Here is a 60948-nt window from a genome sequence, read left to right as displayed (position 1 = left end):
ATTTAGCTTTGAAAATGAAATGAAATAATTTCATAAAACTTTTCATCCCCTGCTTCTCCTACTTAGGCGTCGAATTTCCTACAGTCCCTCTTTAAACGACGCCTAGTATAAGATCAGCAACGTCTCCAAATTTCAAGTTTCTGCCCTTAGCAGTTTCGGCTGGGTGACGATGACTGTATTTTGCCCTCTTAGGAGCTGAATTTCCAAAAACAATGAAAAACGTATTTTTTTAAATTTCTAACTGAGAATCCAAATACCAATTTTCAATTACTTAGCATTAATAATACTTCGGCATTCCTTTAATGATGATTTATTTTCAAAAACAATTTTCACACACTATTTCACCACCGTAGTGGTAATATTTCCAAAAATGCTGAAACACGTATTTCTTTATTTGTGATCAAGAAACCAAATGCCAATCTCAGTAGGACTAGCCTCAAAATTGCCTTATTAACCACATATTTTCAAAAAACTATTCATCCCGTAATTCGCCTCTTAGGGATGGAATTTAAAAAAATCCGTTCTTAAACTACGCCTATAGTATAAGATCAACACTCTCTGCAAATTTCAACTTTCTGTCCTTAGGGTTTGGGCGATGATGAGTCAGTGCGTGATTGAGCCAGTCAGTGAGTCAGGACATTGCCTTTTCTGTATAGACTGAAATATGTCTAGCTGCACAGAACAGAGTCATAAAGTTATGATTATAACCTAGGAAAAATCAAGGTACGGCCATAAACTTTGGTGGTACTGTTAGTCCTTCTTTTAGTCACGCTACAGTGCCAATTTTGACAACTATAGAAGACTTGGTGAAGGTTCTGGATGTAGAATTTTCCGTTTTGGCGTTCAGGAAAATTTCCATCTCAAAAATCGTCTAGTCATCATTCTGAAAATGCCTTCTATACAATGTTTTCTTCTTCCGATGGAAGGCATAATTTGAAAGCCCAAAGAAGCACTGAGTGAGACTGTGCAGCTCAGACTGAGCTGCGGCGTTGTAGTGGACGGAAAACAACTCGGGCAGTTTTTCGTGACACTTGGTTTTGACCTCTTCCCACAAGCTCGTCATGAGATTTTAATAGTGTGGTCCAGAGCTGTTTTACTAACATAATCTGTGGGGTCTTCGCCTTTTTCGGCGGCGACGAAACGAAATGTTTCGAGTGATTTCTTTGCTCCTTTGTCTCGGGAGTCCATTGATACACCCCCAACACTCTTCTACGGTGACTAGACGGCGTAAGCCATCATGTGAATTAACCTGCACACCTACAACGTTTCCGTTTCTTTAGTTCGCGAGCTTTTTGAATAGATATGAGCAATTGCGTGACTCAAGAGGCAGCGACATTGATCATGTCCAAAATGTCGTGTAAGTTGTTGAAAACTGACCCATGACTGTTTTCACTTTTTCCTCTATCGTCTCGATTGTGATCCGCAAGTTCTGTTCATCAAGGGTTCCATCTCTCCGGCAGTTCCCGATTCTGCTCATATGTTGCCAAGGCTGTTCCGGGTAAGCTGCAGAAATGTTTCTGGGAAACGTGTCACATCGTCCACACAGTCCCTCCATAGATGGTTGCCTTACTTAGTGCTTCTGAATTCCGTCTGTAGGCGAGCTGCTGGTACCTCTTAGAGCCATGGGGTACAGATACGGCAAGTTGGGGAGTGACCACGTCCAGGGCATGGTGATTGAGCTTCGTGCCAAAGTTCGACAATGATCGTCTGCAGTTGATCGGCGTGAATAGGACTGCTCTGATGACTTATGCCTTGCGGCGTAATAATCGTCGAACACTCATATTCATTCTCTGCAGTGGCGTAAGACGTGTCCAGGGCGTCCACAGTGAAATCAGACTGGTGTGTTGACTTCCGTCCACCATACATCTGTGCTTCTAATGGGCGTTGTACTTGGCAGAGTAGTTGGTGTATCTGCATTGATTGGAAGCTTGGTTGTTGTTTGGCAGTGGTGGTGTAAGTCCAAGTTGGCCGAGGCCATTCTTCATGGAGCATTGGACTAGTGGTGAAGACTGGTACCAAAGATCGATACATCTCTTTTTCAACATTCTTTATTACTTCCTGACTTATGGGGTCTACGTGGACGGCCGCTGTGTCTTGTGGACTCCAACCGACAATTCTGGGTACCATGAAATGCTGTGTATCTTCTTTTGTATGAGACAGGTGAGGTCATGGTGGTCTTACACAACTGCTGTGGGAACCACATTCTGGAGTTCATCATATCTCTTTCGTCTGTCTGTCTGTCTCTTTCTCTCCCCCTCCCTCCCTCTCTCTCTCTCTCTCTCTCTCTCTCTCTCTCTCTCTTCCTCCCTCTCTCTCTCTCTCCTTTACCTCAATGCACTGGCACCACTTGATGAAGATGAATTCTTCTGTTGATGAGACATAGAATGGCCTGATATGTGTCTCCTTTGACTGGCTGACAGCATTTGATGAATTCTTCTGTTTTTATGACATACTTTACCAGAACATCCCGATATACAACATGTCTTCTTCGACTGGTTGGCACCGCTTAATGAATTCTGTTATTGTGACATTCTTTACCAGAACAGCCTGTTATATGTCTTCTTCGACTCCTTTCAACAAGTGTGATATTTTGTCGGCTTCTGTTACATTCGGATTCGCAATTTTGGAAAAATCCAAAACATTCTGTATATGTAGACTGTATTGTTTCGCTTTGGCATTGGGCTTTGTTCTCTGTTCTTCAATTACAAAGGGTGAACAGCCCCTGACTGAATTTCACATCCAGATCTTTCCCTTGGATTGATTAGCTGAGGAATTCCTAAGGGCTTTTTACCTCTGATGTGTGGTTAACTGACATTTAACTGTAACAAATCCTGCCACGAGTGACATTCGTGTTAAGTCTTCGATGTACCATTGCCTTGAAACGGCATACTCTCATAACATTCAAGATACAATACAGAAACAACAGCAGAAAGCGAGCGACGTCACGTAATCTGACCCAAATGCAGTTAAATGCTATTGGTTGTTCTTGTTTTGATAAGTGAAACTAACGAGTTAAAATTTAAAATTGTTGGGTGAAAATCGAAACGAAACCCCACAATGGTGGCAATACTAACTGGTCATTACTAGTAGCTTCTGGCAACGCAACCTAGGTTTGTTGACATGCCACTTGAGTGTTGCCTCATTCTCTGTTTCTGTATCGTAACACGGTCCTTCCTCTTCTTATAATTTAGAATTGTGTGAGTCTCAAGGTAACTAAGCACCAGTGTTGCCAACTTAGGGGTTTTCGCCCTAAATTTAGGGCGAATCAGCTGAGGAAATAATTTAGAGGCGTAAGTGCTACAGGAGGAAATGTAGGGGTATGGGTTCACATCTCAGTATGTCAGACAGAAACTACTGCCTTTTTTTTTATGAAACACTAAACTGTGGCTTATTAGAAATTAGCTTTTTCTTCAATGTACTTTCAGAATGAATTCATGAATACATTGCGCTATATCCAAAGTTTTAAAGGAAGGTTTATTGCTGAAAATAAATACTAATTACTGCTCTCTGTGTGTTTAACGCATGATATAAAGGGATTGTTATTCATAATTAGCAATGCCCTCCCTAACTGCTTTTTAGATTGGTTGACATGGTTCACCTGGTCAAGAAAGTAGAGCCTTTTGCAGATGTTTGTATTCTACACCTAAAGCTAGTAAAAAGGATCTGTTATGTCATAGCCGTGCGGTTAAAGGCGCTTCAGTTTGGAACCGCGTGACCGCTACGGTCGCAGGTTCGAATCCTGCCTCGGGCATGGTTGTGTGTGATGTACTTAGGTTAGTTAGGTTTAATTAGTTCTAAGTTCTAGGCGACTGATGACCTCAGAAGTTAAGTCGCATAGTGCTCAGAGCCATTTGAACCATTTGTTATGTCATACAAAAAGTAATAGAACAAAGAGAAATGTAAAATGGAAAAATGGCAATATCATGCCAAAATATAAAGCTTCTAAAAATCAATGACAATATTAAAGGGCCAAAATTAAAAGCTGCTTTTAATGTTGCCCAACATTCCTCCAGTAATATTGTAAATCATCAAAGCAAACAAGTGCCAATGTTAGGACTCTCCCCTTCTTTCCAGGGTCTAAAACTGCATCGCACTAAATGTACTATGATAATTAAAAATGTAATCAAGCCTCATGTTCAATCCTAGTAATAGTAAATTGTCTGTATTCTTTCATTATTGGTGAAAGCACAGATGTAACGACTTAAAAGCATCTTTGTGTTTGCTTAGGCATCTTTCTGTTGTGAAGAAATGCATTATAACTATCTCACTTTGTTTCCATGTCACGAGTGGCCTACCAGGACCATCCGACCGCCGTGTAATCCTCAAGTGAGAATGTGGATAGGAGAGGCATGTGGTCAGCACACTGCTCTCCAGTCGTTATGGTGGTTTTCTTTGACCGGAGCCGCTACTATTCGGTCGAGTAGTTTCTCAATTGGCATCATGAGGCTGAGTGCACCCAGAAAAATGACAACAGTGCATGACAGCCCAGATGGTCACCCATCCAAGTGCCAGCCACGACCGACAGTGCTTAACTCCGTTGATCGGACAGGAACCGGTGTATCCACTGTGGCAAGGTCATTGCACCATTATAACTACAGTTTATTGCATTCTGCAATTAGCTGCTTGTGACATACCATTTACAATATTCTTAGTTCAAAACTGGACACTCACACCATCCACTCCAATTCCCATCAAATTTTCCAATTTAAAATAAGTGAAAAATTTGACAGTAATTGGAGTAGTGGTGTAAGTGAAATGATGGGAGTCTACAGTTATGCAACTGCTCTTCTGAAAGAAACAGTTCATGATGTAATTGATGTGAAGTGCGTTAGTTACTCTCGTCATCTTTGTGCAGAGAAGGATGCAGCAGACTTCCCATGACAATTGGGATATTTTGTCAGAGAAACATACAGTTGGTTTTCCTACAGTCCTAAGACACTGGACCAGTACAAACAGTTGTATAAAACTGTGAATGATAATTGCAATCCAACAAAAAATTCAGGAACTCCCAGTGGGGCGAATTGAAGTTTTTATTTTATCTTGTTAAAAGCGACGATAAACGCTACATTTCTGAACAATTTTACAAGATAATGGATTGCTTAGCATACAAAACCCTATTAATGTGTCTCAGAAGTGAATTAAAATGCATAAGCAGAATTAATTTGCTTGTTCAAAGTGAGAGTGTATAGGTTGAGGAAGTCTTGAAAGACATCTCTGTTTGTTGTTACCACTGTTAGAAAAACTAATGGATGACAAACTCACAAATTTTCATGTTGCAACAAGTTCTTAAGACAGAAAAACATTCCAATATCCATAAGAGGCAAGTTGTTTCTACTAGAATGTCATAGGGAGTTTCAAAAGCGATTGCCAAAAAATATGGCAGTTTTGTAAAATGTAATTAGACTTCACCCTTCCACTGCACCTTCCCAGCTGAGACCAGATACTCATCCACTTGTCTCCAGCTTTAGAAGAACAAATATAACTCATAAAACAGATGACATTTCATAATGGAACGCCCTGACAAATAAACAGTGGGAAAACATTTTAGATGCTGTAGATTCTGGACAGAGGTTTTGTAAGATCAACTGGCAATGCCCGATTTTGGAACATTACCAGCTTTGTAGCTGGGTTACTAACACTGCCCATATCAAATGTTTCATTTGAATGTACATTTTCAATATTTTTCGCATAAAAAATAAACTCGGAAATAGGTTCTGCATATTGTTAGTAAATACTTTGCTAACTACCTGGGATAATTTAAAATGGAAAAGCATCTGCTGTCCTGAACCATCCTAAAAAATTCAGAATAAGTTCAACATATCCATGAATGACCACAAACAGAATTACGGTATACAAAGAAGTAGTTCTGGAAGACCTCGGAGACTTCTAGAGACTACCAACTTCCTTTGTGAGTCAAGTAAAGAGAAACTGCTAAGTAAGAAGTTCAAAATATTAAATCGCTGTTGAGTGAATAATGCATGACCGGAATTTGCTACGTACTCTTGGAATAGTGCAAGCAGTACTCTAAAACACCTCAGATTTCTCGGGCAGAATGCAGCCACGCAGTTCTCTTGATATGTTCAGCACAGTCTAATATATTATAATTCTTTACTGAAATTTACGAATAACTAATGTCGTTATCAGAGTATCGCTTGTTACGGCTCCAACATGTTCATACTATTAGAGAGCTAATGAGTTAGAAATTGCACTTTGGATGTATGTCCTACTCAACTGCGTTAAATTCCATACTTCCCGCAGAAAAACCACCACCATTTAATACTGGGAACTTCAAAATTTGCGAGTGGAATTTTGCTTCTTCTATTTGATGTTTATCTAAAACACAACACAAACATTGTGGAAGATGCTAATAAACATTGTAAATTGCTTTAGAGAGAACGTAGTGCGCCTGAAAGTTCTTTGAAATGATTTAAACACTAAGTCAGAAAGTGTCATTTTCTGAAAGAACTGCGGTTCACAGGTCCGCCATATAAAATGTAACAGGTTATTTAAATGGTTCAGAACATATCTCCCCCCCCCCCCACACGCACACACAAACAAATAGAAATTTAGTGTTATAGGCATTTAGTTTGAAAAACTATTTATGGGATATTATTTCCTATATAGGGGAAATTGTGTTTCAGACTTGGCAGCACTGCTACACACTGTTGTGAATCTAGACAGTGGACTCTCTAGAGTCAACATAAACAAGTACGCGGGAAGGCATGTAGTATTGAGAACAGGCAAATATGAAGAAAAAACGACATTGTGAGCCTGGTAACCACGAAAAGTCACATTTTTCAGAGGTAGATAGAAAGTTGAACTGTCAGTTTATTATAGATGCTATTTCCGCATATATCTCCGTTTTATCCTTTTCAGTCAACTGGAGACTTACGACTACTACGTACTTAATACGTGGCAACGAATGCCCCACTGTCATAAACTAAAACTAAGTGATAAAGTTCCATCTCTGAATATGCAGTTTTTGGTTAATACAACTGCTGTTATTAAGTTACTTCGTGTAATTCTCGTAGTATTTTTTTCATATGTACACAATATTCATCTCAGTACTCGGGAGTGTTCTCAGTTACTACACACAGTTTTTCATAATCTGCACATCCATAAAGAAAATTAAATGAAATATACAGTGAATATTGGCAATGGCGGTTTCCTGAAATTAGAATAGATAGCAAATGCAAGAGTTCCCACGTCGTTATAGTGACCTGTTTTATTATAGGCCTATGGAATCAAGTATGCAAACAGCGAAGCAAGACGGATTAGTCTAGCCCAAAAGCCATTTTCATTGCTTCGCAAATTCACTGCCAAGTACTCCCCTTCCAACCTATATATATATATATCAATACAATGCTGTGGACTGCAAATATCTATATTAATACAATGTTACACGTACAACTAGTACACTTTAATAAACAAATAATTGCCATAAATTGTTTATTAATTCTGTTTCTGTTTCATTCTGATAGGTATTCATTTACAGAGTAGAAACTATGGTCCATCAGAAATGACTTCAGCTTTTTTTTGAACAATCTGTCTTACTTTACCAACTTGATGTTAGGAAGGTGGTAATACAATTGTGTGCCTCTATGAAGAACACTCTTCTGGCAGGCTGATGTTCTGGCATATGGGACATGAATATTATTGCCATTTATTGTTTTGTAATTGTGCACAGAGCTGTTCAGCTGATAGGCATTGGATTTTCTTAAATATTCTCTTACAAAGACTATTGTTTCAAATATATATATAGGAATGGTAGGTTCAGTATCTTTAAAGTAGGAAAAAGAGAGCGACATGAACCTTGCCTCTTTATGTTGCAGATGATTCTGATAGCTTGTTTCTAGGTTTTGAAAACAGATTAACTAAAAGGCGCATTTCCCCAAAATATTATTCCATATCAGATTGCTGACTGGAAATGTGCATGATATGCCTGTATTACTATTTCTCTCTTACAGCTTGTGCTTAGTATCCATAGCAGGTAACAGATTGATGATAGCTTGATTGTAAGAGCTTTAATGTGTGTATTCCACTTGAGATCACTAGGCAGATATATTCGTAGGAACTTAACATCTTCAACTACGGTAATTTTACAATTTTGTTGTTTATTTTCAGTTCATGTTAATTTTGTTGTTTATTGTGGGATAGGCCCTATATGAAAGTTCATGGCCACTGTTTTACCAGTGTTAATTATAAGTTTATTTTTTTTTCAAACCAGTGTGTTAGCTCGAGCAATGATGCATCTGTAGTTAATTGATGCTCTTTTTGGCCCGACCCTGTTATCAAAATACTGGTAGCATCTGCAAATAAGGTTTTCTGTTTTGCATTGACAGTGTCATTCAGGTGGGTCGACAGAAGCGTCCGATCCCACGCGCCGGCTTTGACCCGTGACGTAAGGGTGTTGTCGTGTGTGATGTCATGACGGCGCGGAGTTTGGTTTGAGTGTGGCTGTCTCCAGTTCTGTTTTATCTTATTTTATTTACTTTTCTGATCTGTTCGTTCTATCTCGTGAGATTTTTTTTTTTTTTTAATTTAAAACACTTGTTACTTATTTTAATTATCTGTTTCCTCCAATTTATGTTTTAGTTTATTATATTTATCTTTCTGATCTGTTCGTTCTATCCCGTGAGATTTTTTTTTTTAAAAGACAAAAAACACTAATCAGCTACTGAAGCATCTTTATATTCTATGGGTTGCAGGGGTTACGACCCCTGGGGAGGTGGGTGGATATTCATGCATGGCTGTCTTCACTTACACATTGTAGCTACGCAAGGCGTCTAAATTTATTTACATGTAGTTTGCCCCCCACCCAAAACACCCCATTTCCCGCACTTGTCCCGTTAGTGTCATTAGGCTTCTTGTGGAAAGTGTGTGTGTGTTTGTTTTTGTTTCCGCCATATTTGTGACGTCATGGGTCAAAGCAGACGGGCGGGATCGGACGCTTCCGTATTTCCATTCAGGTCATCGATATACAAAAGAAAGAGGATAGGACCTAATGTTGATCCTTGTGGCACACCATATTTGATGGTAGTTTTATCTAATGTGTATGTTGTTGCTCTTGAAATGTTTTCAGTTATTGTGTCTTGTTTGAGAACAACTTTTTGTTGCTGGCTAGTAAGATATGATCTAATCCATTCATATGGGTTAACTCTAATTCCCTTTCTTTCCAACTTACATAGTAGGATGTCATGATCTAAAATGTCAAATGCTTTGGATAGGTCCAAGAATATTCCAGTAGCTATTTCCTTTTCATCTACAGCTTTTAGAATGGAGTGCATAGTTTCACAAGACTGCTGTGGTTGTGGATCTAGATTACCTGAAGCCATGCTGATGATTTGACAGCAATGAGTTTTTGTTAACAAACAGTAGCAACATATTATAAAAGAGCTCCTCAAAGATCTTTGAGAAGCCACTAAACTGTGCTACAGGTCTGTAAATGTTAACATTGTCTGTAGCACCCTTTTTGTGCAAAGGGCTTACTTTTGTAATCTTTAGAATATTTGGAAAGGTACGTGTGGAAAAGGAGTGATTAACAATATGCTTCAGAGGTTCTACAATATGATATCTTGTTTGGTTTATAATGCAATCTGGAATCTCATCAAAACCACATGAAAGTTTCTGTAGTGAGCTCATTTACAGTATGAGCTCACTCTGTATGACCTGCTTGAGAAACATCGACCCCATGGGAGGTTTACAGTTCTCAATGTAGTGCATATTAGTATTCTGAAAGTTGCTTTGGATAAGATCATTTGCAGCTTTGCCAAAGTACTCATTGAAGATATTATCTACAGGGGTAGTATCAGATACTTGTTTGTTTTCCAGCTTTAAGTTAATATTTTTTGCCAAGCTGGTTTTGTGTGTGTTTCAGATCTGATGATGTTTCATGCTGCCTGTGTTTTGTTTTTTTATTTGCGTATATATTCATCATTTCCCCTTTTCTTTGCCTGTTTAATAACTTTGTGGTAGATCTTACTATATTCTTTGATATAATTTTGCATTTCTAATGATATATTATTTTGTTTTTTATACGAATGTAGAAATCTTTTCCTTGCACTAGAGATTTTTATGCCCTTAGTAATCCAACTTCTGTTTCTGGTTGGTTTTAATTCGCATTGTTTTAGTGGGAAGACTATGTCAAAATAGTAATTATATGGTCCATGAAATTTATCAAACATTCTATTTACATGTGTTTCATTGAAAACTTCATCCCATGGTTCTCAGCTTAATATGTTGCAAAAGTTTGCTATATTGCCGTCACTGAAATCCCTGCACTCAGTTATTTTGATGGGAGATATTTTCTCTGAACATAATTCCAGTGATAACAACACAGCATCATGATCACTGTATCCCATCTTAACTGCTTCACTAATGTATGGAGAAAAGGTTTCTTGAATAAAAATTTGGTCTGGTGCAGTTTTAATATGCTTAGTGATTCTTGTTGGTGTATTTACTGTGGGGATTAAGTTTAAACTCTTTGTGATATATAGTAATTCATCTTTGTAGTTTGAGGGTTTCAAAAAGTCTATGTTGAAGTCTCCACAAATTATTTTCTTTTTCTTTGGTTCTGCAGTATTTAACATCATTTCAAATTTACACAGGAATTCTTCTATGTCAGTATCAGGGTATCTGTATATAGTTGTAATAACTAGTTGAATGTGAGTAAGTTCAATAGCTGCTGTTTCAAAGACTGTTTCTTTATTCAGTTCAGGATATGTCTGGATAGCTTTATACCTTAAATTCTGCTTTGCAAAGATAGCTATCCCTCCATGTTTATAATAAGACCTGCAAAATGAAATGACTAGGGAAAAACCAGGGATCTTTAGTGTTTCTATTTGGGGTTCTTCTAGCCAGTGTTCTGTTATGCAGATAAAATCAACATTTAGGTCGGAACACAGTATTATTTCTAGTTCTTGCAATTTGTTAGTCAGAGACTGAACATTATGATACATTATATGAAATGGCAGAAGGTTGGATTTAATTTGCTTTCTGTAGCTACTGCTTTTAGTCATTTCTGATTAACCACTCACGTCACATAAAGTCCTGACCCTGCTTATCTTGTGTTATTCTTCTTTGCTCTGTTTTCTATAGTGAGGGGGGTAAGGAAATGTAACATAAACCAAAAAAGGGTGACTAGACTGAATTATTGGTTGCAGTTTACTATAGTTTTGAAGATGGTTGCAAGTGTCTTCTGCGTGGCTGGCTTTCTACACTGTATTTTTTTAATCTTTCGTAGTGGAGTTATTCTAATTTAACCCTTTCATGGATAAAATTCACTTTTTACAGATTTTTAAAATATTAAGGCGATAAGTTTCTTTTCAGCCCCATTATTATATTTTCACCACCAAAATGTTTTTTAAGTTCTCAATTTTTTCACAACAGGAAGTGGGACACACATGTCCCATGAACCAACGCAAGATACCTTTTCTGCTGACTGACTGATTTTGTAATTTTATTTTTTTAGCCATAAACAGGATTTTGCAGAGAAAAAAATAACTACAAATTATACATGCATGTAATCTTTTTATTTGTGTAGAGCCACTGTAAAAATATTCATTATATTTCAGTTTTCATGATACATGATCAATACTTACAAAACTTTACATGCCATGAAACTTGGAAAAACATGGTGTGGCACAGAGTGGTACACCACAAGCAGTGCAAACAACTTTTGTTCTCTTCTGTACATGTTTGCCTATGTTCACGAGCCGGACATCATCTGGCACACTAGAGACTCCTCTCTTTGCTGCGAAGAAAGTGGGCATTGATCCCCTCTTTTTCCTAGATGAATACCCATTAATCAATTGTCTTGCTAATCTTTACAAATAATGTCTGCTGGGACACATGTGTCCCACTAATTTTATTTTGATTATAAGATAGTACACCTCCCCCCATGAACCATGGACCTTGCCGTTGGTGGGGAGGCTTGCGTGCCTCAGCGATACAGATAGCCGTACCGTACGTACAACCACAACGGAGGGGTATCTGTTGAGAGGCCAGACAAACGTGTGGTTCCTGAAGAGGGGCAGCAGCCTTTTCAGTAGTTGCAAGGGCAACAGTCTGGATGATTGACTGATCTGGCCTTGTAACAATAACCAAATCGGCCTTGCTGTGCTGGTACTGCGAACGGCTGAAAGCAAGGGGAAACTACGGCCGTAATTTTTCCCGAGGGCATGCAGCTTTACTGTATGATTAAATGATGATGGCGTCCTCTTGGGTAAAATATTCCGGAGGTAAAATAGTCCCCCATTCAGATCTCCGGGCGGGGACTACTCAAGAGGATGTCGTTATCAGGAGAAAGAAAACTGGCGTTCTACAGATCGGAGGGTGGAATGTCAGGTCCCTTAATCGGGCAGGTAGGTTAGAAAATTTGAAAAGGGAAATGGATAGGTTAAAGTTAGATATAGTGGGAATTAGTGAAGTTCGGTGGCAGGAGGAACAAGACTTCTGGTCAGGTGACTACAGGGTTATAAACACAAAGTCAAATAGGGGAATGCAGGAGTAGGTTTAATAATGAATAGGAAAATAGGTACGCGGGTAAGCTACTACAAACAGCTTAGTGAACGCATTATTGTGGCCAAGATAGATACGAAGCCCACACCTACTACAGTAGTACAAGTTTATATGCCAACTAGCTCTGCAGATGACCAAGAAATTGAAGAAATGTATGATGAAATAAAAGAAATTATTCAGATAGTGAAGGGAGACGAAAATTTAATAGTCATGGGTGACTGGAATTCGATTGTAGGAAAAGGGAGGGAAGAAAACGTAGTAGGTGAATATGGATTGGGGCTAAGAAATGAAAGAGGAAGCCGCCTGGTAGAATTTTGCACAGAGCATAACTTAATCATAGCTAACACTTGGTTTAAGAATCATGATAGAAGGTTGTATACATGGAAGAACCCTGGAGATACTAAAAGGTATCAGATAGATTATATAATGGTAAGACAGAGATTTAGGAACCAGGTTTTAAATTGTAAGACATTTCCAGGGGCAGATGTGGACTCTGACCACAATCTATTGGTTACGACCTGTAGATCAAAACTGAAGAAACTGCAAAAAGGTGGGAATTTAAGGAGATGGGACCTGGATAAACTGAAAGAACCGGAGGTTGTACAGAGTTTCAGGGAGAGCATAAGGGAACAATTGACAGGAATAGGGGAAAGAAATACAGTAGAAGAAGAATGGGTAGCTTGGAGGGATGAAGTAGTGAAGGCAGCAGAGGATATAGTAGGTAAAAAGACGAGGGCTAGTAGAAATCCTTGGGTAACAGAAGAAATATTGAATTTAATTGATGAAAGGAGAAAATATAAAAATGCAGTAATTGAAGCAGGCAAAAAGGAATACAAACGTCTCAAAAATGAGATCGACAGGAAGTGCAAAATGGCTAAGCAGGGATGGCTAGAGGACAAATGTAAGGATGTAGAGGCTTATCTCACTAGGGGTAAGATAGATACTGCCTACAGGAAAATTAAAGAGACCTTTGGAGATACGAGAACCACTTGTATGAACATAAAGAGCTCAGATGGAAACCCAGTTCTAAGCAAAGGAGGGAAAGCAGAAAGGTGGAAGGAGTATATAGAGGGTCTATACAAGGGCGATGTCTTGAGGACAATATTATGGAAATGGAAGAGGATGTAGATGAAGATGAAATGGGAGATATGATACTGCGTGAAGAGTTTGACAGAGCACTGAAAGACCTGAGTCGAAACACGGCCCCGGGAGTAGAGAACATTCCATTGGAACTACTGACGGCCTTGGGAGAGCCAGTCCTGACAAAACTCTACCATCTGGTGAGCAAGATGTATGAAACAGGCGAAATACTCTCAGACTTCAAGAAGAATATAATAATTCCAATCCCAAAGAAAGCAGGTGTTGACAGATGTGAGAATTACCGAACAATCAGTTTAATAAGCCACAGCTGCAAAATACTAACACGAATTCTTTACAGACGAATGGAAAAACTAGTAGAAGCCGACCTCGGGGAAGATCAGTTTGGATTCCGTAGAAATACTGGAACACGTGAGGCAATACTGACCTTACGACTTATCTTAGAAGAAAGACTAAGGAAAGGGAAACCTATGTTTCTAGCATTTGTTGACTTAGAGAAAGCTTTTGACAATGTTGACTGGAATACTCTCTTTCAAATTCTAAAGGTGGCTGGGATAAAATACAGGGAGCAAAAGGCTATTTACAATTTGTACAGAAACCAGATGGCAGTTATACGAGTCGAGGGGCATGAAAAGGAAGCAGTGGTTGGGAAGGGAGTGAGACAGGGTTGTAGCCTCTCCCCGATGTTATTCAATCTGTATATTGAGCAAGCAGTAAAGGAAACAAAAGAAAAATTCGGAGTAGGTATTAAAATCCATGGAGAAGAAATAAAAACTTTGAGGTTCGCCGATGACATTGTAATTCTGTCAGAGACAGCAAAGGACTTGGAAGAGCAGTTGAACGGAATGGATGGTGTCTTGAAGGAAGGATATAAGATGAACATCAACAAAAGCAAAACAAGGATAATGGAATGTAGTCAAATTAAGTCGGGTGATGTTGAGGGTATTAGATTAGGAAATGAGACACTTAAAGTAGTAAAGGAGTTTTGCTATTTGTGGAGCAAAATAACTGATGATGGTCGAAGTAGAGAGGATATAAAATGTAGACTGGCAATGGCAAGGAAAGCGTTTCTGAAGAAGAGAAATTTGTTAACATCGAGTATAGATTTAAGTGTCAGGAAGTCATTTCTGAAAGTATTTGTATGGAGTGTAGCCATGTATGGAAGTGAAACATGGACAATAACCAGCTTGGACAAGAAGAGAATAGAAGCTTTCGAAATGTGGTGCTACAGAAGAATGCTGAAGATTAGATGGGTAGATCACATAACTAATGAGGAGGTACTGAATAGGATTGGGGAGAAGAGGAGTTTGTGGCACAACTTGACCAGAAGAAGGGATTGGTTGGTAGGACATGTTCTGAGGCATCATGGGATCACCAATTTAGTATTGGAGGGCAGCGTGGAGGGTAAAAATCTTAGGAGGAGACCAAGAGATGAATACACTAAGCAGATTCAGAAGGATGTAGGTTGCAGTAGGTACTGGGAGATGAAGAAGCTTGCACAGGATAGAGTAGCATGGAGAGCTGCATCAAACCAGTCTCAGGACTGAAGACCACAACAACAACAAGATAGTACAGTCGCTGAGAAGTACATTCCGCACTGTATTTGTACTAAAAAATGATTATTAAGTTAATAATAAGATGAATTACTTACTTCAGACATCTCTGGAAAGTGAGAAATGATGAACACTGAAGAATGACACAAATAAGTGGCATTACAGCGGCCATATATACACGCCAGTCAACAAAAGTAGTCACCGCTTCTCTATTGCCTTTGCAGTGCAGTCCCAATTTTTTTTCTTAGGTTCAGTACAGTCATCCCTAGATAGCAGCACCGTGCAGAGTTGGGTAACATATATCCCGACACTTGAACTGGTGCTCAAAGCTAGTGGGACATATATGACCCATCAACCACAAAAGGGTTAAGATTGTATGACATAAAATGCAGACACACAAATCACAGGTGGAACTATGAGTGCAGGAACTTGGCGACAGGTGGAGGATAGTTGCTCAGCCCATAGTAACAATAAAATATACAATTAAGGCATCATGCTTTTAGGAAACTGTAGTGATGTCAACATAAATATGTTTTGTTCTGCATTTTGCAATTAATTAATCTGTGTAACTGAAAACTAAATTTACCTTATTTTCTTAAGCCACTCAATACCACTATCTGATTACAAACTCAAACATTTGATAAAGAATAGTGAAATTTGAAATGAACTGGGCATCAAAAGTATACTTAAGAAAATCAAGTACAGAAAGAAATGACATAAACACATTCCGATGAACGAATAGCCTACCAAAATTAATATGCAGATATTCTCCTCAAGGGAAGAAAAATGCTGGGCATCCCAAGACAAGGTAGAAAAATTAGGATAGGCAATGATGCCTGAACCAGAACTGACTATGATAATGGTCTTATCTTGCCCCAGTCTCCAATAGCAACAGCTTTTCCTTCTTTTTGTTGGAGGTCAGGCCTAGACAGATGGATTTAATTGTAACAGTATACACTATAGACCTGCTGTCAGATATTTATCACTTAGAAATGTATTATATGGTATGTTTTACTGAGACTGTTGCAATATATAGTCTCTAGCAAGATTAGACACAATCCATATTTGCATCTTTCCATGAGAAAAGTGAAGGTTTTGTTACATCCGTAATGCTTTATATTCCATTGTTTAGTGGCAGATTAACATAGCTCATGTCAACCCTTTTCTGCATTTAGTGTCATATTCCATTCTGTTTTTTATTTTCATGTTAATACTTTGGTGTAAATTGTACAAATGTTATGTCTGTAACCATGCATGGTTCAATTGTGTGTTGCCCTCCCTGGTTGAAATTCAGATTTTACAGCATGCTGGAATTTCATTTTGTATCAGAGAATCCCTCATTATATATTTTGATACTAAAAATTTTGGAGAAATCTTACTGAGGTGTTGACCTAATTCATCTCCTCTCTCTCTGCACACAACTTTCACCATTCTGCACACTTTTAGGATACTTGTGTTTGTGTATTTTTTGTGTCCATGTAATAACTATATTTGTAGTTATATTTCCATGATTTATTGGTTGTGGTATTGTTATTAAAAATGTCCCATATTGATACCTCGTTCTCTCCTTCTCAGAAGCTTGCAAGGAAAAGGAAGAGGACTTCAAATGATATCACATTGCGGAGGTAAAGTATAAGTATCTGATTTTCTCTCTCTCTGACACACACACACACACACACACACACACACACACACATTGTCTTAACAAAGCCTTGTCAAGGTCACATCACATAATAATTCTTAATTTGATTGTGTTTATTATGCTGTAATAATTTCTGAAATAACTGAACAGTATGAAAATAATGTTCTTGTGGAGTCAGTATTTCCTTGATTATTAAAATAAAATTGAACATAGTCAGCAAGGTGTGCCACAAGATGGCTAAAGGGAGAAGCACCTTTGTGTGAATGAGCCTCGCTGCTGCTTACTTGACTACTCTTACTGCAAGTAGGGCTGTTCGTTTATACATTGATAGTCCATTTTTCAGCACTTATGTAGTTTAGGGGGTACATGCGCTAATCACGAGAAAAGTACCTATTTTTGAATGAAACACGTATTTCTGAAGATATAAGCATATATAAGCATATATATGCATGGAATGCTAAAAAAATTTTTATTTCAAAAATTGTGTCTTAGTCACCCTCAAAAAATTAATTGTGTGTTAGTCACCCTCAAAAAATTTTTTTTATCAAAAATAATGTAGGCCCTATTGCATATGTATGCACGAAATTTCAAAAACAATTTTTTTTTTTTGCAAAAAAGATGGAATTAATAACAAAATTTTCTCAAAAAATCATATTTGTTTATTTTGCACAGATATTCAATAAAGCTCGCATCACAGATTAGACAAAAACAGCTACCTCTAGTTAATTTGCAGCATTAGGATAGATTTTTCGAACATGCTCAATGAAATTGTGGACTGGATTTTCCCCAAAATGGTGACGCCAGAGAAATTCCGCCAGGTAGTTATTCAGCATAGCACGGTGAGTTCCGAAATGCCTTTTATTTTTTTCTTTAGCTTTTTGCCAGACTGACTCCACGTGATTTGTGGTTGTGTTTGTAAAGGGATTGACAAAATAAAGCAAATGATTAACAGTCAGATGATTGTAGCCCAAGTTACCCACGGTGTTGTAAGCTTGCCACAAATCAGAAACTACTGTGGTTCCAGGCAAAACATATTGTTGCAAAATTGGCAGCAAATGGGTAGCATCACGTCATGGCACAGCAACCATAAAGCTTTGCTTTTTCTCAACATAATAACCACCAAAGACCCATTGCTCCTGCACCGTATGATCTTGAAAATAAGTACTTTTTTGTATTCTGTGCATATATATGCTTATATCTTCAGAAATACGTGTTTCCTTGAAAAATAGGTGCTTTTCTCGTGATCAGTGCATGTACGCCCTAAACTGCATAAGTGCCCGTTTTTCTGTTATTGTGTCTTGATGCTGAATTCTTCATACAAACCTTTCTTCATTGCAGCCAACAATATGTCGCTGTGAACTACAAAAAAACTTAACCATCTCTTCAACTGACTTTTTTGCAAAAATAAACATTTGTAGTTGTTCCCTCAGTCCAAGATACACACATTCTACATGACATGCCATGGCCACAAAAGTGTTGTGTATGGGTGTCTATATGGTTTTTTTTGTGTGTGTGTGTGTGTGTGTGTGTGTGTGTGTGTGTGTGTGTGTGTGTACTATTGCTAGAAAAGAACTCTTGCTTGACAGCTAGTGTGAATGCTATTTCTTTGCTCTGTCCATTGATCACCAAAGGTGAATGGTTGCCTTTCCCTTGCTTTAGGTATTGCTCCATCCAGGACTTTCCATTAATTTTTTGTTATAAATTTATTGTTGCGCATAAGTTAAAGCATCCAGTCAAACTTTCGTGTGTCGAATTATGTTAGTGGTTTCTGAGTGAACTGGAATCAGGATTTTTGGGCCATCAGTTTACATTTTTTCAGATGAAGTCTGTTTCAGCCTGTCAGTATATGTGAACTCTCAGAACATGCACCACTACACATCAGAAAATCCCATCAGTACAGGGTGAGACAGAAAGGACGGACGTTTTCAGAATGGCTATTATTCAGGCTCATGCGGTCGGAGTGGGGGGGGTAATGTGGTAATGTGATCGGTAGCTCCTGCCATTTTGTTTAGTCAAGGTCACGGAGCCGTGGACTGTGCAACATCGTGTGTTTAGCTACAATAGTTTTGTGTGCGATAGTGAGTCTATTGTTGCAGTGCAGCGTGAGTCTCGTCGCCATTTCAGTCTCACTAGACATGATAGTGTTCCCACTCATAACACCATTTTGCGTTTGGTAGAATCATTTCGAACACGAGGAACAGTTATGAACAAAAAACCACCAGGAGCTCCTTGCTCAGTTCAGACCCAAGAAAATGTGGAAAGAGTTCATCAAGCCATACTCCATAGTGGTAGTCAATCTGCTAGAAGACACTCAGCTGAGCTGCACCTCAGTAATCGCTCGGTAAGGCGTATTTTGCATACTAACCTAAAATTTCATCCGTACAAAATGGCCATTGTGCAAAAATTAAACCCAAGAGATTATGAACAGCAGCTAAATTTTTCCTGAGAAATGGAGGCCATATTTCAGTAAAATGACAACATTATTTTGCTTATGAGTGATGAAGCATGGAATGGTAAATCAGCAGAACTGTCATTATTGGGCCAGTTAAAACCCAAAACTACTGCATGAGAAACGATTACATAGTCCCAAGGTGACTATTTGGTGTGCTATAACAGGTACAGATGTTATTGGTCCATACTTTTTCCAAGACGAGAACGGGAACGCTGTAACCATAACCTCTGAACGATATAGAGAGATGATCACTGAATTCTTTCTACCTGAATTAAGAAGAAAACGTATTCCTATCTGGCGAGTGTGGTTTCAGCAGGATGGAGCTACAGCTCACATGGCAGGATTGACTATGGAAGCAATTAAGACTGTTTTTCATGGTAGAGTTTTTCCCCAGTTCGGGGACATTCATTGGCCTCCTCGTTCCTCTGACCTATCCATGTGTGACTACCTTTTATGTGGTTACCTCAAATCGTGTGTACGTGCATAAACCATGTACACTTGAAGAATTGAAGGAAGCTGTTTGTGTGTAAATGGTCCAAATAGGCAGAGGCATGTTGCAGAGAGTTGAAGCCAACTTACAAGAGCGCCTTCAGAAGTGCAACACTGAAAACGGCCATCACCTGGGAGATGTTGTTTTCAAGCATTAATTTTGTTAAATATCCGCATTATTTGAATGTTATTCTGTAATTTAAAAAATTTTTGAAGGAATCCTAACAATATACAGGGTGATTCAAAAAGAATACCACAACTTTAGGAATTTAAAACTCTGCAACGACAAAAGGCAGAGCTAAGCACTATCTGTCGGCGAATTAAGGGAGCTATAAAGTTTCATTTAGTTGTACATTTGTTCGCTTGAGGCGCTGTTGACTAGGCGTCAGCGTCAGTTGATGCTAAGATGGCGACCGCTCAACAGAAAGCTTTTTGTGTTATTGAGTACGGCAGAAGTGAATCGACGACAGTTGTTCAGTGTGCATTTCGAACGAAGTATGGTGTTAAACCTCCTGATAGGTGGTGTATTAAACGTTGGTATAAACAGTTTACAGAGAATGGGTGTTTGTGCAAAGGGAAAAGTTCTGGACGGCCGAGAACGAGTGATGAAAACGTAGCACGCATCCAGCAAGCATTTGTTTGCAGCCCAGGAAAATCGACTCGCAGAGCTAGCAGAGAGCTGCAAATTCCACAATCAACTGTATGGAGAGTCCTACGAAAAAGGTTAGTTATGAAACCTGAACTACCCGAGGCGATGGATCGGCCGCCAGGCAGCCCGTGACAGAGCACTTCATCACTGGCCTCCAAGAAGCCCAGATCTTACCCCCTGCGATTTTTTCTTATGGGGGTATGTTAAGGATATGGTGTTTCGGCCACCTCTCCCAGCCACCATTGATGATTTGAAACGAGAAATAACAGCAGCTATCCAAACTGTTACGCCTGATATGCTACAGAGAGTGTGGAATGAGTTGGAGTATCGGGTTGATATTGTTCGTGTGTCTGGAGGGGGCCACATTGAACATCTCTGAACTTGTTTTTGAGTGAAAAAAAACCTTTTTAAATACTCTTTGTAATGATGTATAACAGAAGGTTATATTATGTTTCTTTCATTAAATACACATTTTTGAAGTTGTGGTATTATTTTTGAATCACCCTGTATTATTCATTTGAAAACTGTTCATCCTTTATGCCTCACCCTGTATTTAGCTAATCCATTGCATAATCTGAAGATCAGTGTGGGGTCTCAAAATATTGCAGTACTTCCTTTCTTTCCTATGCTGCAATTTCTCATTTCTTTTCTTCTTTCTCTTACTCTCTTTCTCATGGTGGCAATCTTTGGTGTCGATTAATTTTCTTTACATTGTGTTTTTCTGAAATACGATTTGCTCCCCTTTTGGGTTTGGCCTAGATTTTCCTACTTTTTTGTGTACTGTGAACCGAATGGGGAAGAATACCTTAAAGAGCACATACTGCAGGCAGTGTTAAAGATCGTCTGACACTACATTCTTCCACGTGCTTCAAAGCCAATGCGGTAACCAATTCAACGTGATGGGGTCATTATGCACCCTTTCAGTTGAGACCCCTAACAATGCAGTGATCACATTGCTGATGTCTGAGCTACTAGCTACTCATGCATGCCAAGGAGTTGATACTTATCTTCCTGTGGCATCAGGACGTGACCATAATGCCAGATGGGCTTTGCCGTGGGTAGGTGGCACCCGTGAGAGCCCTTGATCAGAGTAGATAAGTGTCGGGGCAGATGTTTCACACATAAAATATATCAAATTGCAGTAAAATAGTGTCAGTTTTTATTTAACCATCTCATTACACAGTTATAGACATTATAGTGCAGGTGCTTGTAACCGCACTGCTTTTCTCTGCCCTGGCTACCCCATGAGAGGAGGGACAAGCTAGACATCTGGGAGCAAAACAGTTTATCCAGTATTTTATGTGTACTCAAACTGGCAGGTATACCTCTGCTGTCACAGACCATTATTTTCTATGGAACAAACTGATTCAGTGATTACTTCCTCACAAAGGTAGCAAACACTGCATCTCGTGATAAACTGTTAAGTACAGGTGCATTGTATTGATGTGAGCAAACACTGCATGCACCAGAAGCAGACAGTAGTTTCAAAAATACAATCCCTAAGAAGACTCCAGAATTCATCGGATTATGTCAGAATATTAGAATCCTGTACCAACTTAATAAGATTTACCCTTAGCTGTCTTTGTAATAAATCAATGACACATGGCATATTGCTTTACAGACTTTGATATGTGTAGACCCATCCATCTAGAAAATTAGAGATAGGCAAACTGTCTCTAGTTACAAGCCTAGTTCACTCCTTCCAATCTTTTCGAAAGGGTTTAAGAAAGTAACTAATGGAAGAATTGTGTCTCTTTTAACTGAGCAGAACTTCTCACTGCATCTCAATTTGGTTCTTGCAGAGCTAAACAAGGAAAATTATTCTGTTGATATATTCAAGCAGTGGAAAATCCAGGATATTATGAAAAGGAAAGTTGCTACTCATCATGTAGCGGAGATGCTGAGTTGCCGCCCACCGAAACTACACAGTATACTTGGCCATCCTTACACAACCCCTGCTCCCAATCCCTTACCTCATCGCTCATACCCATATAATAGACCTAGATGCAAGACCTGTCCCATACATCCTCCCACCACCACCTACTCCAATCCGTTCACTAACTCCATTTACCCCATAAAAGGCAGGTCTACTTGTGAAACCAGTCATGTAATCTACAACGTAAGCTGCAACCACTGTGCTGCATTCTATGTACGCATGACAACCAACAAGCTGTCAGTCCGCATGAATGGCCACCGACAAACTGTGCCCAAGAAACAAGTGGACCATCCTGTTGCTGAACACACTGCCAAACATGATATTCTTCATTTCAATGACTGCTTCACAGCCTGTACCATATGGATCCTTCCCACCAACACCAGCTTTTCTGAATTGTGCAGGTGGGAACTTTTCCTGCCATACATCATATATTCCTGTAACCCTCCTGGCCTCAACCTTTGTTAGTCGCTGTCCTCACCCTTCCAGCCCCTCCGCACTCCAACGTCCTCCCTATTCCCACCATGCACTGGTGCTGCTGCTCGCAGTGTGGTTTCATTTGCCTGAGACTGCAGTTGTGTGTGAGTTGCATTTGCGCGTGCGCATGGGTGTGTGTGTGTGTGTGTGTGTGTGTGTGTGTGTGTGTGTGTGTGTGTTTGTTTGTTTGTTGTCTGTTGTTGATGAAGGCCTTAACGGTGGAAAGCTTTAATTGTGAGAGTCTTTTTATTGTGCCTATCTGCTACTCAGCATCTGTTGATATATTGTGTGACCATGTCTAAACCTTGGAGTAGGCTGTTCCAGTACAGCCGCATGGGGCTTGCACAGCTAGTAGCCGTTATCTGCTAGGTAGCAGATTGCATGCAGATGTGCAAATCACTTGGCCACCACTGCCCACAGGTGCAAGCCCATGGCAGTACACTCACTCACACTACAACCCGGATGCCTGACTGCCTGCACTTCACCTGTTTGACAACCACTGACCCCAAGCACTTGGCTTCCCACTGGCAGGCCCTCAAGCTGGACCAGCCTATCTTAGAGTGTGTGGATAACAAAATTCTATTTAGCAAAGTAGTAGCATGTCATTAATGATACCCCATTTTCAGGGAAGTACTCTTACATTCATGACAGAAAGCAGAGGATTTCATCAACTGACTGCCTCTAGACAGAAAACTACCATCAGAATGCATGAATGTAACCTTTGGAGTGCTGCAAGGATCTTTAGTGGGCGCACTCATGTTTATAATCATAAACGATCTTTCAGTGACATGACAGAACACTTCTATGTACGCGACAGTCACACTAAGGTTTTCCTGAGATCCAGGAAATATTTATTTTATTATAAATCCAGTCACGGGCCACAAATGTTTATTAATCAAGTTATTAATTTGTCAGTGATGACCATCTTCAGACATAAAATTGTGCATCCTGAGCGTGCTTAACATACATACATTAAAATAAAACAATGGAAAATGCAGGATGGAATGTAACAATATTATGAAAAGGAAAGTTTCTACTCACCATATAGCGGAGATGCTGAATCACAGATAGGCACAACAAAAAGACTGTCACAAATAAAGCTTTCAGACATTACAGCCTTTGTCAGCAATAGACGACAGACACACGCTGTGTGTGTCTGTCTCCTTTTCGTAATATTGTTAATATATGAAAATATTTTCATGTTAAACAAATACAGCTACATGATTGCTCTGATATTCATAATAAAGTGACTGGCAGAGGTTTCAATGAATCACCTTCAAGCTGTCTCTATCGTTCCACTCTTGAACGGCATGCAGGAAAAATGAGCACTTAAATTTTTCTGTGCGGGCCCTGATTTCTCTTATTTTATTGTGATGATCATTTCTCCCTATGTAGATGGGTGCCAGCAGAATGTCTTTGCAATCGGAGGAGAAAACTGATGATTGAAATTTCATGAGAAGATCCCGTCGCAACGAAAAACGCCTTTGTTTTGATTGCCACTCCAATTCACGTATCATGTCTGTGACACTATCTCCCCTATTTCGCGATAATACAAAACGAGCTGCCCTTCTTTGTACTTTTACGATGTCATCCATCAGTCCCACCTGATGCGGATCCCACAATCCACAGTGATACTCCAGAATAGGGCGGACAAGTGTGGTGTAAGCAGTCTCTTTAGTAGACTTGATGCACCTTCTAAGTGTTCTGCCAATGAATTGCAGTCTTTGGTTTGCTCTACCCACAATATTATCTATGTGATCGTTCCAATTTAGGTTATCTGTAATTGTAATCCCGAAGTATTTAGTTGAATTTACAGCCTTCAGATTTGTGTGACTTATCACGTAATCAAAATTTTGCTGATTTCTTTTAGTACTCATGTGAATAACTTCACACTTTTCCTTATTCAGGGTCAACTGCCACTTTTCATACCATACAGATATCTTATGTAAATCATTTTGCAAGTAGTTTTGATCACCTGATGACTTTACAAGACGGTAAATTACAGCATCATCTGCAAACAATCTAAGGCAGCTACTCAGATTGTCTCATATGTCGTTAATATAGATCAGGAACAATAGAGGGCCTGTAACACTTCCTTGGGGAACGCCGGATATTACTTCTGTTTTACTCGATGACTTTCCATCTATTACTACGAACTGTGACCTTTCTGACAGGAAATTATGAATCCAGTTGCACAACTGTGGCGATACTCTGTAGGCACGCAGTTTGGTTAGAAGATGCTTGTGAGGAACAGTGCTGAAAGCCTTCTGGAAATCTAAAAATATAGAATCAATTTGACATCCCCTGTCAACAGTACTTATTACTTCATGAGTATAAAGAGCTAGTTGTGTTTCACAAGAATGATATTTTCTGAAACCGTGCTGACTATGTGTCAATAAATACAGAGTTAGAAATCATTTTAATCAAATTTGAGACCATTTCTATACCTGAGTTGATGCACTGTATATTACTGTGAGCTGGTTTGTGAGCTGAACTGATTTCAACCAAATTTGATACACCTATCACTTACTGTCTGGAAAAAAATGCTGTGAGGGTAAGAACCACCTACGTATCACAGGGATGGGGTTGAAAAAGCAGTGTAGTGGATCATGTGTGAATAATCATACTTTAGTCATTCAGTATTTGAGAAAGAGAGCACTTAGTGGCTTGCAACAAACTTTACACTTAATTTAAAACCTTCATGAAACTTTCTCTAATTGACTCCCACAAAGTCATGAAAGTAAAAAAGTTTATAGCTTACTACAAATTTGCTGTTCGTGCAGGAAAATTGCCACATGGAGCATAAAATGTTAGTTCATTACTTCTTTACTTCCAACTGTATTTACAACACATTTTGCAGACAGTTCACGTATAGCAGTGAATATACCAGCAAAATTATGTCGTTGTATGACACATAGGTCAGACGATATGATGTCAAATACTGAGATGTGTGAAAAACTGTGGCATTATGAATGACATTTTAATTTATTACTTCTCTACTACAAACTCTGTTCACAACACATTTCACAGATGGTAGCCACATATACCACTGGATGTATCTGCAAAATTTTATCATTGTACAACACATAGTTCGGGAGATATGATGATACAAATGTTGAGCCGTGTGGAAATGAAACAGAAGGTGAAATTCACAAGAGATATAGGTGAAATATGTGTGCAATTAAGTGTGAAATACTACTTACTTACTTACTTACCTACTTACCTACTTACCTACTTACCTACTTACCTACTTACTAGGTTGGCTACATAAACCAGTTTTTGGCCTTGCCTATCAGCCACCTCCATCTTCCTTTGTCTATGTAGTCTTCTCCAGTTAGTCCCATCTTACACATATCCTCTCTGATCCCATCAATACATCTCATCCATGGTCTTCCTCTTGGTCTGTTGCCTCTCATGTCTCCTTCCACCACCTGCCAAGTGATGTGGCCTTTTCGCAACATTACATTCCCTTACCACTTCAGTCTCCTCTCTCTAATCACAGCCACTATGTCCAGCAACTTCTACAACTCTTGCAATTCATGGGTTTTCCTCTTTCTCCATTCGTCTCCATCCTTCATTGGCCCAAAAAGCATTCTCAAGTGTCAGAAATTTTCTTTCTTTCTTTTGCATCATAGTCCAGGTCTCTGTGCTCCATATAGGATGACAGTTTGTATTACTGTCCTCTAGTTCCTAATCATTGTGGATCTTGATAGAACCTGGGACTTCAACAGCTTCCCAAGTGCAGGCCTTGACCTGTTTCCTGCCTGGATTCTTCCCGTTTTTTCCTGGTCTGTCTCATTCCTTTCACAGAGTACTACCCCAAGATATTTGAACTATTATACTTTTTCGAAGATTTTACCATCTACATCTAAAGGTCTGTTGTCATTCTTTCTGCTCACAAGGTATTTGGTCTTATCCATACATATCTTCAGGCCTTTTCTTAGTGCCTCTTCCATTAACACTCTTGCCATCTGAACCAGCTCTTGCTTATTCTGTGCTAATGAAACTACATCATTTGCATAAGCCAGAGTGTTGAGTCTTCTACCCAGCTGTATTCCTGTCTCCAGGCTTGTTACCTTTGTCAGTGCTCTTTCCAGAACCAGATTAAACAGAAGGGGAGGAGAGGCAGTCTTTCTGTCGCACTCCAGTCTTCACCTTGAATTTTTCTGACACCTTTTCTTTCACTTTAACCATGCATGTTGTCTCTTGTATAAATGCTTGTGTTATATTTATTAGTTTTCTAAGAGCTTGTGCACTTCCCAGTTCTTGCCATATTGCGTGCATGTTCACACTACCGTACGCTTTTTGGAAGTTCAAATAAATGTGCATTTTTGAGAATTTTCAGAAGCTACCATTGCCCTTTGCATTATGTAAGAGCAAATCGGCATTTGTGATTTAGTTACTGTCGCAGATTTTCTAACTAACATATTGTGTTACATCTACTTCTCCCATAAAGAGGAGTAGCTCTGTGTATTATCTTCAATTTACTTGTTTAGCATAAATTAACTCACTTTTTCATTTTGCTGACAACTGTAATTAAACTTAAAACCTTTTAGGAAACTAGTAGTTTTTACCACATATTTTTGTGTTGCCTTGATAGAAATTTCATTTTGTGTACTTGCTTCGATACTTATAGGGAATTAGCAACTTTTTAGCTCAACACCTTAAAAGATAATCAGAAGGCTCAATTAAAGTTAGTTGTTCACTGCCTTATAATATATTGTACCAGCCAAAATGCAGCCCCACTGTGAATGGTTCTCTCGAAGGGGGGATGAATTGGTTGACATTTGTCAGGAGGTGGAAATCGCACTGACTACTGTCAAACGATTTACAGCTGCTGCGAATCAGTGTGTTGGAAGAGCTCCCAAGAGTCATGTACCTGTGATACTTGTACCAGAGGTACCTCAAGTACTGTCCTCTCCAATGGAGCCTGTCTCCTCTGCAGAATGTACAGAACTGTCATTACTCACTCACTTGTCTGTAAGTGGCATGTCAATGGTAGATCTAAGCATCCTGTACAGGATGGACAGGGACCAGGGAGGACTCAGGGCATTGCGCTGATCCCCCTAACCAACAAGTTTGATGTGCTATCTTTCAATGAAACTGAAATGGAGCCAGCGGGATTCACTTCACCTGTTTTGGGGAAACGTCTTTTGTCCAGTGTCAGGAGGCGGCAAACGCAAAAGGGTAGTGGTCTATTAATCATCAGCAGTTTAAAGATATGGCAAATGATGGTACCCCTTAAGGAATTGACTGGAAAAGACCCAAGGTGCATTCAGTGTGTGTGCCTGGAGGACTCATTTAACATGTTAAGAGCCTCTGAGGGAACAGGATGCAACCAGCTGCATATTGTGTCACACATTGGAACAAGTGATGCCTGTTGTCTGGGCTCTGTGGTCATTCTTGGATCTTTCCAGGAACTGGCAGAGAAGGATGAGAAGACCAGCCTTGTGCTTGGAGTTTTAATGAAGCTCACATTTTGCAACATTGTCCCCAGAACTGTGAGTCAAATGGAAGGACTGAACTACAGACTTCAAAACTTCTGTGACTACCTAGGCTGCAACTTCCTAGACTTGCGCTATAGGGTTGAGAACTGTATGATCCCTCGAAATGGGTTTGGTGTGCACTACACATCAGAGGACACTGCTCAGATAGCTGACTGTGTGTGGGGTACACACAAGGGTTTTTTAAATTAGGTGACTCTCCATCCAATCCTGATAATGATAGCTGTAGGAAACTGAGAAATATCAGTGTAAGATTAAAAGAAATGCCTCCCACAATTGAGGGTATTAAAATCCTAATGGTAAACTGCCAAAGCATTCACAACATAATGCCATAGTTTGAAGCACTCATGAAAAGCAGTGAAGCTCACATAATACTAGGTACAGAAAGCTGGTTGAAACCTGAAATTGATAGCAGTGAGATTTTTGGAAAAAATTTAATTGTATATCAGAAAGATAGGCAAATGAGAAATGAAAGTGATGTATTTTTCACAGTAGCCTAGAAACTCAAATCCACTGAGGTGGAAGTTGGAGATGCAGATGAAATTGTTTGGTCAATGCTCAGTATCATGGGTGGGCATATAATGATACTTGGATCCTTGTATCGCCCACCAGACTCGTCTCGTGATGTCGTGGAAAACTTAAGAGAAAACATCAGTTAACTTGTATGTAAGTTCCCCAATCATATTTTATTCACTGGTAGAGACTTTAATCGTGCAACAGTTAACTGGGAAAATTAAAGTTTTGTTAGTGGTGAGCGTGATAAGACATCTTATAAAACATTACTAAATGCCTTCTCTGAAAACTACCTAGAACAGATAGTTGATGGAAATATGTTGGATCTAATGGAACAAATAGACCTGACCTCTTTGAGGACATCCACATTGAAACTGGTATCAGTGACCACAACAAGGTTTTGGCAACAATGATTACCAAAGTGTAAAGGACAACTAAAACAAGCAGAAAGATATATATGTTCAGTAAACTAGTTAGAAAATCGGTAGTGTCATACCTCAATGAGAAACTTGAAATTTTCAGCACAGGGCAGGAGCATGTAGAGGAACTCTGGCTCAACTTTTAAAGAAAAGTTGACCACTCACTGGATAGATATGTACCAGAAGAACAGTTCATAATGGGAGGAACCTCTATGGTATACGCTCACGGTAAAAGACTCCTTAAGACACGGAGATTACTGCATAATAGATTTAAAAACGAAGCTTAGGGGTGTAGATAGAGAGATACTGAATGAAACGCATTTGGCTGTCAAGAAAGCAATATGTGATGCCTTCAATGACTACTGTCGTAGGGCATTCTCAAGTGATCTTTCACAAACCCAAAGAGATTCTGGTTGTATCTAGAGGCTGTTAGTGGCACCAAAGTTAGTGTCCAGTCCCTAGTGAATGAGACAAGAACTGAAATTGAGGGTAGCAAAGCAAAACCTGAAAAGCTTAACTCCAATTTCAAATGTTCCTTAACAAATGAAAACCCGGGAGTGTTACCCCAATTTAATCCCTCTACCACTGAAAAGATGAATGAAATAAGTATTAGTGTCAGTGGTAGTGGGTATGTTGAACAGAATGACAGTGCCAACCAGCATGAATTTCGAAAATATCGATCATGTGAAACCCAACTCGCACTTTTCTCACATATGATACTGAATGCTTTGGATCTATCAAGGCAGTCAGGTAGATGCTGTATTTCTTGGTTTCCGAAAGCCTTTGACTCAGTACCACATCTACACTTATTATCAAAAGTGTGATTATATGGGTTATCAAGTGTAATTTGTTACTGGATTGAGGACTTTTTGGTAGGGAGGACACAGCATGTTATCTTGGATAACATAGACATAGACATAACAGATATAGAAGTAATTTTATGTGTGCTCCAGGGAAGTGTGTTGGGAACTTGCTGTTCATTTTGTATATTAATGACCTTGCAGACAATATCAATAGTGAAATCAGGCTTTTTGCAGATGATGCAGCTATCTGTAATGATGTACTCTCTGAAAGAAGGTGCAAAGATTGGCAATTTGTCTTAAATGTTCAGAAATATAAAATTGTGCACTTCACAAAATGAAAAAACTAGTATCCTGTGACTATAATATCAGCGAGTCTGTTGGAATCGGCCAACTTATGCGAGTACCTGAGGGTAACACTTTGTAGGGATATGAAATGGAATGATCACATAGGTTCAACTGGCCAGTTTGAGGTTTTCTCTGCCCAGGAACTGGGTGTTTGTGCTATCCTTGTCATTTCATCATCATCGTCATCACCATCATCATCATCATCATCATCATCATCATCATCATCATCATTCATGACAGTGGCTAGATTGGACTATGGAAAAAAATTGGACTGTGTAAAAATTGGGACCTTTTACGGGTTGCTGATGACTGCACAGTTGAGTGCCCCACAAACCAAACATCATCATCAAATAGGTTCGGTTGTGGGTAAATTAGATGGTAGACTTCAGTTTATTGGTAGTATACTGGGGAAGTGCAATCACTCTACAAAGGAGGTTACTTACAAATTACTTGTGTGACCGATTCTAGAATATTGTTAAAGTGTGTAGAACCTGTACCAGAGAGGACTAACAGGTGATATTGAACATATACAGAGAAAGGCTGCACAAATGGTCACAGGTTTGTTAAATCCATGGCAGAGTGTCACAGAGTTACTGAAGGAACTGAACTGGAAAACTCTTGAAGATAGATGTAAACTACTCCAAGAGAGTATGTTAACAAAGTTTCAATAACCAGCTTTAAATGATTACTCATATACAACAACTCCTTACATATCACTCACATAGGGATCGTGAAGATAGGATTAGAATAATAACTGCTCATACGAAGGCATTCATTCAATCATTCTTCCCGCACTCCATACGCAAATGGAACAGGAGGAACCCTAATAACTGGTACATTGGGACATACCCTCTGCCATTCACCTCATGGTGGTTTGAAGAGCATAGATGTAGATGTAGTTGCTGCATCTCACTGGTCATGGAGCTTCAACACGATACCACAGTTCATCAAGCGTAGTGACTGGCATATTGTGACGAGCCAGTTGCTCGGCCACCATTGACCAGATGTTTTCAGTTGGTAAGAATCTGGAGAATGTGCTGGCCAGGGCAACAGTCTAACATTTTCCGCATCCAGAAAGCCCGTACAGGACCTGCAACGTCTTGCAACATGTGGTCGTGCATTATCTTTCTGAAATGTAGGGTTTTGCAGGGATCGAGTGAAGAGTAGAGCCATGGGTTGTAACACATCTGGAATGTAACATCTGCTGTTCAAAGTGCCATCAATGCGAACAAGCGGTGACCGAGACTGTAACCAATGGCACCCCATACCATCACGCCAGGTGATACGCCAGTATGGCAATGACGAATACACGCTTCCAATGTGCGTTCACTGCGATGTCTGCAAACACGGATGCAACCATCATGATGCTATAAAGAGAACCTGGATTCATCCAAAAAATGACGCTTTGCCATTCGTGCACCCAGGTTCATCGCTGAGTACACCATTGCAGGTGCTCCAGTCTGTGATGCAGCGTCAAGGGTAACCACAGCCATGGTCTCCGAGCTGATAGTCCATGCTGCTGCACACATCGTCGAACTGTTCATGCAGATGGTTGTTGTCTTGCAAACATCCCCGTCTGGTGACTCAGGGATTGAGACGTGGCTGCACAATCCATTACAGCCATGCGGATAAGATGCCTGTCATCTCCACTGCTAGTGATATGAGGCCGTTGGGATACAGCACGGCATTCTGTATTACCCTCCTGAACCCACCGATTCCATATTCTGCTAAGTCATTGGATCTCGACCAACGTGAGCAGCAGTGTCGCGATAGGCAACAATCCGACCTTTATCAAAGTCAGAAATGTGATGTTATGCATTTCTCCTTCGTACACGAGGCATCACAACAACATTTCACCAGGCAACACCAGTCAACTGCTGTTTGTGTATGAGAAATCGGTTGGAAACTTTCCTCATGTCAGCACGTTGTAGGTGTCGCCACCGCCGCCAACCTTGTGTGAATGCTCTGAAAAGCTAATCATTTGTATACCACAGTATCTTCTTCCTGTTGGTTAAATTTCGCGTCTGTAGCGCATCATCTTCGTAGTGTAGCAATTTTAATGGCCAGTAGTGCATGTTAATGGTAATTAGTCAAAAATGAAAAAATGAATTTAAGGACGCAGATGGCAAAACAAGAGAGGAAGTAAAGAGATCCCAGCTTGCTTCGTCACAATAATTTTAGGTTTTCTGAAGTTTCCAGATTAACTGGTCTCATTCTTTTGTTGTTGGAGGAATTGTGGAAATTGTGGGTGCCATTGTAGGTTCTTGAGAAGGAATCTTTTCGTACTTTGGCATTGGCATCAACTAGGAACATTTCCACATCGTATGAGAGCACATGTTCATATATTGATTCTTTGTTGTCTTAGAAACTGTTTTTTTGTCATCATCTTTATCTTCTGTAGGTGCATGATATGAGACCATTGTTAGGTTGTAAAACTTTCCTTTTGTTCTTATCCAGCATATTCTTTCAATGACAGCCATGAAGTCCATGATACTTCTTCTCATTCTTTTGGCTATTGCAAAACAAACTCCATGTTGATGTTTACCTTTTCTGTTTCCACTACAGAAGTAGCTGTAGAATTTATCTTTGTGCATCCCTGCTCCAGGCTATCTCGTCTCTTGCAATGACTCTGTGCATAGCCTGCACCTATTCAGTACTTCATCCAGAACTTTCACCGCTCCAGTGTAGAGTGATCTTACATTCCAAGTGCCGCATTTCAGTCTGTGATGTTCTAGCATTAATGTCAGACTTTCTGGGGTCATTTCCCATATTTTTCAATACCAAATCCAAGGCTATTTCTTGGCATTTCATAACAACAGCTCTTTTTATGGTGTGGGGGAGTTGACACCCACACCCAACCCCAATCCTGGAGGATGAGAGCATTCCATTTAGTCTGGATCATCAGCTTTGAGCTATCTGGATTGGGAGTCCCTACTAGTAGTAAAGCTACCACCATTGTAGCTGTTGGAACCATTTGATCACACAAGCCCCACCACCACAACAAGGTAAGTATGACAACGGGGAGGTGTGAAGTATGTTAAGCATTTGTGAAATATATTTGATGTGTGTATGCAGGCATAGGCATGGGGAAAAAAGCTCATTCTAAGCCGCTGGAATGATTTCGACCACATTTGGTACACATGTTAGTTATGATCTCCAAGAAATACTATGGGAGTAAGAACAAACAGCTTCCTTTTGGGGTGAGTGTGATAATGTGGAGAGAGAGAGGAGGAGGAGGAGGAGATGGACTAGTTGAAGATTGGAATAAATACATACCTGGGCAGTGCCATGTACCCATTGAGCTTTTAATAAAGCCTTGTTACTTGTTACTCTTGGTTGTAGAAATATGTAAGCACAATCATGTGCGCTTTGGTATTTATTTGCACTAAATTCTGTGGGAACCAGTTTGTACATTTAAATAAAAATAATAGATGTTTGAAGTTATATGAACCGACATGTAGATGTGACATCTAACATGCCAGAATGCAGACACTACACGGCAATATAACTTGTTTCCTGAAAGTGTCAACATCTGTAGTACAAAGGTGTTCTGGTATTCAAAATTTGAAACTTCATGATGTAGCTTGTATGGCTAGTTATTGTGACTTTATCTTCTAGGTATGTAATGACATGACATGTGTAGTAAACTGCATCTACTCTGGTCAGAAAATCATGTCATATTTGCATAAAGTGATTTCTAATTCTGTATTTGTGTAATTTGGAAATATTTGTACATCAAGTTACCTCAATATGCTTATTTTTAGGTCTGATGATGGTCATTGTTGACTGAAATTGGTAACTTGATTAACATTTGTGGTCTATGACTGCATTTATAATAAAATAAATTAAATTTAAGAATTTCACAAAGCCACTTAGGCTGTTTCCATGTTTATTTAAGTTTTATAGTAATCAAAATTGATCTCCATATGCGTAACTGCCTTGTACCATGTCAAGAATTATTTTAATTCTGTCCATTTTCCCCTGTGTGGCTGGCCAACAACCATTCAGCCTGCAATTACATGCACCACAGAACTGCTTAGTTGCAATGATTACTTTTTGTATGTGTTTCATAGGCCTTCTACATCCAAGATATTCATTGTGACTTGTTTTCTTATCCTGAAAATTGAAATATATCCTAAAATTTGTAATAAGAACTAGTTTATGAGACCATTTTTGTTTCATTAAGAAAGCTTTGATATTTTTTATAGGAATAAATGATGTGGCCTTCATTACCTTTGAATCATATAAAAGATTATTAGCACCATGATGATAGTATTTGAAGCTTTCAGATATGAAATTGACTGCCACACGTTCAATGCTGATGACATTAATCACATAAATAACTCCGCCTTCCTCCCCTCTGTTTGTTGCTCTTATAATAAATTAGGTTCTGCTTTTACTGACAGCAGCAATGTACCATAGAGATGAAGCACTTCCAGGATGCCTCGGATAAGTGTTTCCCTGCTTGGAAGTTGGAACACGTACAAAATCAGTGCATATTTCAGTCTGTATGTCATGGAGTGCTCTGTAAATGATATTTTAAGGATTCCCATGTGAACAAAGAAAAAGAAATAATTCATGATAATCCTACCTATAAACTTCGACAACATGTTTGATTGTATGAAATGCATATTATTGTAATAATGATCCACCAAAGATGCTTGGTTTTATTTACTACTACTGGTTTTGAGTGATGATTCATTCTCAACTCGTACCTAGATGCAATCAAGCTATTATCAGCGCATTTATCCTTATCACAGGTTGTATACTATTTCGGTGTATTACAATTGCTTACTTATGCAATTAAGTTTTAAATGTTATTTTACAAATATGATCTACTTTTGTTTTGTTATATTTGTGCATGGTTGTTATACACAGTCCAGTCCCATTAACGTGACCAATGCCTTTGTTCAATGTCAACATGCAATAACCACTCAGAAATGGCAAGTGGCAACACTAGCAGAGGAGTGTGTATATAAATCATGTTGGGGGATGCAGAGAACAGTGCAGTCATCATCATAATGTGGAAATGGAGCAATTTATCTGATGTCCAAAAGAGCACAATCATTAGCTTTTGGGCCAAATGTGAAAGCATTTCTGAAATGGTCGTGCTTGTAAACTGCTCACATGCCATGTTTACCATGCATGGGAAAATGGCACTATCCAAAACCAGCATCGAGGCAACTATGGTGCATCACAGGCCATAGGTGGCATGTAGGAACTATGGCTGCAGAGATATGTACGAGTGAATAGATGTGCAATGTTCAACTGTTGAGCAACTGACTGCCCAGATGAACCAAGGTGCTACCAACAGTGTCTCCTCAACAACCGTTCAGCATATGTTGCTGCATATGAGCCTCTGCCCCAGGTACCTGGTTCATGCACCCTTGCCGACTGCTATTCATCAGCAATGAATGCTAGAATATGCACAGCAATACCACAACAGGACATCTGCTGAGTGGCAACTAGTGGCATTTTCAAATGTACCACATTTTATGCTACGTCAGTGTGAAATGTCTGATAGCAAACAATGTGCAACAATCATTGGAAAGGTCCAGGCTGGAGGAGGGAGCATTATGGTCCATGAGAATGTTTTCGTAACATTCACTGGGGATCTCATCGTTCTGGAAGACACAGTGGATCAACACAAGAATGCATCTATCCTTGGTGACTGTGTCCACTTCTACGTGTAGTTTGTTTTTCCTTGGCACTATGGCACCTACCAGCAGGACAATGCAACATTTCACACAGAATGCAGTGTATGTGCATGGTTCAAAGAGTACTGAAATGAATTTACCGTATTCCCCTGGCCACCAAACTTCCTGGGTTTAAACCAAATCAAGAATCTGTGAAATCAACACAATCAGGCTGTTCACACCCTAGTGCAACTGGCCACAGAATTAGAGGTGTCAGGGGTCAACATACCTGTCGGTACCTTCCAGAACCTTACTGACACTCACCCCACATCTCGCAGTAGTCTGCGCTGCAAAAGGAAGGTAGTTATTCAGGCTCTTGACAGGTGGTCACATTAATTTGACTGGGCAGTGTATTATTGATTTGTGTGTCAGGGGTATTAACTTTATATCTTTGGTGATAATCGATTTGTGTCGTAGGTAAAATTTAGGATTTTGTTTTGTCCTGAATTATGTCACTTTTAAGAAGTGTGTTGTTGTTCTCAGTATATTTACAATGTTATTTGAATTTTTTACCAAATACGTGTAGATTTGTATTTCCTCCAAGATGCTTATGTAGCTCTATGAAAAATGGAAAGATAGGTGCTTATGTCTACTGTAGTTTGGGTTTTCTGGAAGATGCACATTAAAATTGGAGATGTTGTTTTCCCTTTTGTTTATGTGTTCTTTGTATCTTGTGGTGAATTTTTGTCCTGTTTGTTGAATGTAGAACATGTTACAGTCATTGCATTTAATTTTATGTATCCTTGATATGTTGTATTTTTTAGTTTTGCTTCTTCTGTGTACTATCTTCATTCCTAGTTTATTCTCTGTGCAGAAGCTAATTCTAATAATAGTATTATAAAATGTTAATTATTTTTTGAGAAATTTTCTAGTGTGAAGTATTATTCTTTCTTTTTTTCTCTCTTTGCTTTCATGAATGGTATTTTCTCGTTTTCATTTACACGTTTGGCTCTAATTTTGTTTCCGTATATGAGGGGTGGATGGAAAGTTCTTTGTCCAACCAAGAAAGTAGTCAGTAGCCCAGATGTGTATAGCTACTTTTTAATGTGGTCCCCTTTAGGAGAGGATACACGTTTGCCACCTGTGCTGCAGATTCATTATACCTTCCTTGTAGCATGTTTCATACTATATGGAAAAAAGTCCATCACAGCTGTGACGTCAACATCTGCTCGAAAATGGGTTACAGCTACATTTTCTTTTAGCTTAGGGAAGAGATGAGACTCAGAGAGGACCAAATTGAGTGAATAAAGTGGGTCCAAAGCAGTTAAAAGCCAGGACATGCTGGCAGACATTGTAATGACAGATGCGTGCGGGGATATTTTGTCCTGATGAAAAGCACTCATTTTATGAACATCCTGATGCATTTCACTTTGGTGGGCTCCCTCGAATGCATCTGTTGAGCAGCATAATAAGCTCCATTCATCTTCTAAAGGTATTCAGCCGGGATAACATCTCTCGAATCCCAAAAGAAAGGTGACACCACCATGCCAGCTGACGTGATTGGCTTTGAACGTCTTGGGGGCTGGGTGAAGAGAGGTGTTTCAACTGAACTGTGAATTCCAGTTGAAAGTGGTGAACCAATGTTTCATCCATTGTCACAAAACCTTTGAGAATGTCACAGGGTCTGCCTCAAAAATGGTCAAGTTTTCGGTGGTCATGATGTGTCTCTGGCGTTAGTTTTCTGCTGTCAACATTCTTGGGACCCACTGTCAGGAGACCTTTGTGCATGGCAAGTAAAACTTATTATGTGCCCCATCCAAACACATTTGTAAGATATGCCCACACTCTCAGGGATGTAGCATTCTGTCACACACCAGTCTGCCATGACTGTAGGAATTTTTTTCCCTCCATACTGGGTGTTACTGTCTTCTTCTGTGAGGTAAATCTTGGGCAGGGGTGTTGCCCCACTTGAATTCTGCCACCTTTTTTTTCGTAGTGGAATAGGAAGGGAAATCCTCCCCTCATGTTTCCATCATGCTACTCTGAATCTTGTGTGCACTCACGCTCTTTCTCAGCAGGTACTAGATGACTGCACACTATGCGTTTGAAAATCAGTTGCCAAAATAATTGTACTCATAAATATAAACCATGTTTGCTTTCCTCTGTATATTAAATGGGATTTATGTACATGTGGGGCAGGCCTTTTTATTAGTGAGTTTAGTGCAAAAGAAGTCTCTCCTGTCCATACAATTTGATGTCTTGTGAAGACTTACCACTGCTAGAATAAAATAAGGGAATCTTTTAGAAACAGAGACATAGACCAGCAATAATTGTGTATCGTTGTCTTCACTTTCTCTGTGTTGTTGTTGTTGTTGTTGTTGTTTTTGTTTTCAGTCAGAAGACTTGTTTGATGCACCTCTCCACACCAGCCTGTTCAAAATTTGCTTAGGGATTGACAGAAGCATATTGGGGTGTAGAATGTATGTGCAATCATACATTACATTCATCTCATTCAAACAGGCAAACTATCCAGTGTACAAATATAGAGTTGGCATCAGTGTTTGCTGGAAGAGCTGCTCTGTATTTTCATTTTACTTTTATTTGTAGCAACAAATTATTAAGATGATACATAGACAGTTTACGAAGATCCATTTTCTGACATTGCCAAATTTTCAACATGTGGGAAACCATTTTTATTGAAGGTTGCTCAACAAATTATGTAAACAGTGTCTTAAGAATGTATCAAATTTTCACCTACTGCAAACTGAATGTATGTGAGATGTTTCTAACGTGAGATAATCTCTGTTAAATGTTACTCCCAGTGACCCGCTCACACAGTAGGCACTAAGAAGTTGCCCTTATTGTTTTGTTTTGAGCAACAGATTACTAGGTCTGTGTTTTAATTTTCTGTTAGTCCTACTTATTTCTAATATAACAAAAAACAAGATTTATACAGTGTTTATTGTGGTGAGAAAACTTACCTTAAATGAGCCAACCAATATTGAGGAAGGCAAATAGCAATACAAAAACAAGTATTTCATTATTGCAGCAGTTATTTTGTAAACAATAATATTTATTTTGTGTGATACAGACTAAATTCCTGATATGAACTTCATTTGGAGATAGTTGCTGATAAGGCACCCTTATTAAAATGCCAAAACTTTCAATTTTTTAAAGTTTGTTGTGTAGCTACTTACCATTGTAAACTGTGCACTCCAAACATGCAGTTGGATCCACCTATGCTTCCTTTTTGTGGTGATAATGGAAAAACTCCATTGACATCACTATGGTAGATGCTTAAAGGGTGACTGACAGCGGTTATTTAATGGAATAATCATCTCCTCCACTGAATTTTACAAAACAGCTCTCTGTATGTTCAGTAGCTGTCTTCCACTCTTGAGGTGATTTTATTAACAGCTTCTTTTGTGAGTGCTTTGACTGCAGAAAGGATAAATATTATTATTTGTGGTTACATAACCTTTAATTTGGTCCTGTACTAACTATATTCTTTATTGCTTAGAAATGGCGGGGGTAAGGTGGTTGTTTAATAATTGTATGCCCATACATTTTTGCCAGCTCGTTGGTTTCATATATGAACTGCGGTGTATGGAGAGAGATTAGTTTCATAAGCTTCACCTTTCTATCACTTAATCGATGTTTCAATGTTGGAACCAATCAAACATTTCCTCCTTCTGCTTTGCTGCGGTAGATGCCTCACCTACAGATGGATGGTGAGGAGCATTATCAAGAACAGTTCTGGATGGTTTTCTCACATTTTGAATTAGTGATTCTACTTTTTAAACATAACATGATTCACATGTTCACAATAGTGTCACATTGTCTTTGATGTAAAATGCAGGAGCCCATTTGGGAGAAAACCTTGTGAGGAGTCTGCATCAACAAAAACAAGTCTTTTGCCCTTGCCTTATGGCAATACCATTGTCCTTTGTTATCTATCTTGTCCTGATTGACAGTGTATCAGAATTGATCACCATTTCTTCAGTCCACAACACTCAGTCGATATTCAGCCATGGATCCGCCTTAAAAATCGGCATTGCTATGCACCTGTGTCCCCCCCTCTTCATCAACAGCTTATGGCCACAGAATGTCCATAGTGAAATTCTAGGTTGTGAAAAACTGTGAATGACAATGGGAGACTGAATTGAAAAAGACACAATTCCCTAACAGCGACCAGTAACTTGCTGAGTATTGTAAGTTCCATTCTGCAATTTCTATAATTGCGCTGTGAAGTATATGTTCATTGATTAGTAATTGCCCAGTAGTGTCTTTTATGTGGACATAGATATATACATACATGTAAAAGAGGTCTATAGTACTTACTGAACAAACGTTAATCTTATGAAAAAAACAAGTTTACAAAGCACAGTACTTAAATTTTATTTCTCACTTACCAAAGCTATGGTAAAAATGGGTTTCCAGTGCCTCATGTGTGATTAAAAGTCATATAATGTTGTTATACGTAGATAATATTTTGCCAGTGTCAGCTTAATATAGCTTTTGTGGAATGCATATAGTGAGTTATTCTTAAGTTATGCTAAAGTGCAGTTAAGATTTATGCAGTCTGTTGTAAAATTTTCAGAAAAAGCATTTAAATTGCTAATCAGGGATGCCACTTTTACTGCTATCATTATTATCCATAGTCTTTCAATGGATTTATAACTGAGCTCAATTCTCTCTCTTATGATCTTGTTAATGGTATGTTAGACACAAATCATCTTTCTTACCTTTTTTTTTATTTTTCAGTGCTTTTTGTGTACTTGGTGCCAGTTACAGTATTTAATATTTTAATTGCAGTAGAATAATGACATTTTTCCTGATACACATCTCTTCTTTTCAGCAACAGTTGTCCACAAAACCTGGATACCAGCAATGATGACTGTCATACAACAAGTGGCCTTGAAGATGAAGAAAAACATTTCAGCAGCAGCAACAGTCAACAAAATACCATGCAGGATGTCTCAGATGCAGATGAGAACAGGAATTCTGTCAGTTGTGTGTTTGGAGAACATGATTGTATCAACAACTACAGTGAGGGCAGTCTGAAGGAACACTCACTTTCACGCAGTGGCAATCACCACTACAGCTGCACATTCTGTTCCAAGACATTCAAAAATAGTGACAAGCTAAAGAATCATTTGAATGTGCACACTGGTGAAAATTCCTACAGATGCACTGTGTGCAGCAAAACATTAAGTACAGCCAGTTATCTGAAAGTACACATGAGGATACATGCAGGTGACCGTCCATTCATCTGCTTTGTTTGTAGCAAAGCTTACATACAGAGAAGTGACCTGAAGAATCATTTACGCAAACATACAGGTGAACAACCCTTCAGATGTACTGTATGCTGCAAGACATTCTTTAGTAGTAGTGTCCTGAACCAGCACTTGCGTATACACTCGTCTGAATGCCCCTACACATGCACTGTATGCAACAAGACATTTAAATGGAAAAGCAATCTGACAACGCATTTACGTATCCACACGGGTGAACGACCCTTCTGCTGCACTGTATGTAGCAAGACATTCACAGATGGTAGTAGTCTAAGGAAGCATTTGCGGGTCCATTATGTGAATGCCCCTTCAGTTGCAAGGTCTTCAGCAAAATATTTACAGTGAGCTGTGATGTATACAGATGGATGCCTGTAGCTTGAAATGTCATGTGCTTTGCATTTTTCAAAATGGTATTCATTATGTATAAATACATATTGCAGTTACCTGGTGGAAATTCTGTTATTGACACACTTTTGAATAGGTTAGAGGCACTGAAAGATATTCAGAAACAGTATGAAGAAGCCTACCTCTGCACAGTTGTGTTGGCATTATAGCCAATTAAAAATTGTATTTAGACAACTGAACATTTTTGCTCTATCATTGTTGGAGAATTAAATAGATGAGTGTTTTGTAATTACATGAATGTCAAATCAAACTTACTGCCTATTTAACTGCTGAAATGACTTTCACTTGCAAACAAAAATGCCTTAGAATGTGAAAATAAAACAGCTATAAAGAGCTTGTATGCAATACATTATGTGCTCTGTTCGACCATAAATAACATGACTCTTAAAATAATTTTAACTAGGCCCACATGACCTATTTAACAGGAATTGGATGCTGTTGGGCACTGATCACCCTGGAAGACAAAAAGGTAACACTACTACAAGGGCTGTACATTTTCAGTTACTCACACTGGTTATTGTCATCTGAGTTAAGAATGGTAAGAGTGAAATTATTCATGGTATTACACAATAAGCCACTTACATGTCTTCATGTGTTAAATGAACCATAATATTTCATGTTAAATACACAGTGTCATTAGAAGCCCTATTAGAAATGTATATGGTGTTCTTGGTTTGGCATATATCTGAGGATGGAAGGATTAGCGGACATCATGTGCCACTGCAAATATCATCACAACTTCAATACCTTTCTGTAATTGTTTTATTCACCATTCACCAACATGCTTGGTTTGTTGATCGAAAGACTGAGAGGAGAAGGATGTGATGCACTGCTCTGTGTGACAGCCACTGTTTGGTGAACATGTAATTATTTATTGACTTAGGCATTTCCAGTGTGTTATTTCAGTCCTGTGTCAAATTATTCTCACAGTATCATATCTCTCATCTCATCTTACTGTAGTTTCTCTTCTCGTTCTATAATATTGTCTTAAACTTCATTTCTCTTGTGGACCACCTCTATTATATTCCTTCAGCTTTCCTTCCTTTGCTTGGTACTGGCTTGCCATCTCAGCGCTTGATTTTCAAACAGATGCTTCTCAGTGCTCGAGAGGTCTGTTGAATTTTCCTATAGGTGGTATCTATTTTTCCTCTAGTTATGGATGCTTTTACAATCTTGTATTTGCCCTCTAGGCCTTCCATCTTAACCATTTTGCACTTTCCACCAGTTGCAGTTTATAGATGTCTGTATTCCCTTTTGTATACTTCATTTGCTGCTTTTATGTATATTTCTTTTGTGAATTAAATTCAATAGCTCCTGTGCTATCCAAGAATTTTTATTAGTCCTTGTCTTTTTACCAATTTGATCATCTGCTACCTTCACTATTTCATCTCTCAAGACTACTTATTCTTCTCCTACTGTGGTCCCTGCCCCAATTTGTCAAACATTGTATAATGCTCTCTCTGAAACTCTCAATAATCTGTTTTTTCCCACTTACTTGGACCCCATATCATTAATTTCCTACTTATTTGCAATTTCAGCAATTTTAATCTGTAGTTTACAACCAACAAATTACTGCCAAGAGTCTACATTGTCCCATGAAAGCCTTACAGTTTGAAATCTGCACTCCCATTATACAGGATAATCAATCCAAAATTTTCCAATGACTCCAGGTCCTTTGTATGTATACAACCTTCTTAATGATTCTTAAACCAGGTGTTAGAATTCTGCACAGAGCGTAATTTAATCATTATTATCAGCTGTGTTCACCATTCATTCCTTTCTTCCAATCCATATTCTCTTACTATCATTCCTTCTTTTCCTTTTCTTACTACCAAATTCCAGTCTTTCCTCTCCCTTAACTACCTAAATGATGTCTTTTATCTCATCATATGTTCTTTCAATCTCTTCATCTGCAAGGCTAGCAGGCTTAAAACTTTCACTATTGTGGTGACTGTTGGCTTCGTGTCTGTTCTGGCTACAATAATACATTTCCATGCTGTTCATATTAGATTACCTGCATTCCCGTTTTCTTATTCATTACTAGACATAGTCCTCCATTGGCCCTATGGAATTGTGTATTTATAACCTGTGTGTTACTGAATTTATATAATAACATTTTGACACGTTACACGTGTGTGAAATTTAGGCACTTTACATCAAACTCTATGGCCTGCTTCAAATGCCAAATGCATGAGGATACAACCATTCCTTGTGGAAGTAAAGTTGTGGTGATGGAAGAGAATCCATAGTACATGGTAACAGAGGAGTCCTGTGTATATCTTGTAAGTTTGTAGATGACATTGTCTTCCAATGTAGAATAGGCATTGCCATGTTTACACTGAGATGAAAAAAAGTGAGGAGCTTTAGGTGACAAGCAGTGCCCCTGTGGAAAGCTGAGGAAATTTTATCATACTGAGCTTCCAGCATTTGCCTTATTTTCTGCCACCACCATTAAAAAACCTCTCACCTTAACCAGTGTAAACCCAAATTTCTGAGACTGAAATGCTGCATGTAGTGTACTTACAATTTAATGTGGAAAAGGATTACAGATTCTGACTACGAAGTCAGTAGTGAGTCCAGCAACAGCCCACACTAAACAATGCCAGGAACCGGAAAGTCAGTGCCCTTATCTACATAGCCACTGCCATCTCCTCTGATTAAAAGAAGAGCATATATAAGATATATTGATCTGTTTGATATTCCAGTCTGGTGAATTCTTATGTGACCTGCCTTTACTTAACCTTTCTTTTCATTCTCAGCACCTGTATTTTCATTTCAGTGTAAATAACTTCTTAAATTTTGAAACTGATAGTGTCTAAAAGGTGAAAGGGAATACAAATGTCTCAGAAATGAGATTGACAGGAAACACAAAATGGGTAAGCAGGAATGGCTAGAGGACAAATGTAAGGATGTAGAAGCATAGATATCACTAGAGGTAAGGTAGATGCTACAGGAAAATTAGAGAGACCTTTGGAGAAAAAGAGAACCTCCTGTCTGACTATCAAGAGCTCAGATGGAACACCAGTCCTAAGCAAAGAAGGGACAGCAGGAAGGTGGAAGGAGTATGTAGGTGGTCTGTACAAGGGTGATGTACTTGAGGGCAATATTATGGAAATGAAAGAGGACATAGATGAAGGTGAGATGGGAGGTACAATTCTGTGTGGAGAATTCAACAGAACACCAAAAGACCTAAGTCAAAACAAGGTGCTGGGTGTCGATAACATTCCATTAGAACTACTGATAGCCTTGGGAGAGCCAGCCTGACAAAACTCTTCCATCTGGAGAGCAAGATGTGTGAGACAGGCAAAATACCCTCAGACTTCAAGAAGAATATAATAATTCCAATTCCAAGGAAAGAAGGTGCTGACAATTGTGAAAATTACTAAACTATCAGATTAATAAGTCACAGTTGCAAAATACTAATACAAATTCTTTACAGAAGAATGGAAAAACTGGTAGAAGTAGACATTGGGGAAGATCAGTTTGGATTCTGGAGAAATGTAGGAACATGTCAGGCAATGGTGACCCTATGGCTTACCTTAGAAGATTGGTTAAGGAAAGGCAGACCTATGTTTGTCGCATTTGTAAACTTAGAGAAAGATTTTGACAATGTTGACGGGATACTGTCTGAAATTCTGACAGTAACAAGGGTAAAATACAGGGAGCGAAAGGCTATTTACAACTTTTACAGAAACCAGATGGTAGTTAAGCTTTGAAGAACAGGAAAGGGGAGCAGTGGTTGAGAAGGGAGTGAGACGTGGTTGTAGCCTATCCCCAGTGTTATTCAGTCTGTTTCAGTAACCAGCCCTAAAGGAAACCAAAGAAAAATTTGGAGTAGCAATTGAAATTCAGGGAGAAGACATGAAAAATTTGAAGTTTGCCAGTGACTTTGTAATTCTGTCAAAAATAGAACTTGGAATAGCAGTTTAAGGTCCTGGATAGTATCTGGAAAGGAGGATATAAGATTAAGCAAAACTAGGATAATGGAATGTAGTCAAATTAAATCAGGTGATGCTGAAAGAATTAGATTAGGCAATGAGACACCTAAAGTAGTAGATGAGTTTTGTTATTTAGGCAGCAAAGTTACTGATGATGGCTAAAGTAGAGAGATTGTAAAATGTAGACCGGCAATGGCAAGAAAAGTATTTCTGAAGAAAAGGAATTTGTTAACTTCAGATCTAGATTTAAGTGTTAGGAAGTCTTTTCTGAAGGTATGTGTCTGGAGTGTAGCCATGTATAGAAGTGAAGCATGGACGATAAACAGTGTAGACAAAAAGAGAATAAAAGCTTTTGAAACTAGTGCTACAGAAGAATGCAGAAAGTTAGATGGATATATCACATAACTAATGAGGAGGTACTGACCAGAATTGAAGAGACAAGAAATTTGTGGCACAACTTGTCCAAAAGAAGGAATCAGTTGACAGGAGACATGAAGGGATCACCAGTTTAGTTTTGGAGGGAAGTGTGGGAGGGAAAAATCGAAGAGGGAGACCAAGAGATGAATACAGTAAATAGATTAAGAAGGATGTAGGTTGCAGTAGTTATTTGAAGATGAAGAGGCTCTCACAGGATAAAGTAGCATGGAGAGCTGCAGCAAACCGGTCTTCTGACTGAAGACCACAACAATAACAATACAATGTTTTTAGTCTAATTAAGTAAGACAATGAATGATCAATATCAGTGATGTCTCATTCTTAAGAGCAGCGAGATTTTTTGAACAAACTTTCAAAATTTTCCTAGAATATGCGTATAATCTTTGTGTATAGAGTTATTTAAAGTGGAGCAGCATAAAAGTAGTTCTAAGAAAGGCAAATGCATTGCAGATATTCGTTGGAAGGATCTGAAGAAAATATAAATAGTCAATGAATGAAAACTCATTTGCCAGTTCTTTCGTAGTATTTGTTAGTTTTGGACCATTGTCAGCATCAATATAGGAAGATTCAAGAAGAGCTTGTATTAGTAATAGATTCACTTGGGAAGTGTAATAGCATCATGAAGATTCTGTCCATTAACGGTGCAGATGTCATAAGATAGGAACTGGGCATTGCAGAGAGACTTGCTATTAAAAATCCCCAATGACTCATTCCAAGAAGTCAAGTAAAATGTCACTCCTCCCCACATATATCTTACATGACTGTGATGCTAAAATTGATTAAATTTCACACTCTATAAGACTTACTAAGTGAAGGACTTGATCAGTACAGGAAGAGGCAAAATGGTATGGAAAATATATAATAGGGGGAAACATTCCACATGGGAAAAATATATCTAAAAACAAAGATGATGTGACTTACCAAATGAAAGCGCTGGCAGGTTGATAGACACACAAACAAACACAAACATACACACAAAATTCAAGCTTTCGCAACCAACAGTTGCTTCATCAGGAAAGAGGGAAGGAGAGGGAAAGACGAAAGGATGTGGGTTTTAAGGGAGAGGGTAAGGAGCCATTCCAATCTCCCGGGATTGGAATGACTCCTTACCCTCTGCTTTGGTTTATTGACAAACTGTGATTTAGCAAACTTAGGATGGGTAGAGGGGAGGCGGGATGAGGACTAAGCCAAAAAATTGGATGATTAGGCAGGGTAGAGGGATAAAGTCAGTTTGTATTGGCTGCCAGTTACCCTAGTTATATGGCTGACTGGCTTTCCACATTCCTATGTACAACATATTTCATAATTAGATGCAAATTCCAAGCTATACCAGGAATACGCCATTTCGAACCATTCGCCTCCCATGCACCAGCCTGCCCACAGCTGCACAACCTATCATAAACTCATTTGAACTACTTGCTTTTATGGGATGAGAATTACCTTTGTCTATCTGAAGCCTTTTAAATATGTAATATTCAACTTGCAAGTCTCCTGAGCAACACACCCACATCTGAGAATCTCCTATGTGCTCCCTCCGTCCACACCAAATGCTTCTCACAACTTTAAATACAACCTCATATGTGAGTCACGTTTGATGATGTTCATAATACTTATTACATTACTAAATCATCCTCCCATGAGCCTCGAATCACATATGATATACTCTTTTCACTAGAGGGTAATGGTCACTCATAGAATCCTCTGTGAATGTAAAGTCAAGGAAGTCCTGAACTCAGTGGTTGGTTTGAACACCACACTGCTGTAGCTGGCATGACCGTATTGGGTGCCAGGTATGCCCCTGCCTTTCTCTGACCTTTTGAAATGACACAGCCAATTAGTTACAGAAAGACCTACAGTTTAATGTATTCAGCTAACTGTGGTGCATCTTGGCACATTTCACATGTATAAATCATTTACAAAGATGAAAGAAATGAGTGAAAAGATGAATACAGTAGTGTAATGTAATGCAAGAAATGTTTCACACAAATGCCTCAGAAATGTACTAATATTTGTAGCTGATCCTTTATATGAAGTATAGAGCAGGGCTGTGAAGAAATACATACAATCCTAGTACCCTCAGCCTTTTTTCATGATGGAGCCTGGCATGGCTGTCAAGCTTGAATATGTTTAGGCCAAATTAATGGATTCCAGACTTGACTTTAAATTTTAGTATATTGGTCACACATTTGCAAAAGGTTTCAGTGCCAAGCAACCATCTACCCACTTACAAGAAACAACTTTCATTGTTTACTTTGATGACATCAACATTTTTTGCGGCCTTTTATAACCAATATTTAATTTCTTGGTGCTTTTAATTATATAAGCATTAAGTTGTAACCTGCATCATACCTCTGTGCCTAATGTTTCGTCATTCAGTGCTGGAGGCAGCCTCAGAGACTATAAATACTTCATTGGTAGCTGGGGTTGTTTAATTTTGATAATATACTGATATAGTGAGGCACACAAACATAAATCAGACCATAGCCTAATGCCCATACAGACAGTATATGAAGAATCTGTGCATAATTCCACATAATGGAAAAGTTTTCTACATTTATTATTTCTCGTGACATTACAGTCAAAAACACATGCTCTCTCATCAGATTAATAATAGGCTCATAAAGAAAATAAGGAAATACATGAAGGTCCGATTTCACCTGTCGTCTTTGACCAGTTAACGTCATACTGCGCATAAAGATGGTTATTCACATTGGTTACTAAAACAACTGCAGATAACATTTACTAACAGGCTGGACATTTTCTTCAAGACAGCGATGACAAGATAGAGCGTTATGTTCATAAACAAACATAAAAAATAAAGACCACTAAAGCAAACAGCACTTACTTAAATAAAACAATGTGTAACAAACTTATTTCATGCTGTGAAACAGTGATGTTATTGAGAATAATGCAGGAAATCAAAGATTCTCGTTATTATAGCATAATCTTCAATGAGACTATGGACATCGTCCAACTGAGTTTAGCTGCAAGTTATGTTGATTGTGACGGCAAATTACACGAAAGATTTTTGGGTTTCGTTGACATCCATAAAGACAATGATTGCAGTGGAAACATTGACAATGAACCTCAAGAGAGTCAAGCTGAAAAGTGTAGCATTACTGGTGAAGCATTGGGTACTACAATTATAAGGAGAATGGAAAGCCTTTCTCTGTCACTGGAGAACTGTGTGGGTATAGGCTGTGATGGTTGCTCAGTTAATATGTAAGAATTGTAAGGAGCTGTGGCTACAATAAAAAAGAAAGCTATCAATGCCCAAGTAGCACCGTGTCGAAGTCATCAGCTCAACCTCACTGTCTCTTGCAGTTGCAAAGTTACAAGTGTGAGAAACATACTTGGTTATATTGAAGAAGTAGTACCATTCTTTACAGCGTCTAGCAAGTGGTTTGCAACATGGAAGAGTCACCTAAAACACTCACTGCAGTAACATTATCAAAAAAGATGAGTTGAGCGACATGATGCTGTTATTCAATTAGCATCTGACCTCAGAACAGTTTGCAAAGTTCTTAAAGAAATATAGTGTTGGAGGGATAGAATAGCAGCAGCCAAAGACAATATACTCCTTTGAGCTCTCTCTAATTGTGAGTTTATCATTGTGTTTACAGTGAGTGACATTATGAGCATAACATATCCAGTCAGCAAAATCTTACAAGACCCTAGCTTGGATGTCAGGATGGCAAAAGCAAAATTAGATTCAATGCTCAAGGTGTACAACAGCATGAGAGCTAATGCTGATAGTCACTTTGCTCGTATTGTTGAAGAGGTGAAGGCAGTAATTGAAGAGTTAGACATGGAGATGAGTGTTCCTCGTCTTACAGGCAAACAAAGAGAGAGGGAAACCTACGATCATAATGATGATGCTATGACATATTGGTAAAGATCTGTTTTTATTCCAATACTGTATCATGTTACTACTGACAAGAGATAACATTTTGTTGAAGAAAATATTTAGTATTTAAAATTCAACATATTTTTGCACTCACAACTACTGAAACATGATGGTAATGATCTGGCACATAAACTGAACCAGTGCTTAACTGAACTACCATTCTCTGAAGAAGAATCACTCTTTCTGATAAAAAAGATAGTAGTGGGAGAGATTCTTCAATATGAGCATAAATGCCCTTAATGATGATGATTCTGTTATGTAAGCATTATCTGTTTGTCCTGGAATATTTGCTTGTCTACTTGCATCTATTGCTACAGTAGAAAGAAATTTTTCAACATTGCAGCGCACAAAATTGCTGAGGTCGACAGTGAAGGTAGATCGACTTAATGGCTTAGCTCTGTTGAACACTCACCTTGACATTGATCGTCCCATTGACGATGTAATTAACCAGTTTTCCAGGAAGAGTAGTTGCATAGAATTCAGCATTTAAGGAAGAGGACCACAATTGTAACTTTTTTATATCATAAGACAGCATTGTCTTGTATATCTGTATAATCAGTTTAAATAAAACTTTCTTAAATATTGCATGTGATTTGATTATTTTTTATTACGGGAAAAGTAAAGGTAGCTCCAGATGTCTTTAGCACACTCTCCTTGACATTTTTCTGTATCCACCACAGACTTTTCCTGTTATACTACTGAGAATGCTGGACACAATTTGCGATCTTCAAGCGGCACATGAATTGTGTCACAACAGCCAAACATTCCAAGGTCTACTGTTCAAAAAGTGCTCCTAACAACTGTGAAATGGTATCACTAGTGCTGCTCCAGGCTGTCATGGAGCAGAAGGTGTTCATATTGAACAATGTTTGTAACCTGGAATGTAAACGTGGTATGTTACCCTCTGATGTGGAAATTAAAATGTGTGTCTTTCAATGGTTTATTCATTATTTCTGTTCTGCATAGCCTTACAAGTGTTTCCACAAGTTTCACTCTTATATGATCACTAGTTTTTCAAGGTGGCCCTCTCAAGTAGTGAGACTTTAGTTATAACCACCCTGTATATAAAAACTGAGTAAGAAAATCAGTTAGAAACAAGTTTTGGGTCAACAGCAAGGTTCGTTATTGCTTTACCTTTTTTTCCAGATGTGACATAATTGGGGGGTTATGTATATGAAATCAATTGTTCTAGTGTATATCATATTGTTAGTGGTGAGTCACTCTTGTGGTGGAGTTTTTTTGTGGTTTGTAGTAATGGTTCAAGTAAGTGAGATTGGGTCTTTGATGTATATTGGTTACTTTTTTCTGTATGCTTATTGAATTGATAATTATTGTTTGTGCTGGAATTTCTGTTTTTTGTGTTATTTTCTTTCTGTTTATTGTGCTGAAATTTATGGTATTTTTTTCAATTAATTCACTGTTTCCCTGAGGTATGCGTGGTATCAGTTTTTGTTTGAGTCGTATACTCCCTGCCGCCGTTGGATAAGCAGCTGCAGCAGCAAGTCGTATACTCCTAGCTCACTCATTTGTTACATAGTTTAATTCTTAATTTCTTTGCGTGTTTTTGGTACTTGCATTGTTTAATTCATAAATTTCGGGCGTATTGTAGTATTTAAGAGTTGTAGCATCGCGTTTTAGTACCTGAATAGTGTAATTTTGCTTAGTCTCCTTCCGCCGCCGAGCAGTGTCAGCAGTGCGCAAGTAGCAGCATTACTGCATTTACTAGGAAATCTTGTATTTTAATAACCGTTTAAATTTTGTCGATTTGTTTGCGCTCTCTGTAGATTAGTTCAGACGTTCTTTGCAAAACAGTTTTTAGCATGGATAGAGACTGCAACTGCTGTGTTCGGATGCAGGCTGAGTTGGCATCCCTTCGCTCCCAGCTTCAGGCAGTGTTGGCTTCGGTCACACAGCTTGAGGCTGTTGCCAATGGGCATCACTGTGGGGGTCCGGATGGGGGTTTGTCGGGGACGGCCAGCTCGTCCCACGCATCCACCGATCGGACTACGACTGTGGTTGCCCGGGATACTGCTCGCATTGAGGCTGATCCCTCACCTGTGGTAGAGTGGGAGGTCATCTCAAGGTGTGGCAGGGGGCGAAAGACATTCCGGAGGGCTGAACGGAAGGCCTCTCCAGTTTGTCTGACTAACCGGTTTCAGGCTCTGTCTCAGGCTGATACTGATCTTCGGCCTGACATGGCTGCTTGTCCTGTTCCAGAGGTTGCCCCTCAGTCTGCAAGATCCGGGCGGTCGCAGAGGGTGGGCTTATTGGTAGTTGGGAGCTCCAACGTCAGGCGTGTAATGGGGCCCCTTAGGGAAATGGCAGCAAGAGAGGGGAAGAAAACCAATGTGCACTCTGTGTGCATACCGGGGGGAGTCATTCCAGATGTGGAAAGGGTCCTTCCGGATGCCATGAAGGGTACAGGGTGCACCCATCTGCAGGTGGTCGCTCATGTCGGCACCAATGATGTGTGTCGCTATGGATCGGAGGAAATCCTCTCTGGCTTCCGGCGGCTATCTGATTTGGTGAAGACTGCCAGTCTCGCTAGCGGTATGAAAGCAGAGCTCACCATCTGCAGCATCATCGACAGGACTGACTGCTTACCTTTGGTACAGAGCCGAGTGGAGGGTCTGAATCAGAGGCTGAGACGGTTCTGCGACTGTGTGGGCTGCAGATTCCTCGACTTGCGCCATAGGGTGGTGGGGTTTCGGGTTCCGCTGGATAGGTCAGGAGTCCACTACACGCAACAAGCGGCTACACGGGTAGCAGGGGTTGTGTGGCGTGGGCTGGGCGGTTTTTTAGGTTAGATGGCCTTGGGCAAGTACAGAAAGGGCAACAGCCTCAATGGGTGCGGGGCAAAGTCAGGACATGCGGGGACCAAGCAGCAATCGGTATTGTAATTGTCAACTGTCGAAGCTGCGTTGGTAAAGTACCAGAACTTCAAGCACTGATAGAAAGCACCGAAGCTGAAATCGTTATAGGTACAGAAAGCTGGCTTAAGACAGAGATAAATTCTGCCGAAATTTTTACAAAGGTACAGACGGTGTTTAGAAAGGATAGATTGCATGCAACCGGTGGTGGAGTGTTCGTCGCTGTTAGTAGTAGTTTATCCTGTAGTGAAGTAGAAGTGGATAGTTCCTGTGAATTATTATGGGTGGAGGTTACACTCAACAACTGAGCTAGGTTAATAATTGGCTCCTTTTACCGACCTCCCGACTTAGCAGCATTAGTGGCAGAACAACTGAGAGAAAATTTGGAATACATTTCACATAAATTTTCTCAGCATGTTATAGTCTTAGGCGGAGATTTCAATTTACCAGATATAGACTGGGACACTCAAATGTTTAGGACGGGTGGTAGGGACAGAGCATCGAGTGACATTATACTGAGTGTACTATCCGAAAATTACCTCGAGCAATTAAACAGAGAACCGACTCGTGGAGATAACATCTTGGACCTACTGATAACAAACAAACCCGAACTTTTCGACTCTTTAAGTGCAGAACAGGGAATCAGTGATCATAAGGCCGTTGCAGCATCCCTGAATATGGAAGTTAATAGGAATATAAAAAAGGGAGGAAGGTTTATCTGTTTAGCAAGAGTAATAGAAGGCAGATTTCAGACTACCTAACAGATCAAAACGAAAATTTCTGTTCCGACACTGACAATGTTGAGTGTTTATGGAAAAAGTTCAAGGCAATCGTAAAATGCGTTTTAGACAAGTACGTGCCGAGTAAAACAGTGAGGGACGGGAAAAACCCACCGTGGTTCAACAACAAAGTTAGGAAACTACTGCGAAAGCAAAGAGAGCTTCACTCCAAGTTTAAACGCAGCCAAAACCTCTCAGACAAACAGAAGCTAAACAATGTCAAAGTTAGCGTAAGGAGGGCTATGCGTGAAGCGTTCAGTGAATTCGAAAGTAAAATTCTATGTACCGACTTGACAGAAAATCCTTGGAAGTTCTGGTCTTACGTTAAATCAGTAAGTGGCTCGAAACAGCATTACCAGACAATCCGGGATGATGATGGCATTGAAACAGAGGATGACACATGCAAAGCTGAAATACTAAACACCTTTTTCCAGAGCTGTTTCACAGAGGAAGACCGCACCGCAGTTCCTTCTCTAAATCCTCGCACAAACGAAAAAATGGCTGACATCGAAATAAGTGTCCAAGGAATAGAAAAGCAACTGGAATCACTCAATAGAGGAAAGTCCACTGGACCTGACGGGATACCAATTCGATTCTACACAGAGTACGCGAAAGAACTTGCCCCCCTTCTAACAGCCATGTACTGCAAGTCTCTAGAGGAACGGAGGGTTCCAAATGATTGGAAAAGAGCACAGGTAGTCCCAGTCTTCAAGAAGGGTCGTTGAGCAGATGCGCAAAACTATAGACCTATATCTCTGACGTCGATCTGTTGTAGAATTTTAGAACATGTTTTTCGCTCGAGTATCATGTCGTTTTTGGAAACCCAGAATCTACTATGTAGGAATCAACATGGATTCCGGAAACAGTGATCGTGTGAGACCCAACTCGCTTTATTTCTTCATGAGACCCAGAAAATATTAGATACAGGCTCCCAGGTAGATGCTATTTTTCTTGACTTCCGGAAGGCGTTCGATACAGTTCCGCACTGTCGCCTGATAAACAAAGTATGAGCCTACGGAATATCAGACCAGCTGTGTGGCTGGATTGAAGAGTTTTTAGCAAACAGAACACAGCATGTTGTTATCAATGGAGAGACGTCTACAGACGTTAAAGTAACCTCTGGCGTGCCACAGGGGAGTGTTATGGGACCATTGCTTTTCACAATATATATAAATGACCTAGTAGATAGTGTCGGAAGTTCCATGCGGCTTTTCGCGGATGATGCTGTAGTATACAGAGAAGTTGCAGCATTAGAAAATTGTAGCGAAATGCAGGAAGATCTGCAGCGGATAGGCACTTGGTGCAGGGAGTGGCAACTGTCCCTTAACATAGACAAATGTAATGTATTGCGAATACATAGAAAGAAGGATCCTTTATTGTAGTATTATATGATAGCGGAACAAACACTGGTAGCAGTTACTTCTGTAAAATATCTGGGAGTATGCGTGCGGAACGATTTGAAGTGGAATGATCATATAAAATTAATTGTTGGTAAGGCGGGTATCAGGTTGAGATTCATTGGGAGAGTGCTTAGAAAATGTAGTCCATCAACAAAGGAGGTGGCTTACAAAACACTCGTTCGACCTATACTTGAGTATTGCTCATCAGTGTGGGATCCGTACCAGATCGGTTTGACGGAGGAGATAGAGAAGATCCAAAGAAGAACGGCGCGTTTCGTCACAGGGTTATTTGGTAACCGTGATGGCGTTACGGAGTTGTTTAATAAACTCAAGTGGCAGACTCTGCAAGAGAGGCGCTCTGCATCGCGGTGTAGCTTGCTCGCCAGGTTTTGAGAGGGTGCGTTTCTGGATGAGGTATTGAATGTATTGCTTCTCCCTACTTATACCTCCCGAGGAGATCACGAATGTAAAATTAGAGAGATTAGAGTGCGCACGGAGGCTTTTAGACAGTCGTTCTTCCCGCGAACCATACGCGACTGGAACAGGAAAGGGAGGTAATGACAGTGGCACGTAAAGTGCCCACCGCCACACACCGTTGGGTGGCTTGCGGAGTATAAATGTAGATGTAGATGTAGATACTAGAAGCGAAGAATGCAACTGCAATTGAGATTTTTTTTTGTTTATTTAGGAGGCATTAGTTTGCGCAATCCCCCCTGTCCCCCTCCGTCCTCGGGTGTGTCTGGTATTGCTGTCTTTGTCTGAGCTACATATTGAAGTATATCTCAAAACAAAGATGATGTGACTTACCAAACAAAAGCGCTGGCAGGTTGATAGACACACAAACAAACACAAACATACACACAAAATTCAAGCTTTCGCAACCAACGGTTGCTTCTTCAGTAAAGAGGGAAGGAGAGGGAAAGACGAAAGGATGTGGGTTTTAAGGGAGAGGGTAAGGAGTCATTCCAATCCCGGGAGCGGAAAGACTTACCTTGGGGGGAAAAAAGGACAGGTATACACTCGCATATACACACATATCCATCCGCACATACACAGGCACAAGCAGACATTTGTAAAGGCAAAGAGTTTGGGCAGAGATGTCAGTCGAGGCGGAAGTACAAAGGCAAAGATGTTGTTGAATGGCAGGTGAGGTATGAGTGGCGGCAACTTGAAATTAGTGGAGGTTGAGGCGTGGCGGGTAACGAGAAGAGAGGATATACTGAAAGCCAAGTTCCCATCTCCGGAGTTCTGACAAGTTGGTGTTAGTGGGAAGTATCCGGATAACCCGGACGGTGTAACACTGTGCCAAGATGTGCTTGCCGTGCACCAAGGCATGTTTAGCCACAGGGTGATCCTCATTGCCAACAAACACTGTCTGCCTGTGTCCATTCATGCGAATGGACAGTTTGTTGCTGGTCATTCCCACATAGAAAGCTTCACAGTGTAGGCAGGTCAGTTGGTAAATCACGTGGGTGCTTTCACACGTGGCTCTGCCTTTGATCGTGTACACCTTCCGGGTTAAAGGACTGGAGTAGGTGGTGGTGGGAGGGTGCACGGGACAGGTTTTACACCGGGAACGGTTACAAGGGTAGGAGCCAGAGGGTAGGGAAGGTGGTTTGGGGATTTCTTAGGGATGAACTAAGAGGTTACAAAGGTTAGGTGGACGGCGGAAAGACACTCTTGGTGGAGTGGGGAGGATTTCATGAAGGATGGATCTCATTTCAGGGCAGGATTTGAGGAAGTCGTATCCCTGCTGGAGAGCCACATTCAGAGTCTGATCCAGTCCCGGAAAGTATCCTGTCACAAGTGGGGCACTTTTGGGGTTCTTCTGTGGGAGGTTCTGGGTTTGAGGGGATGAGGAAGTGGCTTTGGTTATTTGCTTCTGTACCGGGTTGGGAGGGTAGTTGCGGGATGCGAAAGCTGTTTTCAGGTTGTTGGTGTAATGGTTCAGGGATTCCGGACTGGAGCAGATTCGTTTACCATGAAGACCTAGGTTGTAGGGAAGGGACCGTTTGATGTGGAATGGGTGGCAGCTGTCATAATGGAGATACTGTTGTTTGTTGGTGGGTTTGATGTGGACGGACGTGTGAAGCTGGCCATTGGACAGATGGAGGTCAACGTCAAGGAAAGTGGCATGGGATTTGGAGTAGGACCAGGTGAATCTGATGGAACCAAAGGAGTTGAGGTTGGAGAGGAAATTCTGGAGTTCTTCTTCACTGTGAGTCCAGATCATGAAGATGTCATCAATAAATCTGTACCCCCCAAAACCTCAAAATTGGAAAGGCAACTCACCTTTCACAACCTTTCCAGCAAACCTCAACCTCCTCTCACTGCACACAGACCCAGTCTCTCCCATCTACTCAATCTCCCACTTCCAGCTCCACTCCCCCCAAAACCTCAAAATTCTAAATCAACTCAATCTGGAACCACAACACCCTAATTCAGTAGTTAACCTTTCCTCCAAACATGTGGCTAAACATGTGCCAGCACATCTTGGCACAGTGTTACACCGTTTGGGTTATCCAGATAGTAACCCCAACCTGTCAGAACTCTGGAGATGGGAACTTGGTCTTCAGTATATCCTCTCTTCTCGTTACCTGCCAGGCCTCAACCTCCACTAATTTCAAGTTGCCGCCACTCATACCTCACCTGTCATTCAACAACATCTTTGCCTTTGTACTTCCGCCTCGACTGACATCTCTGCCCAAACTCTTTGCCTTTACAAGTGTCTGCTTGTGTCTGTGTATGTGCGGATGGATATGTGTGTGTATGTGAGTGTATACCTGTCCTTTTTTCCCCCCCAAGGTAAGTCTTTCCGCTCCCGGGATTGGAATGACTCCTTACCCTCTCCCTTAAAACCCACATCCTTTCGTCTTTCCCTCTCTTTCCCTCTTTACTGATGAAGCAACCGTTGGTTGCGAAAGCTTGAATTTTGTGTGTATGTTTGTGTTTGTTTGTGTGTCTATCAACCTGCCAGCACTTTCGTTTGGTAAGTCACATCATCTTTGTTTTTAGATATATTTTTCCCACGTGGAATGTTTCCCTCTATTATATTCTACATATTGAAGTGAATTATTCAATTCCAATTTTATATTTTCAGAATATTTTCCTCTGTTATTCCATACAAAATTGCGTATCCTATTTTTCAAGTGTCTTGGTTGCTCTTGGAATGATATTATCTTTATTAACCTTTTTTCTCTCCACTTAAAACATCTCTTTCCCAAGGTTGTCCAGCAAATTTCATTTCCTTTGCTGATTGATATAACTTGCGTATAGGCTTCCATCTTCTCTATGCCCCTGCAGAGGAATATTTTGCTTTCCATGAAATGTGATTGCTTTTATTATAGGAACAAGGTGGTCTCTGTTTTACCTAATGCTTTCCATTCTCTGTCTTGACAATTGATTTATGGCCTCAAGTTCACAGTTGCCTTGTGCCGCCAAAAATAATTTTGCATCTGTTGACGCTTCAGTGTGGTACTTGAGCTGAGAGTGGGTCTCAAGGTCGCCATCTTTACCAGTTTTTGACAGACTTTGTTTGTGGTTCAGTCACAAGTTTCTTGATGATAATTGATTTCTTTCCTCCAACCATTTTATTATTCACAAAAACTGAACAGTGAATGCAAAGAAGTCACTTTTTAACTTGTGAGAACATGTGCCAGGGATACCATTCGAAGTGATTATCGTGCAGTTGTCTGCATTAAACCCGTCCCACTTGTGCTCAGAAGTAGGAAAAATATAACCTTTTTCAGGTTTCCTTGGAGCTGTGAGGAGCTTGTGTTTTATATCATCACAAATATTTCTTGATGCTAATATATCCAAATAATTGCCAATATTCATGGGATTAAAGGAATCACTCGATGAACTTTTTTGTGGAAGTTGCGACGAAGTGCTGGGCTCTGCCTGTACATCTGGTAGTGTTTTTGGCAGCTGAATGGTGACCAGAATCTTTAGATGTTTTTCCTTTACTTTTTCTTATTACATAATGATCTATTTTATTATATTATTAAGATATAGGTAAATTAGGTGCCAATTAATCTCAAATAAACACTTTATTCACACTGAAAAATGCAACTCTAGTACACTTGCCACCAAAACATACACGGTCGCACTCCATGTTTTTTTTCTAAAGCATTCAGTAGAGGGCCTATATAGTAGCAATGCGTTTTTAGGAATCTTCTCGAATGTCACTATTACTGGAGGTACAAGCACCAATAGTTCTCCATATCTAACTCTTGTTACTGTTACGAGTCTCTTAACAATATATTTATTGAGAAATTACTATGAATTACTGTTATTAATACTTCACAATCAACTGTCGCTCTCACTCTTGACTAATTTTCACACTTGCTACAACTAGGACTTTTTACTTATTCATTCTTCAGTCTTAATATTTCTACTTCTAAATGTAAACTAGCTTCCTATTCGGTGAACAGTTCATATTTATAACACTACATATAGAAGGTTGTCTGTATAAGAAAACAGTATAATATTTGTGACTTTTCTTGAACAAATGCCAGATGTAATAATGTATCGAGATCACTAGAATGGCCGCTACTTTTCTCATAGGTATGTGTTAGCTATCTATGTGCCAGACAGAAATCTATAAAATATGAAGACACGGATGCACATGCTACATAGGTAAGTACAACTACTTGATAACTTGATTCAGTCATGTTGACTGACGAAAGAAACTTGTTGATGCAATAATTTACCAAGAGCCGTACGTATTGTAGAAATTTATTTTATGAACGTAGAAGTTCTACAATACATACGGCTGTTGGTAAATTATTGCATCAAGAAGTACATGCCAGCTGTTGTCCCACGGTCCATAATGGATCAACAAAGATGAAAGAAATGAACCCCTGCGGCCCTCACATGTATCCACCACGGGGGAGAGTTCTAGAAAGCTGATTTCATCAATGAGTCATTGGCTTTCCCCACATGTATCTGACAAAGACTAATTGTCGTATGTATAAATTGACTGGAAATTAAAAATGGTGTATTGTCGTGCAGGTTGACTTCGGATACTGGGACATAGAATCTGAGACTTGAAATACCGGTGCAGTCTTCGTACGACATCAGAATACAAAATGGCAATGCAAGATGGCCGACCTGAATAAAATATGGTCGACCTGGAATTATGGTGCAGTCTTAATATGACATCACAACCCAAGACTTGAAATACTGGTGCAGCCTTGCTATGATGTCAGAAAACAAGATGGCGATGGAAGATGGCACACCTGGATAAAATACAGCGAACGCAAGATGGTCAAACTGGATAAAACATTAGTGACCTGGAATTCTACTGCAGTCTTAGTATGACATCACAATCCAAGCTTGGAATGTTGGTGTAGTCCTGCTGGGATGTCAGGATCCAAGATGGCTAACCTGGAGTACAGGCTCAGAGCTGGAATCCTGGCCCTGCATCTATGCTGTCACAATCCTGTTCAGATCTATTGCGCTGTTTATAAGTGTGGAATTCTGACATACTGGTCCAAACTTGAGATACTAGGAATGTCCTATGACATCACAATCCTTGTTCTGGAATACTGACACTATGGTGCCTAGATGGTGTCTAGGAGAGAGGATTTTGTGCAGATCCAGCCCTGTCTATGTTGTTGTTTTTTTTATAAACTACCTGTCATGTTTTCCACGGCTACTATTCACTCAGAGGTGTGCTGTCACTGCTCCTGCTAACTCTATGTTTGGTTATTTCAATTCTGTATCTTTAACACCACACTGGGAACAAAATGCTCTCACTCAGAGGTGTATGGTTATTTATACAATTCCTACATACTGCATCTGCTAACTCCACTTGCTCTCACTCACCCTGGAGTCAAAGTTCTGTGCTCAGAGACATCACATGCATACTGTTGATTCAATTACCT

General features: G+C 39.6%; 1 protein-coding gene across 2 annotated transcripts; it reads left to right on the top strand.

Moving 5' to 3' along the window:
* The first annotated feature begins 6687 nt into the window (after nt 1-6687).
* LOC126455466 (oocyte zinc finger protein XlCOF19-like) lies at nt 6688-41946 on the top strand. 2 transcript variants are annotated; one of them, XM_050091219.1, is made up of 3 exons: nt 6688-6803; nt 16746-16795; nt 40897-41946. In XM_050091219.1, the coding sequence occupies exons 1-3, from the start codon at nt 6747-6749 to the stop codon at nt 41669-41671; spliced, it is 882 nt and encodes a 293-aa protein (XP_049947176.1). In that variant the 5' UTR covers nt 6688-6746; the 3' UTR covers nt 41672-41946. The 2 variants fall into 2 exon arrangements, with proteins under 2 accessions (XP_049947176.1, XP_049947175.1); XM_050091218.1 differs by having other exon boundaries at nt 40891-41946.
* Nucleotides 41947-60948: the final 19002 nt, after the last annotated feature.

This window comes from Schistocerca serialis, chromosome 2, assembly GCF_023864345.2.
Source record: "Schistocerca serialis cubense isolate TAMUIC-IGC-003099 chromosome 2, iqSchSeri2.2, whole genome shotgun sequence".
NCBI classification, from domain to species: Eukaryota; Metazoa; Arthropoda; class Insecta; order Orthoptera; family Acrididae; genus Schistocerca; species Schistocerca serialis.
Note: the sequence above shows the minus strand (reverse complement) of the source record. Positions and strands in the feature narration are given on the sequence as shown.

Bases quoted from the DNA above. Each gene is read 5' to 3' on its own strand.
- LOC126455466 (XM_050091218.1), top strand. From the start codon at position 6,747: ATGAAGAAAAAACGACATTGTGAGCCTGGTAACCACGAAAAGTCACAT. The intron at 6,804-16,745 runs GTAGATAGAAAG...TCTCCTTCTCAG, and splicing joins AAAAGTCACATTTTTCAGAG to AAGCTTGCAAGGAAAAGGAA. The intron at 16,796-40,890 runs GTAAAGTATAAG...TCTTCTTTTCAG, and splicing joins AATGATATCACATTGCGGAG to CAACAGTTGTCCACAAAACC.